Genomic DNA, 72,089 nt, shown 5'->3' on the forward strand with positions numbered 1-72,089 from the left:
AGTAAGCCTAATGTAAGAGGACCGATACTGTTTTAAAATATATAATTTAATTAATTCAAAATTGTCACGGAGTATAGAACGGCGGATAATAGTTATTTATATAGAAGAGTTTACTCCAATTGGGATAGACAATTTGACCACTTTGCCTGAGGAGTAGTGTTCCCATTTTTCCCGATCGAACACCATGCCGGCATTACTGATCCACTTAAGATACTATCAGATTGAAATAAATAACAAAAATCTACATTTATATGCCAAAACGGGTCGTTTAAACATTGATGTACAAGTAAAATAGATACGCATAAGCTAACAAGAATAACTGAAGTGGTTTACCTTACATTAGACGACTTGGAGTCAAACAAATTTTATTTAAAATTAACGGAACAATCTCTCTCTCTCAATCTCACTGACAACAACGGTGACGTATATTAGAATTACGCTGACCACTTCTCGGCAGACACCTGCGTTGTTCAGGGCAAAAAAATTCAATGACCACTTTTCCCGTCCTGGCCACTTTACCACACGTTCCCCTACCGAACTGGAAAACTACGTCAATTAGTATGTTATACATATTAATTAATAACAGTAACTGCAATATGAGACACGATCAAAATGGTTCAAATGGCTCTGAGCAATATGGGACTTAACATCTGAGGTCATCAGTCCCATAGGACTTAGAACTACACCACTGGCCATTAAAATTGCTACACCATGAAGATGACGTGCCACAGACGCGAAATTTAACAGACAGGAAGAAGATGCTGTGATATGCAAATGATTAGGTTTTCAGAGCATTCACACAAGGTTGGCGCCGGTTGCCACACCTACAACGTGCTGACATAAGGAAAGTTACCAACCGATTTCTCATACACAAACAGCAGTTGACCGGCGTTGCCTGGTGAAACGTTGTTGTGACGCCTCGTGTAAGGAGGAGAAATGCGTGGCATCACGTTTCCGACTTTCATAATGGTCGGGTTGCAACCTATCGTGATTTTGGTTTATCGTATCGCGACATTGCTGCTCTCGTTGGTATATATCCAATGACTGCTAGCAGAATATGGAATCGGTGGGTTCAGGAGAGTAATACGGAACGCCGTGCTGGATCCCAACGGCCTCGTATCACTAGCAGTCGAGATGACAGGAATCTTATCCGCATGGCTGTAACAGATCGTGCAGCCACGTCTCTATCCCTAAGTCAACAAATGGGGACGTTTGCAAGACAACAACCATCTGCACGAACAGTTCGAAGACGTTTGCAGCAGCATGGACTATCAGCTCGGAGAGCATGGCTGCGGTTACCTTTGGCTCTGCATCACAGACAGGAGCGCCTGCGATGGTGTACTCAACGACGAACCTGGGTGCACGAATGGGAGAACGTCATTTTTTCGGATGAATCCAGGTTCTGTTTACAGCATCATGATGGTCGAATCTGTGTTTGGCGACATCGCTGTGAACGCAGATTGGAAGCGTATATTCGTCATCGCCATACGGGCGTATCACCCGGCGAGATGGTGTGGGGTGCCATTGGTTACACGTCTCGGTCACCTCTTGTTCGCATTGACAGCACTTTGAACAGTGGACGTTACATTTCAGATGTGTTACGACCCGTGGCTCTACCCTTCATTCGATCCCTGCGAAACGTCTGGTCAATGGTGCTCGTGCAACAGCCTCGTCACAATTATCATTACTCTTGATGAACTGTGGTATCGTGTTGAAGCTGCATGGGCAGCTGTACCTGTACACGCCATCCAAGCTCTGTTTGACTCGATGCCCAGGCGTATCAAGGTCGTTATTACGGCCAGAGGTTGTTGTTCTGGGTACTGATTTCTCAGGATCTATTGCGTGAAAATGTAATCACATGTCGGTTCTAGTATAATATATTTGTCCAATGAATACCCGTTTATCATCTGCATTTCTTCTTGGTGTAGCAATTTTAATGGCCAGTAGCGTACTTAAACCTAACTAACCTAAGAACATCACACACATCCGTGCCCGAGGCAGGATTCGAACCTGCGGCCGTAGCAGCAGCGCGGTTGCGGACTGAAGCGCCTAGAACCGTTCTGATTTCAAAATGCTTCTTTTTGGCACTTAAATCACAGCACGCGATTGCAGCAATTTGCGCACGTTGTAACGGCTCCATGTAAGCCGCTACATGGCTCGACCCCACAACTAAAGACACCTGAGTGTCCTTCCGACACTCAAGGAAGAGCCTGATGATAAGTAGTAAGACAGGGTTATTTAAATATAGGCAATCATTTTAATATTAGATATGGTAATTGTCTGCAAAGTGTGAATGCGAACGTATGATGAGGTATGCATGAGATGTCGGCTGTGGGTGTGCTATAGGCATAGTGGAAGTGTAGCCAACCTCGAATCTAGTAGAGCGCGACTGCACTGGACCAGAGAGGCATAAGCTCCACGCGCGTCATTAACGCTCGTTAGGTTGGCAAATAACCGTGTGCGGTATATCTGAGTCCTTGCGGCTACGATGTGTGGACCCGGACGAGGGAGACCGTATCGGGGTTGTTGCTGGGAAGACCTGGTTGAGTAAGCACGCTCTGCTCTATCGCTCCGATAGTTAGCGAAGATTTAGAATTCCATGTTCACTTTGAACTTGGAAGCAGCTTCCCTGTTGAGGAAAGCCACTATGGTATTTCCTAGAATCATCTCGGGTAGGAGAGATAGGGAGATGATTTCTTTTGCCAAGTAATTTCATGGGAATTTGTGTTCACTGCACTTGGGAGTGAACAGGCGCTCATTGCCGAGTAATACTCAGAATTGCTCAATTTGCATTTCAGTGTGAGTGTGAAGTATATATGCAAAGTGTATTTTATTTAAATGTGTTTATTGACTACTGATTGTGGAGAGATTGGTAACACGTGGTCCGCAGACCCCGTGCATTTCTTGGTGAGAAGCTTCAGCTCGACGTAATCACATTTCGTGATCGAGCTGGATCTTCTACGTAAATTCACGCGTGTGATTTAATTGTTCCTTCATAATATCCAGTAAAACTCGCGGAGTTAGTTAAACGTGAAGACGGGACTTGCCCGAATTAAAGTTACAGTTGGAACCATGTGCTCTCTCCCAATGTTGTCCCACTTGGTGTATGGGAACCTTCATGAATAGAGTGAATGTTAGTGTGTGTGTGTGTGTGTGGCTAAATGATGATAGAAATGTGCAGGCGGTAGTCATTGTCGATTCACGGCACATGTTAGCCGGATGTTTAATTAAGTTTACTTAGATATGATACTATTTGTATCACGCCAGCATTCCGTGATAAGTGAGAGGGAATATTTGAGATGGTAATGTTTATTGAATAAATGTGATTGCGTTATTACATAAATATGTTACAGTGACTTCTCCCAGCCACACCATATTCCCTTATAATTTCACAGAATATTTGGTATGCGTATTTCAGTTAATCATCTGTCTATGTCCCACTCATGGGCATATTTCATTTAATAAACTCTGTAAGGTGGTATTAAAACTTCATTATAATAATATTCTAATTCTAACTTGATCAAAACCACCGAATAAAACCTTAGTTTGAGTATTGATGCTTGTTGCTGCAAATGGCCGCCGGCGTCTTCTATAGTACAGGTCCCATTTATAAAATTGAGGATGCCTGCCGAGGGTGCGGAAAGCAAGTATCATGTAACGTTCTTGAGTTTTCAGCACTGGATGACAATCAGTAAAATATTGCCCCTCTCATTTCTATTAACCCCGCACTGCCGCGCTACTTAGCACGCTATCCGTGAGGTAAGTGACTAACTCTACTTAATTCACGGACGAATTCACCAACGTCTGTTAGAATTAGACACATCTTAAGATATTACTGTCTCAGTAATTATTAATGCTTGTTACTGAGCAAGAAAATACATTCTTAAGAAACTGTTAACGTGAGTTGAAGTTTTTGGATTCTGCTGTTAAATGCTTATTAGTATAAAATACGGCTGAGCACGCACGAGCACATTATTAGGGGCACATGCAGTCCGCGGGCCGCAATTTGACCACCACTAGTCTACGCATTAACTTGGTCACCAACGAAGTCAATTTCCTCTCATTTCACTTTACCTCCAATTTCCTTGGATGGTATATAGCAGTAATTCCAGAAAAATAATCACGCTTCAGAAAGGGGAGTTTGTGTAACAACACATTTATAATAAAACAAATTATTGATAAACGTCGGGAACTTGGCTTAAAAATGCATTTAGCATTGTTTTATATGAGAAAGACTTTGATAAGGTAAATAGACCCCCTTTGGGTGAAATACCTTATTAACAACCTAAAGAGTCTATATGTGAATACAAAAATAGTTATAAGTTAAAGATAGAAAATTTCAGATGAAATTTTAATAAATCAAGGTGGTCGACAAGGGTGTCGTCTGACACCAACTTCATTTAATTTATACAATGACGACCTAGTTATGAATCAGGAAAATGAAATACAGTTAGGAATTAAAGTAAGATTTTGTGCTATTAAATACTCTGTTATATGCCGATGACCACATAATTATTGAGGAAATAGAACATAATTTATAAAGATCAGTATATTGATTGAGCCAGAACGTGATATACGAGTATTACAGCTCAACTATATCTGCAAATATTTAAAAGATAATTGCTTTCAGATGAAAGAATCCAATTGCTTTCAAAGGAATGAATCCAATCAGAAAAGAATAATAAATGAACAAATGTTATAACAAATATCCCACTCTAGTTATCTAGGATGTGATATTAGTTTTAACTAGGACAAAGATATTGAGAAGAATGTTAGTAAATATCAAGCTGTCTGCGGAACAGTTGGAAGAACCTTGGGAAGAAAAACAAGCAAGGAAACACAAATGAAATTCTACAGAATCATGGCTTTACATACTCTTATGCATGGTTACGAATGATGGACGGTAACAAAAAAAGAAAAATCACATTTACAGACAGTAGTGATGTTCATGAGATATGTAATGGGACGTAATAAGATGGACAAAATAAGGAACTAAACGATAAGGTCAGTTTAAAAATATTTTCAGTTAATGACAAGATAGAAGAGAACGGAATGAAATGGACCATGTTGATAGAATGACAGAAGACAGATCCCAAAAAACAATAATCAATTACTGGCCGACTGAAAAGAAAGAACTACGTGGACTTCGTAAGAGAAGGATGGATGGATGATAGCGACAGGAGCAGCTGACTACAAAACCTAATCCTTGGAGGGAGATGATGAGGATGTCTAGACTACAGCATAATACCAAGACCGTCTTCCACTGGCTTCGAGCGTCGGTTTCCTTAGGCATGTAATTCACTGATTGGCAATGCAGACTTTCACTCAGTGCTGTTCAGTTTCGGCAGTTTTTTGCAACGTCCACATAACCACCCAGTCGTCCGTTATCGGCTGCCAACAGCTAAGGCCGAGCTGACACGGCATTCCGTTAAGTCGACCCTGCAGACTTTGTGCGTGCCCCCTGGCGGGACACTAAGCAGGCCGTAGCTATGCTACAGGCGCAGACGCTGACCTGGGGTTTCGATTATGAACCGAATGTGCTCACGGATCAAGTAGAGCAATATTCTTCACTGGAAACCTTGATTCACCGAGCGAAAACTATATTTCTCAATGGCAACCTACCCACGGTGAAGGATCAACATTTTGCTACCACATGCTGATGCGACAAAAATCATGGGACAGCGATATGCACATATACACATAGCTGTAGTACTGCGCACGCAAGGTATAAAACGGATTGGCGGAGCTGTCATTTGTACTCAGGTGATTCATGTGAAAATATTTCCGACGTGATTATGGCCGCACGACGGGAATTAACAGACTCTGAAGGTTGTAACCTCTCCACAAAAATTGGAATAAATAATAATAATATGAATATAATTTTAGTGTAGCCTCAGAACAAAATTGGTCCCCATTTATAACCTCCCTACAGAAATTCATTCACATTTAACCTCCACACAAAATTTGTTTCCCATTTAATGTACCCACAAAATTCTTTTCTCATCTAATGTAAGCTCGAAACAGAAAAATTCCTAAATCTCGTAATAAAAAATAAATTCAGTAACCTGGTAAATTTTGGACGACAGCAGTGCTGCGTCATGGCCCTGTAAGATCATTCTGAATAAAAAAGGAAAAACTTCTTACCTCAATAAAATTGTCGAATATATCTGCTCTTACAATAAATTTTTCCGGCGCAGCTCTGTGCAATGCTGGCCGATAGATTGGTCATTTATGAAAGGAAGCAACTGATTTTTCTTTTGGAACAATCGGAATGATCATGGATTGGAGAAATTAGTAAATTCTTTAAATTGAAATGAATGCTTGTTAGAAATTACTTTATATGACAAAGATTATTATTAGGACATTTTTAAAACATTTACATGGGAGTTCAGATAACATTACTAGATATCCGCGAGGCTGCTTTTTACCTTGTACAATAATACGCAGGCTCCGGCATCGCTACACCGCGACCCGCCAGCCAACACGATACACTATACCAGACCAGAGCAGACTCCAGACTAGCGCAGACTAGCAACAACTTACTGATACAGCTACACAGTTCCTACTGCAGTCAACACTGCTCTCTGGTCAGCGATTCTCTTATACTTTGCATATCGCAGGCAGCGCATGAGCAATACATCGAAATTACATCTGCTCGGACCTCTTACATAAAATTACATCTGCATTACATTTGCTCGGACCTCTTACATAAAATTACATCTGCTCCGACCTCTTACATAAAATTACATCTGCTCGGACCTCTTACAAGGTGAAATGGTAGTTGGAGCTAGATGCACGGACCATTACATTTCGACAATCGTTAGGGAATTCAGTATTTCGAGATCCATAGCATCAATAGTGTACGGAGAATAACAAATTTCAGGCATTACCTATCACCACTGACATCTCAAGAGCCGACGGCCTTCAGTTAACAACCGAGAGCAGGGATGTTTGCATAGAGTTGTAAGTGCTAGCAGACAAGCAACACTGCGTGAAATAGCCGACATATGACGAACGAATCCGTTAGGACAATGAGGCGAAATATGGCGTTAATAGGCTATATCAGCAGACGACCGACGCGAGTGCCTTTGCTAACAGCACGACACCGCGTGCAGATCCTCGCCTGGGCTCGTGACCATATCGGTTGGACCCTAGAGGACTGGAAATCCATGGCTTGGTCACATGAGTCCCGACTCCATTTGGTAACAGGTGATGGTACGGTTCGAATGTGACGCAGACCCCACGAAGCTAGGGACGCAAGAGTCCAACGAGGCACTGTGCAAGCTAGTGGTGGTTTCTGTAACAGTGTGAGCCCTGTTTACGTGAGATGTACTGGGTCTTCTGGTCCAACTGAAACGATCATTGACTGGAGATCGTTATTTTCGGCTACTTGGAGACCATTTGTAGCCATTGATGGACTTCATGTTCACAAACAACGATGGAATTGTCACTGGGCCACAGTTGTTCGCGATTGCTTTGAAGAACACTGTGGAAAGTTCGAGTGAATCAGTTGGCCACCCAAATCATCCGGCATGAATCCCATCTAACATTTATGGGACGTAATCCAGAGTTGAGTTTGTGCACGAAATTCTGCACAAGCAATCCTTTGCCTGTTATGGACGCTCATAGGTAAGGCATGGCTCAATATTTCTACTGGGGACTTCCTGCTACTTGTTGAGTCCATGGCACATCGCTCGGTACAGAAGTTTCTGACACGATATTAGGAGCTGTCTGATGACTTTTGTCATCTCGGTGTATGCTGGCATAGCCTTCCACAGAATCGTTCGAGCTCTGAAACGAACCAAGCCATTCCGAGTAGAACGCTTCTGGGCAGCGTGTAAAGAGACATAGGTTTCCTTAAACCTGAACTCTACGCCATACCCTACAAATATAGGAAAACACACATGAAGTACACAGAGCATCGTATGTTACTACGCTATAATGAGCAATCGCTGATGAGATAAAACATTAATACCACCTGCTGAATAGCGAGTTCGTCAATCTTTGGAAGGCAATAGCTCAGCAGTACTGCGTGACATGGTTTGAGGTTGCGGAGCTAGCGGTCTCGATAGCGTATCAGGTACGTTCTGTTGGTTTCATATCAGGCAAATTTGGTGGCAAAGGCGTCAACATGTGTTCAGTATCATACTGCTCAAACCACTGTTTCATGAGTCTGGCTTTGTGACACAAACCAACGACATCACCTGCATTAAGGGTTTGAAATGAACCTAAATACGGCAGGTGAACCCGGATTTCCCGCTTAACGCAAGCGGTCGTCTTGATCGCTTCGGCTCTCTCGGCAGGCTTCTCATCCGACCAAAATTCCCATCCTGCCGTGCGCCAGTACCGTCTCCTCGTGCTGGCAATTCACCCTGACTCCCACAGGAGTTCGGACGTAATAAGAGTCTGCAATGAAACAATTGTAAGATCTTCGGAGCTCATAGACACGAAGGTATATACACATACATATGTGTGTAAATCTTCACAAACAATTATCTTAATGGAAGATGCCATTGTCGTCGGGGAAGGGATGCATATAGTGCACAATAATGTTCATGTAATCCACAGCCGTCATGGTATCTTCGATTACTACCACAAGTCTCATGGAAGCGGTACATGTTTCGCAGTTCGCCTGCTGGTATAACGAGAAAAGTGATTCCTCCGACCTCGTGGCACGTTTCCATTGATCCATAGTTGCATCTCAATGATCCCGTGATCATTGCAGTCCTAACTGACGGTGTTGTTTGGTCAATGCGTGCGGTTAGTCTGCTGTGGAACTCCATGTTCAACAATGTGCGCTGAGCAGTGTGCCCCGAGACACTTGTGCCATCATAGCGGTGTTAAATCTGTCACCGACTTCCCCCTATTCTGCTTTACAGAGAGTGGATACCTCCGAACTCTACGTCAGTGAAGAGACGGGGACAACAAACATCTTGCCTCATGTCCGAGGTTCCACCGTCCTTCAACCATTTTCCACAGATGCTCACGATAGAAGCATGTGAAAAGCCGACCAGTTTCAAGGTTTTTAAGCTGCTCGTCCCCGGACGAGTCGCTTAAGTCACTAGATTCACCAGTTACGGCCAGTGTCGTCGCCAGGATGACTAGCCGCAAATAATAGTGGTCGTTTGTGACTGCACGAGTGATTAATGTAAATCTGAATAAAAACCACTATTTCAGGTGTATTTATTACGCCACAACCGGTTTCTTTCTAATTTAATATCACCATGTGAGCTGCAGGCCAACAAGAGACATATTAGACTGAAAGCTACTAAAAATATGCACGTAATATAGCTATGACATGTAGTCTGAGTAACTTAATTTTACAAAGTGTCAGAACATGTATTGGCTGATGTCTACGATTGTGCCAGACGATCGTTGAAGTGTTTGTGTGTACTCGTCGTGGTTCAGAACGTAAATTATAGCTCTGTATATGGTGATTACCATATGGTGATTACCATGAAGCATGGACCTTGCCGTTGGAGGGGAGGCTTGCGTGCCTCAGCCATACAGTTAGCCGTACCATAGGTGCAACCACAACGGAGGGGTATCTCTTGAGAGGCCATACAAACGTGTGGTTCCTGAAGAGGGGCAGCAGCCTTTTCAGTAGTTGCAGGGGCAACAGTCTGGATGCTTGGCTGATCTGACCTTGTAACATTAACCAAAACGGCCTTGCTGTGCTGGTACTGCAAGCAGCCGTAATTTTTCTCCAGGGCATGCAGCTTTACTGTATGGTTAAATGATGATGGCGTGATATAAAATGTAGACTGGCAATGGCAAGGAAATCATTTCTGAAGAAGAGAAATTTGTAGACATCGAGTATAGATTTAAGTGTCAGGAAGTCGTTCCTGAAAGTATTTGTATGGAGTGTAGCCATGTATGGAAGTGAAAGGTGGACGATAAATAGTTTAGACAAGAAGAGAACAGAAGCTTTCGAAATGTGGTGCAACTGAAGATTAAATGGGTAGATCACATAACTAATGAGGAGGTATGAATAGGATTGGGGAGAAGAGAAATTTGTGGCACAAATTGACTAGAAGAAGGGATCGGTTGGTAGGACGTGTTCTGAGGCATCAAGGGATCACAAATTTAGCATTGGAGGGCAGTGTGGAGGGTAAAATCGTAGAGGGAGACCAAGAGATGAATACACTAAACAGATTCAGAAGGCTGTAGGTTACAGTAGGTACCGGGAGATGAAGAAGCTTGCACAGGATAGACTAGCGTGGAGAGCTGCATCAAACCAGTCTCAGGACTGAAGACCACAACAACAACAACATGGTGATTAGTTAAGTACAACTGGTCCAGAGGTAGTGTCTTTGATTAATAACCAAAACGACGACGGTAACGGGTAGGGTACGGACCCCGCCACCGCTTAACTTCTGAATAAAAATCATTACTAATGGTGGCCTAAGACTTCCGGCCTGAGAAGTCACGCTCATTCAGCCAACGGCCTTGTCAAAGAGGGCGGAAGAACGGACAGCGGCTCAGCGCACTCTCTTGTCCTGAGAGAGGCAACCTGGCCCTAAAGAAGAAAGATTCAGCTGGGATCAAACGCATAAAGATGCAGAATGTAATGAAAAACATTCCATTAAAGACAAACAGGACATGTGGCCTGTAACTGAAAAAGTGTTATGACGATATCTATATTGGCTAAAGATTCCTAATTAGTCTCCTATTCGGATCTCTGGGGGCAGGAGGTGACCGTGAGAAAAAGATTGAATAACCAGCGAGTGGGGACGTGCAATGTCAGAAGTTTGAATGTGGTAGGGAACCCAGAAAATCTGAAAAGGGAAATGCTAAGGCTCAATATAAATACAGTGGGGTTCAGTGAACTGAAATGGGAAGAAGACAAGGATTTCTGGTCAGGTGGGCATTGGGTAATATCAACAGCAGCAGAGTACGATTCGTTATGAAGAGGAAGGCAGGGCAGAGATTGAGTTGCTGTGAGCAGTTCTGTGATAAGGTTGTTCTCATCAGAATCGACAGCAAAACGAACACAGACACCAATAGTTGAGGTACACTTGCCGGCGTCGCAACCCGCAAATGAAGAGATAGACAAAGTATATGAGGATACTGAATGGGAAATTAAGTACGTAAAGGGAAATGAAAATCTAGTAGCCATGGGGGACTCGAATGCAGCTGTAGGGGAAGAAGCAGGAGAAAGTGTTACGCGAGGATAAGGCTTAGTACTAGGAGTGAGAGAAATGAAAGACTAATTGAGTTCTGCAATTAATTTCGGCTATTAATAGCGAATACTCTATTCAGGAATCACAAGGGGATAAGGTACAATTGGTAAAGGGCAGGAGATACTGCAAGATTTCAGTTAGATTACGTCATGGTCGGGCAGAGATTCCGAAATCAAATGTTGGATTGTAAGTCGTACCTAGGAGTAGATATAGACTCAGATCAAAATTTATTTGTGACGAAGAGTAGGCCGAAATTTAAGAGACTAGTCAAGATGAATCAATGCGCAAAGAAGGGGGATACTGAGGTACCAAGGAATGAGGAAACACGCTTGAAATTCTCTTTGGATATAGGTACTGCGATAGAAAATAGCTCAGTAGGCAGAAGTTGGAATCAGAAACATAGGTACGAGAAAACCAGCTGCTAAGAAACCATCGGTAAGTGAAGAAATACTTCAGCTGATCGATGAAGGGAGAAAGTGTAAAAATTATCCTGGAAATTCAGGAATACAGAAATACAAGTAACATAGGAACGAAATAAATAGGGGTGCAGGAAACATAAGGCAAAATGGCTGCATGAAAACTGTGAAGAAATAGAATAACAAATGATGTTCTGAAGGACTGACTCAGCATTTGGGAATGTGAAAACAGGCTTCACTGAAACTAAAAGCAAGAGTTTTAACATTAAGAGTGCAATGGAAATTCCACTGTTAGTTGCAGAGGAGGGAGCAGATAGGTGGAAAGAGTAAACTGAGGACCTCTAAGAGGGGAGGACTTGGCTGATGACGTCATAGAAGAAGAAACAGGAGTCAACAGAGATAAGTCAGGGGATCCAGTTTTAGAATCATTTAAAGGAGCTTTGGAAGACTTAAGATTGAATAATGTAGAAGGGATGGATAATGTTCCATCAGAATTTCTAAAATCACTGGGGGAAGTGGCGACAAAACTGCTACTCACTTTGTGTGTAGAATGTCTGAGTCTGGCGACATACTGTCAAATTTTCCAGAAAACCTCATTCACACAATTCCAAAGATTGCAAAAGCCGCAAGAGCTAGAATTATTGCACAATCAGCTAACAGCTCATGCATCCAAGTTCCCGACAGGAATAATAAACAGAAGAATGGGAAAGAAAGTCGATGATATGTCAGGTTACGATCAGTTTGACTTTAGGAAAGATAAAGTTACCAGAGGCAGTTCCGACGTTGCTGTTGATAATGGAAGCAAGACTGAAGAAAAATCAAGACATATACAAATGTATTTGTCGACTTGCAGAACGCATTCGATAATGTGAAATGATGCAAGATGTTCGAATTTCTGAGAAGAATAGGTGTACACTATAGGAAAGGTGGTTAATAAATAATATGAACAGAACAAAGAAGCATCTTTAAGGCTAGAAGACCAAAGACTAAGTGGTCGGACTGAAAAGGGTATAAGACAGCGCTGTCGTGTTTTGGCCCCATTATTCAATCTATACATCTAAGAAGCAATGAGGGAAATAAAACTAAGGTTCAAGAGTGTAATGAAAATAAAGATGAAATTATATTAGTGGTAAGATTGCTATCCTGAGTGAAAGTGAGGAAGAGTTACAGGATATGTTGAATGGAATGAATAGTCTATTGAGTACAGAATATGGATTGAGAGCACGTAGAGGAAAGACGAAAGTTATGAGTAAAAGCAAAATGAGAACAGCGAGAAACTTAACATAAGGTTTGCAGAACACAAAGTAGATGAAGTTTAGGAATTCTGGTACCTAAACAGCAAAATTAGGATCAAGGAGGACATAGAAGGCAGAACAGCGCAGGCAAAGAGACATTCCTGGTCAAGAGAAGTCTACTAGTATCAAAATTAGGTATTAATTTGAGGAAGAACTTTCACAGAATGTACGTTTGGAATTCAGCATTGCATGGTAGTGAAACAAGGAATGTGGGAAAACCGGAACAGAAGAGAATCGAAGCATTGGAGATGTGGTGCTAGAGAAGAACGTTGAAAATTAGGTAGGCTGATAAGATAAGGAAAGAGGAGGTTCTATTCAGAATTGGAGAGGAAAGGAATACGTGGAAAACACTGATGAAAACAAGGGACAGAGTGGCAGGACATCTGATAAGAAAAAAATGGCTCTGAGCACTATGGGACTTAAAATCTGAGGTCATCAGTCCCCTAAAACTTAGAACTACTTAAACCTAACTAATGTAAGGACATCAAACACATCCATGCCCGAGGCATGATTCGAACCTGCGACCGTTGCATTTACGCGGTTCCGGACTGAGGCGCCTAGAACCGCTCGGTCACAACGGCCGGCATCTGATAAGACATCAGGGAAAGAGTTCCATGGTACTAGAGGGCACTGTAGTAGGTAAAAGCTGTAGAGGAAAGCAGAGATGGAACACATTCAGCAAATAATTGAGGACTATGTTGCAAGTGTTACTCGGTGATAATGTTGGCATAGGAGAGGAATTCGTGACAGGCAGCATCAAACGAGTCAGAAGATTTATGACTCAACAAAAATGAAATTCAGACATTTTTGAGTCGTATGGCATTGGTTGCTGAAATTTCGGAGTGAGTTACATAAATGCACTGTCTGATCGAAAGTATCGGGACACCTACAGGCGAACATTAATATGAGTTGCGTCCACCATTCACTTACATGACTTCTTGAACTCTGCTTGGGACACTTTCTGTGGGGTGTCTCAATGTCTGTGAAGCAATTGCACCTCAAGAGCCATAATCTAATAAGGTAGTGGGGTTGACTGCTGGGGTCTGGAGCAAGGTCGACGATATAGCTCACCCCAAATCTGTTCCATTCGTTTCATGTTGGGACTCTGGGCTGGCTCGTCGGATTCAGGAATATTATTTCTCACAAACCATTGACTCACAGATTCTGCTTAATAACAGGATTCATTGCATGTTGTTGCAAACAGTCATCGTCGTCGAACTGTTCGTCTGTTGTACGCTGTACACAATGTTTTAAAACGTATCCTTCTACATGTAGTTTGCTTAGATTCAACAAGAATACCACAACCCGATCACGGATAACAGCCCCATATCGCAAAGCCATCTCCTGCGTACTTCACTGTTGGCACTACACGCGATGGCAGGTAACGTTCTCCAGGTATCCTCCAAACCCAAATCCTTGCATCGTAGTGAGACAAGGTACAGCTTGATTCATCACTCTTTTTAAATGTCCAGTTACATCGCCCTTTACACCATCTCAAGCGTCGCTTAGCAATGACTGCAGGAACGTATTGGTAATGAAGAACTGCTCGACTATTATACCCCATACTTTTTAACTCCCTGCACTCAGGAAGCTGGACAGCTTGTAGCAATTTGATTTTTTTCGCTGATTTCATGCGATATTCTACAACCACCCTCCGCAAAACTCCACCTCAGTATCAGAGGTACGCCTGGTCTTGGTTCCGATGTTCTTGTTCCTTAGCTTTTCCGCTTCACAGTCACATGACCAACAGTTAACCTGGACAGCTCTGGAACGGTTTAAACACGCTGATGGATTTTTACTGCGGTGACATCCAGCGACTAATTTACGTTCGAAGTCACTCAGTTCTTCTGACGGATCCAGTATGCTTTTACTGCTTCTGTGCTGACAACACAATTACTCTCTCTATCTTTTGTACTGTGCGTCCGCCTCCCATGCCACATAGCTGTCCAAACACTTTTGACCAGATACTGTATAGTATATCACGTGTATGTCTTCGTAAATTTTAGCCTAAAATGTGTTTCGTTGAAATTTCACGTTCAGCTGATAAAAACCGGACACAATAAACGCACTTGAACTATAGCTTAGGTGGTTTCTATGAACATTCAGTTACCGCAGTCACGCACCTGCCACGCCACCAGGCGACGTACAAACTCGCAGAGGGCAGTGATTGTGACTCAGCAGTGTACGCTACTGGCCATTAAAATTGCTACACCAAGAAGAAATGCAGATGATAAATTGCTATTCATCGGACAAATATATTACACTAGAACTGACATGTTATTACATTTTCACGCAATTTGGGTGCATAGATACTGAGAAATCAGTACCCAGAACAACCACCTCTGGCCGTAATAACGGCCTTGATACGCCAGGGCATTGAGTTAAACAGAGCATGGATGGCGTGTAAGGTACGGCTGCCCATCCAGCTTCAACACGATACCACAGTTCATCAAGAGTAGTGACTGGCGTATTGTGACAAGCCAGTTGATCGGCCACCATTGACCAGACGTTTTCAAGTGGTGACAGATCTGGAGAATGTGCTGGCCAGGGCAGCAGTCGAACATTTTCTGTGTCCAGAAAGGCCTTGAAATATTATTGTATCTCATTGTTACCTATCAGAACCCCTAGGAGAGCATTAAAGATAAACACCAGTCCTAATTGTCCAATTGTAAAATGACCTGTTTCCAAATGACATACAAAAATAACCACTATTTCAGTATACATATAATTCGAAAACGATGCTTTGTTGATTAACATTGTTCTTATGTGAGAAACATAATATAAACGTGAAATTAATACTATAACTAATCGAAAGAAATGTAGCACATGGTCAGGATGTACCAGTAAACCTATCAGTATAAAATTACTACAGCAAATTAAATAGAACATATAAATAAAGAATGTTAATTGAATCTCCGATATATGTTAGCACTAAAATTCAGGCACTAGTTGATTTGTTATAAACAAATTTAGAAATGTAATTGTTACATGTAACATAATTAGTCAGAAAATGTTATATTAACTCGTAACTAAGTTGAAAATAGGTTCACCTTTTTCAACACTGAGATTGTAAATTTTTAGCAATGTGTAGCTCATATTCGGTTTAACTTTTAATTGTGATTTTTCATAAGATTGTAATTTTCATTGTAGGTAATTGTTAACAAAAGTATAAATAGATGCCACGCAGGCGCCTTGGGGCACTGGTTTTTTTGCTAGGGTAGCGAGCAAATGTATTGTAGGCTCACTCGTTTGTTGATTGTTGTGAACTCGGTGTCGTTTGATGTCAACTTTGGGTACATGTGATGTAACCGGTACAGTTCACCAGGCTCGGACACCAGAGTCCTGGAAATATATTGGTATTAAAACTGCATTGTACTTTGGAATTAATTTGGGAGTCTTCCGCAATCCTTTTCATAGGCTGCACAGCGACGAGACATGAATCCAGGAATTTTACAAAACCCCAAGAACTAAACAACTCTCAATGTTGGTAAAATTCACGTGAAAACAACAGCGCATCGATTGGGCATTTCACTTAAAACATTTGCAACGCGGAGGTGGGAAAATATAAACATCTCAACGTGGTGGAGGAGCTGGGATCAAGTGGAAGACTGTGCAGAGGACGACTCGCAAGAATTCCATGCACAAGAGGCAGGAACCATAATCTTGTACGTTGCAGACTGTGCCACGGACGTCGCCAGGAGCAAAAGTGAAATTCTGGAATGACATCGCGAATGAATCAGATAAGTACCCCTTTTATTTGTTTTTATTTCAGTCGCAGACAGTGTCCTACAATTTTCTGTTTTTGTTTCATTGTGAGCGTGTGACTATTTCACTTGATTGGCAGGAAAGTGTTTTGTCTAGTGTTTAGCCACTTAGATCAAAATGAGCGAAACTCAGTTAAATCGAATAGGCATGACCACGCGGTCAGGCCGTCAATTTCATGCTTCAACTCCAAATGTACACTTAAACAGTGAAGCAAATTCCGCGAGCAGTGGTTGTTCGCCTTTTCATGGTTTTCGGGAGCAAATCAGCAACCGAATTTAATTGATCAGATATCTCAATTGTTGAATAATAAACTAGAACAATTGGTAACTCAACATAATTAGGTAGCAACATTAAAGAGGTCACAGAAAAGCTGGACCAAAATTTGAAATCATTGAGAGAAGAAATCAATGCAACAAATAACAAAGTACAAATTGTTGCATGTGACATAGAAAGGGTAGAAACCTAGGTTGACTGTTTGGAGGCTTTCACAATCTCCGAATTTAAAGAAACAAACAAAAGCATTGAATTAGTTAACGAACGTGTCAAAAACACGGAAGTAATCGTTTTAAATGAATTAGTGAACCGAAAAGACGAGTTAAAATTGTTGCAGGAACTCTTTGTTACAGAAAAAGATTTCGTAGGGGAAGGATTGAAATTAAATTCTGAAGTTGTCTCTGATAAGACATCTCGTATTGACGAGAAAGTAGAAAGTGTAACAAAAGAACTGCAAACAGCCAGCTCTGAAGTTTCAAAACTGCAAAGTAATATAATGTCCAATTTTGATTCAAACCAGACGTTTGTGCATAGTTGTAAGAATGTTAGTTTAAAATGTTACCCAGGTGATGCGAAATTGCATCCAGTTGACTATGTGCATCACTGCAAAGACAGTTTCCAACCTAACATGCCAGAGTCTGCTAAAGTTAAATTTGCGAAACATTTTTTGGATGGTGAATCCCTTACATGGGAGAACCAAAACATTGGTACAAATACTACGTCTTTTGTCGATTTTGAACGCCAATTCTTGGAAAACAAACAGGAAAGAATAAAATCCGAATTTCTCAACGGTAGCAAATATCACACAGGTCTTGCAATTAGCATGCGAGAATTTTGTGAAAAACAATTAGGGACATGGTCACATTTGAGCAAACCTTTGGACGAACTGATACAGATTGATGCACAGAAACACCGTTTTCAGTGGGGACTTGTATATGGACCAGATGACAGTATCGACGAATTTTTACGTTATGTAGACAAAATTGACCGTGCATGGCAGAATGATGACGGACAGTACAATCAAAACCTCAGAAACACTCACAATAGGAATGGGGGGTCACAACAATATAATGGACACAGATATAATAACTGGCGTGGTAACCAAAACAGTAGTTACAACAGACACGAAAACCATCAAGAACAAAAAAACAGTAACCATCTTCACAACAGCAATTCCAACCAGGGAAACAGGTAACCACCTCGTTGGGATCCTGTCAATTTGAGGTGAATAGTTATGGCACAAACCAGGCAAATAGGAGGTAAAAGAGACAGAAACGTAAAAGCAATCATAAATGTAATGTAAATAGGGACTACTACTTAGATGATACTAGTTACAAGCAAACCTTTTGGGGTCAGATGTTGAGTGAATTGAATAATGCACAAACTCAAGCAGGACCACAGTTTGAACTTAATGAACATGACTTGGCATTAATTGATGACACATTAACACCTGATGTAGACAGAACTTATGATATGTATGGTATCACTAGCTTGGTTTCTGATGAAGGTAAGGACAATGAGGTATCTATATTAGTAGAAATTGGTAGCCAAAATGAGGAAATAACACCTGACTCTGATAATGAAACAGGTAGCGATTTCAGTAGTGTAACTTCAGATGTTGAACACTTAGTAGTTAAGGCAGATGTGCATGCAGATGCATCACCCACAGATTATTTTGATGATGATTTTGATAAAGATAGTGTTGTGAAGGATGATGTATTTGATGATATATGTACACAAGAGGAATTGGATGGGATTATTTATGTTGAAGTTATTGATAATGGTGTTGCAGCTGAAAGTAACTCTGAATGCGAAATTGGTTCATGTGAAGATATTAAGAGTGCAAACATTGTATTGGTAACAATTTGTATAAAAGAAATCTTAAGTAAATCTACTAATAAGAAGGAACAAGCTAAGTTGATAGGTGAGAAAATTTTGGAATCTATTATCAGTGAAAATGAAGTTTGTTTAGAAAATAATAAGGAAAGTGAAGTCATCAAATCAGATCCATCCATGAAAGATAATTTTAAGTCTAGTGAAATTAAGGTATCTGTTTCATGTGTATTTGATTCCAGGCATAATGACACTCAATCTTATGTTGATTCTGACATTGAAACCTGTAGTGAAGAAGTATGCAACAACATCGATACAACTGAATTAGAAAGTGACTTGTTGGCAGAGAATGTGAATAGTGAGCCAAATATTACCTTAGGTAGCCCTTACGTAGAAATAAGCATTAACAATTGGTCAGGACCTTGTTTGATTGACACTGGCAGTCCCATTAGTAGTATCTCAGCCAAGTTGAGGAACAGGATAAAAGACGCTGAAAGTTACATCGAATTTCCCATCACAGGTGTACAGATTAAAGGTGCCACTGGCAAGTTTAGTAAGTTAATAAACAAACAAGCTTTAATTACATTTTCTGTTGGCAACATTAATTTTGTACATGGTTGTTTAGTTATTCCAGACCTCAATGAGCAAATGATTTTAGGGATGGACTGGATAGTTAAAGCAAAGGAGAGTTTTGATTGGCAAAATCCAGAATTACTGTTCACTGAACCAAATGCCAGTATTCAAGGAAAAGTAGTGATCCAGTTAAATTCAAGTACAAACAGTAGTAACCATATTAGGGAAATAATTTATCCAGAGTGTAGCCATTACATGGAGGAAGAGAAAATTAGGGATCACAATAACCAGAATTTGGTTGATGATAGTTACTCCCTGACCATATCAGAAAAGGTAAAAGCAGCAAATGACTTGACTGAGTCTGAAAAGCAGGAATTATAAAATTTTCTCTGGGTAAACTGTAACATTTTTAGTGGTCAACCTGGTAGGATCAAAGATTATGAATGTCATTTGAAGTTAAAGCCACACGAACCCTTTTTCATTAAGCCTTATGGGGTACCCATCTGTAAAAGGAAAGAAGTGGAGAGGGAACTCCAGAAAATGCAAAAATGGAGAATAATAGAGAGAAGTCACAGTCCATATAACAGCCCGATGGTCTGTATATCAAAAAAGGATGGTGGTGTCAGGCTGGTATTGGATTCACGTCACCTGAATAAGTTTATAGAAAGAGAAACAGATCATCCTGAAACTCTTGTACAAATTCAATGATACAAAATATTTTTCTAGCATGGATCTGACCTCAGGTTTTCATCAAATCACATTAGCACAGGATTCAAGGCAGTACACAGCCTTTTTATATAATGGTAAATGTTTTCAGTATTGTGTTTTTCCGTTTGGGCTGAATGTGTCTGTAGCTGAGTTTATTCGAGCTTTGGATCATGTGATTGGAAGTGAACTACTATCTAAACTAATTATTTACGTGGATGTTATATTAATAACCAGCAAAACTTGGGAGGAACACTTTGATACTTTGTACGAATTAGCCAATACGTTCAGGCAAGGCGGTATGACACTTAAATTAAGTAAATGCAAATTTGGAGTATCAGACTTGATGTTTTTAGGCCATATAATTAACAGAGAAGGCATTCTACCTCACAGTGATAAAATTTCTGCAATTGTCCAGTTTCCATGTCCAAAGAACAAGAAACAGCTGAGGTCATTTTATGGTCTACGTAATTTTTATCGTAAGTATGTCAGCACCCAAGCTTTAAATGCACCGTGTTTGAGAGAGCTATTAAAAAAGAACACCATATGGGAATGGACAGATCAGTGTCAAGCAGCATTCGATGAGATCAAACAACAACTAAATAACAGCCAATTACTCCACAGACCTGACCTTTCACTATCACTAAACATCTCAGCCCCTACAGGAAGGACCTGCAACATGCGGTCGTGCATTATCCTGCTGAAGTGTAGGGTTTCGCAGGGATCGAATGTAGGTTACAGCCACGGGTCGTATCACATCTGAAATGTATCGTCCACTGTTCAAAGTGCATTCAATGGGAACAAGAGGTGACCGAGACGTGTAACCAATGACACCCCATACCATCACGCCGGGTGATACGCCGGTATGGCGATGAAGAATACATGCTTCCAATCTGCGTTCACCGCGATGTCGCCAAACACGGATGCGACCATCATGATGCTGTAAACAGAATCTGGATTCATCCGAAAAAATGACATTTTGCCATTCGTGCCCCCAGGTTCGTCGTTGAGTACACCATCGCAGGCGCTCCTGTCTGTGATGCAGCGTCAAGGGTAACCGCAGTCATGGTCTCCAAGCTGATAGTCCATGCTGCTGCAAACGTCGTCGAACTGTTCGTACAGATGGTTATCGTCTTGCAAACGTCCCCATCTGTTGACTCAGGGATCGAGACGAGGCTGCACGATCCGTTACAACCATGCGGATGCCTGTCATCTCGGCAGCTAGTGATACGAGGCCGTTGGGATCCATCACGTCGTTCCGTATTACCGTCCTGAACCCACCGATTCCATATTTTGCTAACAGTCATTTAATCTCGACCAACGCGAACAGCAATGTCGTGATACGATAAACCGCAATTGCGATAGGCTACAATCCGACCTTTATCAAAGTCGGAAACGTGGTGGTACGCATTTCTCCTCCTTACATGAGGCATCACAAAAACGTTTCGCCAGGCAACGCCGGTCAACCGCTGTTTGTTTATGAGAAATCGGTTGGAAACTTTCCTTATGTCAGCCACCGGCGCCAACTGTGTATGAATGCTCTGAAAAGCTAATCATTTGCATATCACAGCATCTTCTTCCTGTCGGCTAAATTTCGCGTCTGTAGCACGTCATCTTCGTGGTGTAGCAATTTTAATGGCCAGTAGTGTATTAATCTCGTAGAACTCGGTATGAACATATAAGGCTGCACTGGCTGAGCACAATTTATGACGTGAGCTCTCGAAAAGATGTTGGTTATCTGTTCGGCAATTGGTTTGTGGTAAAGGGTAATTAAGATGGCAATTTAAATACGAATGAGGGACTTCCCCTCAACACAGTTTGCCACCAGTATTCAAAGATACTTATTGCCAGGTTGTTAGCTAGTTCTTGACTTGCTCTGTGGTTCATTTGCAAGGTTTCTAACGAGATGATAGATTGCATCGAGAAAGATAATTGATTCCACTGAAATGAAGTACCTCTATTAGGCAGTATTTTATTACATTCAAACTGCAGAGTAGAGGAATGTGGCGTGGTAAGCAAAAAACTTACAGTTTGTCATTCGCCTCACAAATAAATATTTGGTTATCAAAGAACTGAAGTATTACCTTCACATATGTTAAAAAATAAATCGTGGAAGATTTGCTACGTAGCAAGCAACTTTCACGTGCATCGTTATCAACGAAGATATTCAGCAAATAACACGCCTACACGACTGTACAGAAGGTAACCACTTAGGTCTGCTGCAGTTATTAAATTAGTGACAGCCAGCCAACGGGGTTACATCAGGCTTGTCTTGAGGCGTGCAGGTGTGATAAAAAGAGCATTTCGTACTAAAAAGTACAGTGTCCAGAAATGCATCGTTAAAACGAAAGACTCATGGTCTAAACGAATTTAGCACACTGGGTAGTGATTTATATTCAGGTTATCTCCCAAGAAAGCGGTTGTGATCGTTTGTGGAAAATTCTTGCGACAACTATCAAATGAAGCTTAACAACTTCAGATACTGTGTAAGCAGCAACAACATTTGAAAAGCTGCTCGTTTGTTCGGATATTACGAGTATTTTAAGTCAATGTGATTCAGGTTTAAGTTTATTGTTTATATATTGTAATAAACTAGAGATTTAGTGAGCATGTTTTGCCTATTTCTCTAGTAAAAAACAAACTCCAGTGACATCTGTCGTTGTTAGCCTTCACTATGTGACAATATTCACGCTATACTCTGAAGAGCCAAAAACATTGGTCTACCTGCCTAATATCGTGCAGGGCCCCCGCGAGCACGCAGAAGTGAGGCAACACGACGTGGCATGGACGCGACTAATATCGCAAGTAGTGCTGGAGCGAACTAAACCACGGATCCCGCAGGGCTGCCCATTAATCCGTAAGAGTACGAGGGGGTGGAGGTCTCTTCTGAACAGCAAGACATCCCAGATATGCTCAATAATGTTCATGTCTGGGAAGTTTGGAGGCCAGCGAAAGTGTTGAAACTCAGAAGAGTGTTCCTGGAGCCACTCTGTGGCATTCCGGACGTGTGGTGGGTCGAATTGTCGTGATAGAATTGCCCAAGTCCGTCGGAGTGCACGATGGATATGAACGGAGGCAGGTGATCAGACAGGATGCTTACGCACATGTCACCTGTCAGAGTCGTATCTAGACATATCAGGGGTCCCATATCAATCCAACTGCGCACGCCCCACACCATTACAGAGCCTCCACCAGCTTGAACAGTCCCCTGCTGACATGCATGGTCCATGGATTCATGAGGTTGTCTCCACACCCGTACGCGTCCATCCGCTCAATACAATTTGAAACGAGACTCGTCCGACCAGGCAACATGTTTCCACTGTCAACAGTCCATTGTCGGTGTTGATGGGCCCTGATGAGGCGTAAGGGTTTGTGTCGCGAATTCATCAAGGATACACGAGTGGGCCTTTGGCTCCGAAAGTCCATATGGATGACGATTCGTTGAATGGTTCGCACCCTGACACGCTCCCTTGAGCCTATCCGCTCCTGCGACGGTGAGTCCTTCGTCATTTGTAGTGCCTCGTTAAGCAGCCTACAAGCTCTCGACTGGTGCTTTCCCCGACATCCTTTGGTAATGACCATCCATGAGTCTCTTTATGCCCTCGGAAACAATGGACTTTGAGTGACCTTCATCTGAACCCCAGGACATGTCGAGACACCAGGCAATGAACTTACTGACCACCTGGCCAAACAGAATACCAGTAAACCAGCTCTGCAGACTGGCCTGCCGCAGACCGATTTGCGATCGGTGTTCCGCCGCAAAGTTTTCACGATCTGGGACACTGAATGGCGCACCCTCAGTATACCAAATAAAGGAGACAACAAATTTGCGGCGGTCATCCGTGTGCGCCTCTTCTTAAGGAATCTGTTGTCCATTGGCGGCTTCACATCGGCCATACGTGGCTACCATATTCTCACCTTTTGCGTCGCGGGGACCCACCTTGGTGTCGCTGTGGCTCCCCCACATCTTCTTGGACTGCCCAATTTTAGCGGCTCTGCGGCGGACTTTTAACCTTCCCAGCACCCTGCCTACGGAGTTGGGCGACAATGCCTCAACAGCAGATTTAGTTTTACGCCTTATTCGTGAGGGATTTTTCTATCGTACCATCTAAGTGTGGGCGTCTGGCCTTCTCTCCGACGCCTCCACCCTCTCCACCCTCCCTCTCATTTCACTCTCTGTCATCGTTTCTGTTTTTTTTTTTTTTTTGCCTTGTCGTTCGTCTTTACACTATGTGTGTTCATCTCACGTTGTTGTTTTGCTGGTCATTTTCATGTACCTCAGAGTGGTTGGCTCACCCTCTTTTATTTTTGTGGTCAGCCAGCTCAGACCATCTTCTCTATGGTTTTAATACCTTCCCCTGCTTTCCCTTGTGGTGTACTTTTCCCCCTTTTGTTGTTCCTTTCTTTCGCTTTCTCTTTTGGTGTGGTTCCCCATTCCTTTTACCCCCTTTTACCTCCACAAACTAAATTTGGGTGTTGTTTTACCTTGAGCCTTGTTTTCATCAGGAATAGGGAATCATGACCCTGTACTTTGGCCCCTTTACATCCCAAACCAACCAACCAACTTGTTGATGACACAGCATTGATATCTGCAGCAGTTTGCGGAAAGGTTGCACTTCTGGCACGCTGAATGATTCTCTTCAGTCGTCGTTGGTACCATTCTTGCAGGATCTTTTTCCGGCCGCAGCGATGTCGTAGATTTGATGTTTTACCGGATTTCTGATATTCATGTTATACTCGTGAATTGGTCGTACGGGAAAATCTCCACTTCATCGCTACTTCGGAGATTCTGCGTCCCATAGCTCGTGCGCCGACTGTAGCACCACGTTCAGACGCACTTAAATCTTGATAACCTGCCATTGTAGCAGCAGTAACCGATCTAACAACTGCACCAAACACTTGTTGTCTTATATGGGCGTTGCCGACCACAGCGCCGTATTCTGCCTGTTTACATATCTCTGTATTTGAATACACATGCCTATACCAGTTTCTTTGGCGCTTCAGTACGGCATATCAACGAATATTTCAGGTTACTTTTTCTGGACGTTCGTTATTACTTTGCGACAAACGTAACATTGACAGCCCGTCTTTTGCATGAGAGCTGCGGTGCGTTTTTTACCAGGCAGTGGTATGATTTGCGGGTGTCGAGCTCTTACATTGCGCTTGCAACATGGAAGCACATCCAAGCAGCAACTAGAGTGAGCATGGTGCCAGCGGGGTTGCAGTGGAAGAGATGTGCACCGACAATGGCTCTGATAATGCTGCCGGGTGTATTGCTAGCCTCCACGGGTGCTTACACAAGATCGGCCTGTTAACAATATGGCGAAGTACGCACATCACACGAGATTTTAAGTTTTACTTACATTTGTTTTATACAGCTTGTGTCTACCGGCTCTTATAATATATCCTACGGGCTGTTATCTGGCCTGGCTCATTCAGCAGTCATGATTTGTAGATTTTGACAAGCATCTTTCGGGTGTACTCAATTTTATTGTTTGACTCTTAACGTGAATAAATTCCCGCAAGCTGGGACTCCATAATTGTCCTTTTACATTATGGAAATACTGGCATTATAAAACTGAAGATGCGTCTATCCTGACGTGAAACCGGGAGTCGCGAATAAGGCACCTTGATGCTGTTGTACGGCTTTTGGAAACGCCTCATTATTCTTGGCTTTTTTAACTGTTATAGTTACTATCGTAATTTGAATGGTTATTGAATGTTCAGTGTTGTTATTCACAACGTCTCTGAGCTGTGTTTGCCCTTCCAAGGAAAGTGCTTGTAGAAACTGAATGTCTCACAATAGGAGTACCTCGAATGCCGTCCTCACATGGGACTACTCAGTAGGGACCTGTCTGTGACGCGAGTTGGCTACGGGTTGCTTGGGAGTTACCTTGTGATTCAATGAAATGCCGATCGTGCCGCTACCAGTTAAAAACCGGTAAAATCAGGTACAAAGAGTCGCTCAACCAGCTGTAGCTGGAGACTCGCCGTGACGGTTGCCAGTCACTATAATTCTTCAGTTCCAAAATATCAGTTGCCCTTCTGTGACGCAGAGTGATTAAGTTTTTGATATTACATATTTATAGCGTCATTTTAAATGTACACGTAGTTCTGTTTCTCCCTGTGCTTCACCTGTAGTTAATAATCAACTCCGCATTGTTCTTGGCAAATGGTCTCCTTAAAAATCGTTACACTTGATCAGCTACAAAATAATAGAGGACAGGGCTACCAGTGTCATCGTACATTAATCTCGGTGGGAACGCTAAATCATAACTGCGTGTTTGGTAGCTAAAGCGCGAAATATTCTTCTGTCACAACTCCCTACAACTTAACTGATCTCGATAACAGTAAATAACCCATTAGCATCATTACATGCCATAAACACAATAATCGTATGAAATGTAATCAAGGGTTTTGCAGCCACATTAAGAAATTTTTCAGTTATGAATTGCTTGCCAACCAGTACTCGTATACAGGGTGTTACAAAAAGGTACGGCCAAACTTTCAGGAAACATTCCTCACACACAAATAAAGAAAAGATGTTATGTGGACATGTGTCCGGAAACGCTTAATTTCCATGTTAGCGCTCACTTTAGTTTCACCCACCTACGCTCAATGGAGCACGTTATCATGATTTCATACGGGATACTCTACCTGTGCTGCTAGAACATGTGCCTTTACAAGTACGACACAACATGTGGTTCAAATGGTTCAAATGGCTCTGAGCACTATGGGACTTAACGTCTGAGTCATCAGTCCCCTAGAACTTAGAACTACTTAAACCTAACTAACCTAAGGACATCACACACATCCATGCCCGAGGCAGGATTCGAACCTGCGACCGTAGCGGTCGCGCGGTTCCAGACTGTAGCGCCTAGAACCGCTCGGCCACTCTGGCCGGCAACATGTGGTTCATGCGCGATGGAGCTCCTGCACATTTTAGTCGAAGTGTTCATACGCTTCTCAAAAACAGATTCGGTGACCGATGGATTGGTAGAGGCGGACCAATTCCATGGCCTCCACGCTCTCCTGACGTCAACCCTCTTGACTTTCATTTATGGGGGCATTTGAAAACTCTTGTCTACGCAACCCCGGTACCAAATGTAGAGACTCTTCGTGCTCGTGTTGTGGACGGCTGTGATACAATACGCCTTTCTCCAGGGCTGCATCAACGCATCAGGGATTCCATGTGATGGAGGGTGGATGCATGTATCATCGCTAACGGAGGACATTTTGAACATTTCCTGTAACAAAGTGTTTGAAGTCACGCTGGTAGGTGCTGTTGCTGTGTGTTTCCATTCCATGATTAATGTGATTTGAAGAGAAGTAATAAAATGAGCTCTAACATGGAAAGTAAGCGTTTCCGGACACATGTCCACATAACATATTTTCTTTCTTTGTGTGTGAGGAATGTTTCCTGAAAGTTTGGCCATACCTTTTTGTAACACCCTGTATACTGTAGTTGAGAACATTTCGTTACCGAGCACAACCTTCGGCAGTCTGCTTCCAGTCCATGTTTTTTTTATCACAGGCATACATATTCCCTTGAGTACGTCCTTAAATATTTTTGTGGTTTTGGCTACGATCCATCTAACAGTAATTTCTCTTCATGCAAAGTACAACTTAAGCCTGAACAGATAACCCCGTACATCAGTGAGAGATTCTAGCTGTACAAAGATTGTTATTTCTAAATATGTGTGACGTTTGAAGATTATGCATGTATTCGAAATTTTGTGGCCTTCTTCACTGAACCAGCGTTTCTACATTTCAATATCACCGAGACCGCAACACAAAAACGGGGTTCTACTCCCTATTCAGCTGACGGCGATTCATTCAGCGGATTCTGTGAAAAGTTTTATTTATGTACTCTTATAAGACACATGTGTGTCCGGGAATTGTGTGTCTGTGTGGAAGTCTCATTAGTTAGAGTGACTCTGCAATGTAAAATTCTGCGTCCGACATACTTCCATTCTGGGAACCAGTTTACGGGAGAGATTCCACGAACATATTCTCTTTTCATCCACGCCCGTGTGTGTTAGAGCAGCCCTTAAGCTCATTAGCTACAAATACGAAGTCAACTTACATCCATAGACACCGAAAAGAAAAAGAAAATAAAAATATGTATAAGATGTAGGAAAGTAACAGGGAGCCATGAAACATTCAAGTTAGGCCCTCGATTTAAGTTACTTTACATTACTTTAATTTTACTTTTATTTTCCCTTTTTCCTACCTGATGTTACGGAGTAGAGGAGGAAGAGACAAGATACTTCGCACTGATTTTAATAGATACGTGTCTCAACTTTACTACGTTATTGCGGTGTATTCCTTTTAATATCTTATCTTATACCGTACATTTTATGCCACAGATTTCATGGGTGGTTTTCGTGATACTTATCACGATATGATAAATAAAATTATTTTGGCACTCAAGACAAGTGTTTCCTACAAATGAATCGAACCGTACCACTGGCATTTCCTACTGCTGAGCCTATAGAATCATTCCGTTTCACATCCCTACAAACTGTTACACCAAAGTGTTTGAATGAATTTTAGTCTAAATGATATTGCTGTCGTAGGGTACTAAGTTTTCTCCTTGTGTGACGTGCACAGTTTTACATTTCTCAGCACTTAAAGCATGTTGGCCATCTGTACATCACTTTCAAGTCCTATCACGGTGTGGCTCAATGGTAGGTGTTCCATGAGAAATAGTAAACAATTTAGGAAGTGGTAGTACAGACTAACTCAAACAAAACATTCCACGTAAAAGGTGTTCAGCTTTATTGATTACTGAGATACAGTTGGTTACATAGATTCATTTCGCGTGTTGATACTCCAGTTGCTAAGGGCTTAGTTATCGAATATGATTTTGATTTTTGAAGTTGCGTAGCTATGCTTGAGTTTATATAACTGACGTTTAAAATTATGACTGTGATTTTTTGGTCAATTCTGCTCTGTAGTTTAAGCACGATGCACGTTGTTTACAAATGTAGAGTTTGCCGACATCGTATTTGTAGAAGAGTATTGTAATGGAAACACTGCTTCTGCTTCCAGGGTGTGCGATGTTCGGATTTTCTTATCGCAGAGAACCAGATTCTGGAGTGTTTACTCGTGTTTTCTGTAAACTGTGTTAGATTGGTACGGTGCCCAGCAGACATATTTCTTCTGATCGTGCGAATGAACAGAGTGCGGATGAAAAACGTACACATTGACTACATCATTACCATTTGCATCGGATTCAGCACCTTCGAGAAAGAAATGAATGTAGACAATTGGGACTTTGTTGCTGGCGGTTACATATCACCGAGAAAACACGATAATCATGTTTACAGATGAAGCACGTTTCACTCACGACAGTATTAATAACACTCGTAACTCATATTGGTGATTCGAAGACATTTGGGTAGAAGGATGGGTATCGGCTTATAGCTTTACGAGGCCGCTGCACATTCTAATCTCCATGTGAGACATTATCCACTACTAACATTCCCCGGAAGATATATCGGTAGAAATTCTCACGTTTCTTCGTCATCCTGGTCCCCTGATCTTACCCCTTTAGATTTGTGCCTGTGGGGGTGGCTGAAGGGCGAAGTCTACAAATTAAAAAGTAAATGCAAGAGATGAATTAATCTTTCGGATTATGAGCAGATAAGAACGCAAGATGACCTTAGGATTTATGAATAACAGCTCTGAAATCAATCATTTGCCTTTGCTTAACACCCTCTGTGAGTACGTGTTTGAGATAAGTTCTGACAGCTGTATCTCTTTAACCAATCAAAATTGGAGACTTGTTACATGGAATGTTCTATTCGAATTACTCTATACTACTCCCTTCTAATATATTCACTGTACCACCAGAAACACCTTGATTAAGTGCAATGTTTTCCAGACATTCCTCCTTTTGTAGACAACGTTTTCCCAATTTTCTTATTTTAAAATTAATTTACAGTGTTACTACGTAAATCTGAATTCCGGTAAAGATATCATAAAATAATTCCTGTTTTGCAGACATTATACCACATGTAGACTATATATGTGGCTGAAATCAGTACGTAATCACAAGAAATATAAAATTTAATTCCAGGTTCACAAATCTCCCACGTGTAAGTACCTGCGACCCGAACAGGCCTCGGGAGACCCAACGGTACCGGCCGATCATCGTGTTATCCGCAGCCGACAGGCGTCACTGCATGCAGATATGGAAGGGCGTGTGGTCAGCACACCGTTCTCCTGATGTCAGTTTTCGTGACCGGAGCGGCTACTTCTCAATCAAATAGGTCTGCAGTTGACCTCACAAAGGCTCAGTGCACTGCCCCCCCCCCCCCCCCCCCAAACAACGCTCCGCAGGGGCAGACGGTGACCCATTCAAGTGCCTGCCAAGCCCAGGAGAGCTTAACTTCGGTGATCTGAGGGGAACCAGTTTACCATTGAGTCAGGGCCGTAGGCCCTAACTGTAAATATGATAAATAAATAGCATCCACTGTCAATACTACAACTAAGATGAAACATGCATAGACGAAAACAAAAAAAGACTGTGCCCTTGCTCTTACATGCTATTATTTATCGTTTTCTGCAAGCACAGAAATAGGGCTTAAACCCATTGCTATACCTTCCTCTCTTGTGATTTTTGATAAATCTGTGCTTCATGATCGCATCTCTTGAAAAGTACTATACCAATTATTTTCTCGAATATCTGATGTTTGGTTTGTGGGGTGCTCAACCATGCGGTCGTCAGCTACCGTACAAAGTCCAAATTTTTTCACACATTTCAATCTAGCCACTGTTACGAAAGATGATGATGATGATGATGATGAATTTACGCCACTTCGGCGACTTGCGTGTCGATGAGGATGAAATGGTGGTGATTAGGACAACACAACACCCAGTCCCCGAGCGAAAAAAATCTCCGAGCCAGCCGGGAATCGAACCCGGGCCGTTAGGTATGACATTCCGTCACGCTGACCACTTTTTTTTTTCATTTTGTCCGTTGTTGATCGTTGTGTTTGTTCGTTGCGGACGTCACATGACATCCGGTTTATTGATTGTTTCACTCAGTTTTTTTATGAGGCCAACCAGCTGTCTGAGCGAACACGCTGAGCTACCGTGCCGGCAACCACTCAGCTAAGGGGGGCGGACATGATGAAATGATGAGGACAACACAAACACCTAGTCCTCAGGCAGAGAAACTCTCCAACCCGGCCAGGAATCGAAGCCGGAGCCCAGTGATCGAGAGGAGCAACACTAGCCACTAGACAATCCGAATTTCAGAAGCAGCATAGATCACAGTCGAGATAACTGCAATGGAGTTTGAATTTCTCTTCGGCCTCACTAACACAAAATGTATGGTTTTCAAATACTTTCAGGAATCGTGTTTTTTTTCTTTTTTATATTTGATTGTTTGTTGTTTGAAACCTTTCTTGTGAGGGAATATCGGGAAAACTGAGAAAATGTACCAATTTTATTAGAAAGTTCATGCTTTCGTCTTGCTTCATAATTGCGTATTTGGTAATGAAAATACAAGAAAAGTCTTAATGAATCTAACTTAAGCAAGATAAAAACACGATAATATGTCGAAACAGTTCTTGCACTGTTGTTGTTGTTGTTGTGGTCTTCAGTCCTGAGACTGGTTTGATGCAGCTCTCCATGCTACTCTATCCTGTGCAAGCTTCTTCATCTCCCAGTACCTACTGCAACCTACATCCTTCTGAATCTGCTTAGTGTATTCATCTCTTGGTCTCCCCCTATGATTTTTACCCTCCACGCTGCCCTCCAATACTAAATTGGTGATCCCTTGATGCCTCAGAACATGTCCTACCAACCGATCCCTTCTTCTGGTCAAGTTGTGCCACAAACTTCTCTTCTCCCCAATCCTATTCAATACTTCCTCATTAGTTATGTGATCTACCCATCTAATCTTCAGCATTCTTCTGTAGCACCACATTTCAAAAGATTCTATTCTCTTTTTGTCCAAACTATTTACCGTCCATGTTTCACTTCCATACATGGCTACACTCCATACAAATACTTTCAGAAATAACTTCCTGACACTTAAATCTATACTCGATGTTAACAAATTTCTCTTCTTCAGAAACGCTTTCCTTGCCATTGCCAGTCTACATTTTATATCCTCTCTACTTCGACGATCATCAGTTATTTTGCTCCCCAAATAGCAAAACTCCTTTACTACTTTAAGTGTCTCATTTCCTAATCTAATACCCTCAGCATCACCCGACTTAACTCGACTACATTCCATTATCCTCGTTTTGCATTTGTTGATGTTCATCTTATATCCTCCCTTCAAGACACCATCCATTCCGTTCAACTGCTCTTCCAAGTCCTTTGCTGTCTCTGACAGAATTACAATGTCATCGGCGAACCTCAAAGTTTTTATTTCTTCTCCATGGATTTTAATACCTACTCCAAATTTTTCTTTTGTTTCCTTTACTGCTTGCTCAATATAGAGATTGAATAACATCGGGGAGAGGCTACAACCCTGTCTTACTCCTTTCCCAACCACTGCTTCCCTTTCATTTCCCTCAACTGCCATCTGGTTTCTGTACAAGTTGTAAATTGCCTTTCGCTCCCTGTATTTTACCCCTGCCACCTTTAGAATTTGAAAGAGAGTATTCCAGTCAACATTGTCAAAAGCTTTCTCTAAGTCTACAAATGCTAGAAACGTAGGTTTGCCTTTCCTTAATCTTTCTTCTAAGATAAGTCGTAAGGTCAGTATTGCCTCACGTGTTCCAGTATTTCTACGGAATCCAAACTGATCTTCCCCGAGGTCGGCTTCTGCTGGTTTTTCCATTCGTCTGTAAAGAATTCGGGTTAGTACTTGGCAGCTGTGGCTTATTAAACTGATAGTTCGGTAATTTTCACATCTGTCAACACCTGCTTTCTTTGGGATTGGAATTATTATATTCTTCTTGAAGTCTGAGTGTATTTCGCCTGTTTCATACATCTTGCTCACCAGATGGTAGAGTTTTGTCAGGACTGGCTCTCCCAAGGCCGTCAGTAGTTCCAATGGAATGTTGTCTACTCCGGGGGCCTTGTTTCGACTCAGGTCCTTCAGTGCTCTGTCAAACTCTTCACGCAGTATCGTATCTCCCATTTCATCTTCATCTACATCCTCTTCCATTTCCATAATATTGTCCTCAAGTGCATCGCCCTTGTATAGACCCTCTATATACTCCTTCCACCTTTCTGCTTTCCCTTCTTTGCTTAGAACTGGGTTTCCATCTGAACTCTTGATGTTCATACATGTGGTTCTCTTATCTCCAAAGGTCTCTCTAATTTTCCTGTAGGCAGTATCTATCTTACCCCTAGTGAGATAAGCCACTACATCCTTACATTTGTCCTCTAGCCATCCCTGCTTAGCCATTTAGCACTTCCTGCCGATCTCATTTTTGAGACGTTTGTATTCCTTTTTGCCTGCTTCATTTACTGCATTTTTATATTTTCTCCTTTCATGAATTAAATTCAATATTTCTTCTGTTACCCAAGGATTTCTACTAGCCCTCGTCTTTTTACCTACTTGATCGTCTGCTGCCTTCACTACTTCATCCCTCAAAGCTACCCATTCTTCTTCTACTGTATTTCTTTCCCCCATTCCTAACAATTGTTCCCTTATGCTCTCCCTGAAACTCTGTACAACCTCTGGTTCTTTCAGTTTATCCAGGTCCCATCTCCTTACATTCCCACCTTTTTGCAGTTTCTTCAGTTTTAATCTACAGGTCATAACCAATAGATTGTGGTCAGAGTCCACATCTGCCCCTGGAAACGTCTTACAATTTAAAACCTGGTTCCTAAATCTCTGTCTTACCATTATATAATCTATCTGATACCTTTTAGTATCTCCAGGGTCCTTTCATGTATACAACCTTCTATCATGATTCTTAAACCAAGTGTTAGCTATGATTATGTTGTGCTCTGTGCAAAATTCTATCAGGCGGCTTCCTCTTTCATTTCTTAGCCCCAATCCATATTCACCTACTACGTTTCCTTCTCTCCCTTTTCCTACACTCGAATTCCAGTCACCCATGACTATTAAATTTTCTTCTCCCTTCACTATCTGAATAATTTCTTTTATTTCATCATACATTTCTTCAATTTCTTCGTCATCTGCAGAGCTAGTTGGCATATAAACTTGTACTACTGTAGTAGGTGTGGGCTTCGTATCTATTTTGGCCACAATAATGCGTTCACTATGCTGTTTGTAGTAGCTTACCCGCATTCCTATTTTCCTATTCATTATTAAACCTACTCCTGCATTACCCCTATTGGACTTTGTGTTTATAACCCTGTAGTCACCTGACCAGAAGTCTTGTTCCTCCTGCCACCGAACTTCACTAATTCCCACTATATCTAACTTTAACCTATCCATTTCCCTTTTTAAATTTTCTAACCTACCTGACCGATTAAGGGATCTGACATTCCACGCTCCGATCCGTAGAACGCCAGTTTTCTTTCTCCTGATAACGACATCCTCTTGAGTAGTCCCCGCCCGGAGATCCGAATGGGGGACTATTTTACCTCCGGAATATTTTACCCAAGAGGACGCCATCATCATTTAATCATACGGTAAAGCTGCATGCCCTCGGGAAAAATTACGGCCGTAGTTTCCCCTTGCTTTCAGCCGTTCGCAGTACCAGCACAGCAAAGCCGTTTTGGTTATTGTTAAAAGGCCAGATCAGTCAATCATCCAGACTGTTGCCCTTGCAACTACTGAAAAGGCTGCTGCCCCTCTTCAGGAACCACACGTTTGTCTGGCCTCTCAACAGATACCCCTCCGTTGTGGCTGTACCTACGGTGCGGCTATCTGTATCGCTGAGGCACGCAAGCCTCCCCACCAACGGCAAGGTCCATGGTTCATGGGAAGGGGGGGGGGGGGGTTCTTACACTAGCGTTCTCAAATGAAAACAAATATTAACTTCACTTCAAGCACACCGAAAATCTAAAGTTTTATCCAATAATATTACCCTGACGATGTTATAAAATTACACAATTGGTTGTAGAATGACTATTATATTGTTGCTGGAAAATATCGTCTAACTGCTGAATACCTTTCTCGAAATTGAGCCCCAAGAATACACGTGCTGTGCGCTGCAGACGCGGACACGAGGGAATGAGAAAAACTACGCACATCAACTCCAATCTAAGACAGATGTTAAGTGAACACACTCTACTGCCTCCCACACTTAGTGCCTGAGTAACGCGCTGTTTATCTTGTGCAGACTGCGGCGATAAGTGCGGACGTGGTCGACTGTGGCGTGTGTCGGGAGGGACCCTGAAGGCCTGACAACTCTACTCTGGCCTTGACTGGATATACAGTCTTAAACTACCCTAAGTATTCGTAAGGCGGTAAACTATGTTTTTTCGTGGCTAAATCAACTGGCTGTGTCCACTCTCTGGGACTGATCGACATGTTTACTGTTGCCCTCAAATGTTCCGCAGAACTTAACTAGCACAGCTCGTAGCTCGTAATTTCCAGTCCGGCGATTACGAGATACACGCAGGTGTTCACAACAAAATATTTCGTCCGGAGCTAGCAGACCGGGATGCGCTCTGTCCACCATACGGCCCTTCTAGGAAGACAGTGCGCCCATTACTTAACTCACAATTGCATATATTGTTGCAGTCTTCTTCCACCGTATTGAGGGTTTGCTTCCTGCCACAGCTAGTGTCGCCTAACGGGTGCTTTCGCTGCAATTTTCGTTGTTTCTTTGCCCAGTGGGGTTTCAGAAATAAACTGGGGCATAGGGCATTGCCAGTTTCACCCGGTGCAATGCGTGTTTGCCATTCGTTCATTTAGAAACGAGCTCCGCCCAAACAGAACCTGTCCACTTGAACATCATGTGTCGTCCTCGGCAGAATCACGTGGTTTTCGAATGTCTACCAATTTACCGGTGACTCACACTGTTGTCATTCTTTCTGTGTCTGAAAAATAGCCTCCCGCTGCGAACCTTAGTGCTTTCATAAGTTAAAAGGCTTTTGCAGAGCATGTATGGGTCTTACGCCCTATACATGTGAGTATCATATGAATTTTGTTTATGTCAAGGTGTTGACGCAGTTCCTGCGTTCTTGCGTTTCCACATAAATTGAAGGGCTGTGTTCTCCTTTGATACCACCCCAAAATGGATCCCCTACTGTATAAAATGTTTACTTCAGCGCAGGTGTGCTTCAGATGACTCACCCAACAGTGACTCATTGTTGTGCTTTGTCTCTGGCGAGAAATGCCCGGTCTGTACCGTGCATCGCACCCCTAATAGATCTCCTGTGACGAGAGTTCACTGGATTATGGCTTTCTTAACTTCATGTTGCTGTGACCAGGTCGGCTGGGAAGCCTACCTTACACTTGAGTCCAATGCTGCAGAAATGCTACTTGTCTATCAACATGCAATTTAGGTGGAGTTTGAAACTTCCTGGCAGATTAAAACTGTGTGCTGGACCGAGACTCGAACTGTTGATGACTGGAAACATGTTGCCTGGTTGGGCGAGTCTCATTCCGAATGAAGAATCCAGGCGAAAAACCTCATAAGTCCAAAATTCCAAAATTTCTGTTTTTTCCATAATTTAATAGACCAGCCAGTGTAGTTTTAGCTGGTTTTACAGAACTGAGTCAAGAGATATTCTGATATCTTGTAAGCATGTGCAGGCTAAAAACATTATAAGTCCATGAAAAACAGGAGAATATCCTGACAAGTGCAGAGAATGCAACGATAAAATTTTATGACTTAATGATTCCCAGCCCGCGCAGGTCTGTTTTCACTAATGTTATCGTTGTTTTATCATTGTTGCCACGTTGTTGTGTATAAGTTGACCATTGATGTTAGTTATGTGGAGTTCGTGAAGGAAGTTAGATCTAGCGTTGTATTCTGTCAGTGTAAAATGAATAAAGATGACAGTGACTCATCTACTTGCGAAGAAAACTATAGAATGTCATCAAAGAAGCTGAAAAAGAAAAGGAAGAAGTATGGTCGCGTTAGAGATGCCTCCAAACGTTTAAGACTGCAGTCACATGAAACAGGAGACCCATGCAAGTGCAAAAACAATTGTTTTGACATTGTCAGCGATGAAAATAAGAGGAATATTATTAACTTGAAAACTTTCAAAATCATGATGAAATAAACTTCTATTTAAGTGGTTTAATCACAATGGTCCCTGTACAGCGCAGGCATCCTAGAGGAGAAGAGCAGGATGCAACTTTCGTGGTGCATCATATAAATTCAGTGTTTGTATTACCATTAATGGAAGTGTCCAAGACGTACATGTGTGCAAGCAAGCATTTATGTCGTTACATGGAATAAAGAAGGGCAAGGTAGATCATTTACTGAAGAAACTTAAATCTGGAGACATCCTCTACGAGACGGCAGAGGGAAAAACAGATCCCGCCCACAGGCTTTGAAAGATGAAACACGTGCAATATTAAGAGGGCACATTAAATCATTTAACTACATTTAACTACAGTTTGACAAAGTCAGAAAAAATTTACCTAACAGAGTCTTTGAATATTAAAAATGTGTTCCATATGTTCAAGGAGAAGTTTCAGGATCAGAACATGTCGTACGAAACATACCGCACTATATTCAGTTCAAATTTCAATATAAGTTTTGGATATCCACGATCTGATACTTGTGGCTCCTGCGATGAATATCTACCCAAGAAGAAAAATTTGGAGAAGGAACTGACTTTAACATCATCTGTTGAAAATAAAGTAAGGCTTCATTCCGAGTTCGAGTCTCGGTCGGGCACACAGTTTTAATCTGCCAGGAAGTTTCAAGCTTCATACTTCTTTGTGGAAAGAAAGGGCAAGATTCCAGCCTGAAAGAAGGCGAGTTTAGCCTACACTCTGCTAAATATGAAGGTATGGTAATTCCTTTACAGCAATATGATTTGAAAGTTTTTTTATTTATTGAAATAAGTATTTTTTAATATTAGGCATACAGTTATTTAAATTAAGGGATTCTGATTTTTTGCAGGTGATCTTAAAATATCTGCTGAAAAATACAGAGATTTACAAGACTTGAAAGGATTTTGCATAATGAAGTGCAAGTCTATTTTGATCGTCTTTTGCATTAACCCACCATCGAAAAAGCACAGGACCTTCTATAGAAGATTATTAAATGATTATATGAGATAATTTGTTGTAACATGAATTTGAAATCTTGTAGTTACCTGCAATATGTTATGGACTTGTCATATTTTTCCTCTGTACAACCTGCCTTCGTAATAAAAATGCATCATATTATTGTAAATCCTCTTCAGATCTGTATAATTTCAGCAGTACTCTTTCTCTGAGAGATATATTAAGGGCTAAAACAAAAATGAAGAATATAACTCGAAAAACTAAAATTTTTTTAGTCTTGAAACTTTAAATTTCATCTCCTGAAAAAAATAAGAATTGTGACTTATCAGGATTTTCCCTTGGGCTCTTCAAATTGTATCGAGCAGATGGAAGTGTACGTCTATGGAGACCTCATGAGTCCATGGACCCTGCATGTTAGCAGCGGACTGTTCAAGCTGATGGAGGCTCTTGAATGGTTTGGGGCGTGTGCGGTTGGAGTGACATGGGACCCCTGATGCGTCTAGATACGACTCTGACAGGTGACAGGTGATACGTGCATAAGAATTCTGTTTCCATTCATGTCCATTGTGAATTCCGACGGACTTGGGCAATTCCAGCAGAACAATACGGCACCCAACACGTCCAGAATTGCTAGAGAGTGGCTCCAGGAACACAATTCTCAGTTTAAACACTTCTCTTGACCACCAAACTCCCAAGTTACTGAGCATATATGGAATGTCTTGCAACGTGCTATTCAAAAAAGATCTCCACCCCCTCGTATTCATACGCGTTTATGGACAGCCCTGCAGGATTCATGGTGTCAGTTCCCTCCAGCACTACTTCAGACATTAGTCGAGTCGGCGCCACATCGAGTTGTGGCACTTCTGCGGGCTCGCAGTGACCGTACATGATATTAGGCAGGTGTACCAGTTTCTTTGGCTCTTCAGTGTATAACCTCAACTAATCTATTTAACTTGAACTATCTTCAGTTATGGAAACAATCTGTTATCATATTTAGACAATATATGGAAGCGTGTCAAAAACGACTGTACCTCAATTTTTTTTCAGTTGGTACCATCAAATGGCTCTAAGCACTATGTGACCTTACATCAGTCGCCTAGACGTAGAACTAATTAAACACATCCATGCCCGAGGCAGGATTCGAACCTGCGACCGTAGCAGCAGCGCGACTACGGACTCAAGCGCCTAGAACCGCTCGGTCACAGCGTCCGGCTGTGAAATACACAAATAACTTCCGGTAATATAGCGTTTAAAATGCTCATGAATCCAAATTGCAGAAATTGCAAAAATGTACATGACTCAAAAAGGTTCATGAGAAGGACACTTGATATGTGTATATCGATCCACATGATATCAATCACGTATTAAAATAATGTACTAAAAATCTCTTTTTTATTATGCAGCACGACATAATGATCCGCAAAGCTTTTTATACATTTGTCCCATCTTCTGTCAATGTTGATGTCGCGGTCTTCCGAAGTTATTTGTGGCGCGATGTAGATGAAGGATCAGGAAATCGACTAAGAACGAATATTACGAGAGTGTGGTGTCTGAGCTCCATATATAGACCCACGACCCACGACCCACGACCGTTCAGTTCATTAGTTGATCTACGTCACAGAGCAGTCATGTACACTGTATGCAACTCGTTGATATACAGGGTGGTCCACTGATCGTGACCGGGCCAAATATCTCATGAAATAAGCGTCAAACGAAAAAACTACAAAGAACGAAACTTGTCTAGTTTGAAGGGGGAAACCAGATGGCGCTATGGTTGGCCCGCTAGATGGCGCTGCTATAGGTCAAACGGATATCAACTGCGTTTTTCAAAATAGGAACCCCCATTTTTATTACATATTCGTGTAGTACGTAAAGAAATATGAATGTTTTAGTTGGACCACTTTTTTCGCTTCGTGATAGATGGCTCTGTAATACTCAGAAACATATGGCTCACAATTTCAGACGAACAGTTGGTAACAGGTAGGTTTTTAAAATTAAAATACAGAACGCAGGTACATTTGAACATTTATTTAGGTTGTTCCAATGTGATACATGAGCCTTTGTGAACTTATCACTTCTGAGAACGCATGCTGTTACAGCGTGATTACCTGTAAATACCACATTAATGCAATAAATGCTCAAAATGATGTCCGTCAACCTCAATGCATTTGGCAAAACGTGTAACGACATTCCTCTGAACAGCGAGCAGTTCACCTTCCGTAATGTTCGCACATGCATTGACAATGCACTGACGCATGTTGTCATGCGTTGTCGGTGGATCGCGATAGCAAGTATCCTTCAACTTTCCCCACAGAAAGAAATCCGGGGACGTCAGATCCGGTGAATGTGCGGGCCATGCTATGGTGCTTCGACGACCAATCCACCTGTCATGAAATATGCTATTCAATACCGCTTCAATCGCACTCGAGCTATGTGCCGGACGTCCATCATGTTGGAAGTACATCGCCATTTTGTCATGTAGTGAAGCATCTTGTAGTAACATCGGTAGAACATTACGTAGGGAACCGGTATACATTGCACCATTTAGATTGCCATCGACAAAATGGGGGTCAATTATCCTTCCGCCCTTGATGCTGCACCATACATTAACCCGCCAAAGTCGCTGGTGTTCCACTTGTCGCAGCCATCGTGGATTTTCCGTTGCCCAATAGTGCATATTATGCCGGTTTACGTTACCGCCGTTGTTTAATGACGCTTCGTCGCTAAATAGATCGCGTTCAAAAAAATCTGTCATCGTCCCGTAATTTCTCTTGTGCCCAGTGGCAGAACTGTACACGACGTTCAAAGTCGTCGCCATGTAATTCCTGGTGGATAGAAATATGGTACGGGTGCAATCGATGTTGATGTAGCATTCTCAGCACCTACGTTTTTGAGATTCCCGATTCTCGCGCAGTTTGTCTGCTACTGATCTGCGGATTAGCCGCGACAGCAGCTAAAACACCCAGTTGGGCATCATCATTTGTTGCAGGTCGTGGTTGACGTTTCACATGTGGCTGAACACTTCCTATTTCCTTAAATAACGTAACCATCTGGCGAACGGTCCGGACACTTGGATGATGTCGTCCAGGATACCGAGCAATATACATAGCACACGGCCGTTCTGCATTTTGATCACAATTGGTAAACGGTCCATTTTAACACGGGTAATGTATCACGAAACAAATACCGTCCGCACTGGCGGAATGTTACGTGATATCACGTACTTATACGTTTGTGACTATTACAGCGACATTTATCACAAAGCGAAAAGGTGGTCAAACTAAAACATTCATATTTCTTTACGTACTGCACGAGAATGTAATAAAAATATGGGAGCTACTATTTAAAAAAAACCAGTTGATATCAGTTTGAGCTATGGCAGCGCCATCTAGCGGTCCAATCATAGCGCAATCTGGTTTCCCCCTTAAAGTTAGACAAGTTTCGTTCTTTGTAGTTTTTTCGTTTGACTCTTATTTCGTGAGATATTTGGCCTGGTCACGATCAATGGACCACCCTGTATAGTAGAGTGAACCCATCACATCCGACATTATTAAATATCAGTGTTGTGTATTTTTGCACTCTGCTGTACTCATTTCCTATAGGATACGATGCTATTAAGGTGAAATTGACATCCAGCTAAACATTTCTAGGTAATATGTTAAACCTGTGTTCTAGGCGCTACAGTGTGTAACCGAGCGACCGCTACGGTCGCAGGTTCGAATCCTGCCTCGGGCATGGATGTGTGTGATGTCCTCAGGTTAGTTAGCTTTAATTAGTTCTAAGTTCTAGGCGACTGATGACCTCAGAAGTTAAGTCGCATAGTGCTCAGAGCCATTTGAACCATTTTTGAGTCTAGTAATGGTTGTAAGAAAGGAAGGGATGTGAGAAGGTATGTTCTTCCGTTTTCGAGCCCGTCTTCCTTCTTCCCTGTCTTCTATGATATTTGTTCCGTATTTGCCGCTTCTTTCTTTCTTTTTGCTTGTATCTTGGTTTTTCCTCTGGGCTGGCATATGGTAAACAGAATTTTTAAGATTTATGACCGCTGTTTCCCAGGAATTGCTTAGGTTAACAATGTGTAAGGCATGATGTGCCTTATTTTTAACACTTTCGACCCCTATGTGTCTTTTAGCAGTCCTTTTATTTATAGCACTTTCCTGTAGTAGATATGCCTATCATCATGGCGACTAATCCTCACAGTGATACTTTTTATATCTCCAGGCTGCGCTGTCGGACAGGAATATTGCTGACCAGCTCTTCTAAATTGCATTTTCCACTCCAGCGTCTGCCTGGCGCCTGGGTTCCATCTTTGTAGGTGAACATTTCGGCTAATTTACTCTGTACTGTCTTCTCGAAATCATCCGCTGCTGTATCAATACAATAGGAGCAGTAAACCCAAACATCTCTCCTTTCACTCCGTCTGCCTTTCCCCCTCGCCGTTACTCTGCCATCTCATCTGATGCAGGATGTTCACGTTCACCCTATGGATCTTCATCGACTTGTGACGTCTTGCTATGGTACTAGACGTTCACTCATGTTACAAAAATGTTTTAACGTATGATAAACTAGTTTCAGATCTTTTTTCATGGCTGCCCTGAAACTCTAATAACCCCGAGCCTTGTTTAACAATAATTTTAATCTAATTCTGTTTTTGTACATTACATATGCTAATCATCCTTAATCTTGAGCAAGTTTCCTCAGCTTCTTAGAAAAATAGTCAAGGTATAGAATAATGGTGATGTATGTTGAAAACGTTAGTCATCACACACAATTAGTTCTAATTTCTTGGATTCCAAACCTCGTGCTACCAATTTGAGCCCTTATAACTGGGTGTACCTCAAGTGGTAAATTTCGTTCATTGTCTCTCATGAGAGCTTCTTCAGTCTCGTAATACACAAGCCTATTGATCTTTCTACAAACACCCAACTTTGTGGTAGAGGTACATCACTTACTTCATCTCTTTTTATCTGGATGGCTTTCCCAGCCTTTGCCGGTATAATTCCGCCGTACTCTTCCATGTATGTTCGCATTATCACGTCATAATCCCCTGAATTATATATATCGGATTTGCTGTCAGCCGTACTCCAGCTTGGGTTTCGCGTTATTGATCGTAATCCTCATGAACTGTACTCACTCCTTTCTCTGCATCAAATATCGGGTATAAACAATCTAATGTCTCATCATCCTCCATTTGTATTATTTCGATTGGTGGAACTTCTGCCTTATCATCAGTCAAATCCCAGTTGATTGTATCCCAACAAGTAATTGTGCTTTTGATGCTAAATGTTCCGTCTCTATCACTGTAAGTCAATCAGTTTGTTTACTGTTAACTACACAATTTTTCGTGGGTTGTGCAATATCCTCCTGGTCCTCCGCTTCTACGTCTAGTAAATTTGATATTTGCCTGGCTTAGGTGGCCTAACTTCAGCATCAGGTAATTCGTCTTTCCTTTGCTGATTTGATATACTCGGATTCGTGGTTCTCTTACTAGTCCTGGAGAGTTGTCTGAATTTGAGTAGTTCTGATTCTGTGGCTGAAACCAGTTTGTTGTACTGTAACCATTTCGCCAGTTCCCATTTCTGTTATTATTATTGCCCACATCTCGTGGTCGTGCGGTAGCGTTCTCGCTTCCAACGCCCGGGTTCCCGGGTTCGATTGCCGGCGGGGTCAGGGATTTTCTCTGCCTCGTGATGGATGGGTGTTGTGTGCTGTCCTTAGGTTAGTTAGGTTTAAGTAGTTCTAAGTTCTAGGGGACTGATGACCATAGCTGTTAAGTCCCATAGTGCTCAGAGCCATTTGAACCATTTTTTTGTTATTATTATTCTTTCGGTAAAACCGACTGTTGTAGCCATTACTGTTTCGACCTGAATTCCAATTTCCTTGATTTCGTCCATTATTTCATCCTGAATTCTGCCTTGATCATTACTATCGCCATTGTTCCCATTTCCTTTCCCCGGTCTATCACTGTTATTGTCTTGTTGATTTCTTGGTTTCCATGCATCATACTCACTTAATACAAAGTCTTAATCACGAAGGGTTCTCGATTCCCGGCGGGGTCAGGGATTTTCTCTGCCTCGTGATGACTGGGTGTTGTGTGATGTCCTTAGGTTAGTTAGGTTTAAGTAGTTCTAAGTTCTAGGGGCTGATGACCATAGGTGTTTAAGTCCCATAGTGCTCAGAGCCATTTGAACCACGAAGGGTTCCCTTGAAAGCCTGCACGTTGACTCCTCATCTACCTACTAAAAGTCGTTGGTATCTTAATGGGAGTTTCATTATACAGAATCGTATTAGTTCTCCATCACTGTATGGATTATCTAAGCACTGATTCTTCTTTACCGCATTCTTACAGAATTTAAGTGGACTCTTTTCTTTCGACTTCTCACCCAGTACCTTCTGATGCAATTCATGTTTGTGTCTACTACTTTTGTGCTTCAGGCGACCAATACAGTGACAAAAATGACAGTTTAAACTCTTCATACAATCTACAAGTTTGAGCTATCTTTTGCATCGTTTCTGCGATCACAGCGTTCATGTGTGCACAGATGAAAGCTAACGTATATGATAATGGCCAATGTTCTGATGAACCAATCTGAAACTGATTGATAAAGGTCCTAGGATGGAAGAAATTTCTGTCTTATTTGTAATACTGAAATTTCCTGACGGTGAGGAAGTGGTCATTGTCAAATTTAGTGTTGGCACCATTTGGTGTTCGTTCCAAACCACCACTCCTTCTTCCAATCATACCTCTATCATTTAAGTCTGTGTGTTGTACTGCCATTGGGTATTTCACACTTCCGCTATCCTCTACATATGTTTTAAACCATTGTGACAGTACACAATTATTCATCTCACGTCCTATATGTTTTGTTATTGTTACTGGTGTTCAATTTTGGCGCCTACTGTCCGTGACAGGATCGGTATACATTCTTGCCAGTGCCATCAGACTCTGGTATGGCCTATACTTTTCCGTATGGCAACTTGGTGTTACCTGATCTACTTGTTATGGTACTGTATATTTCTCTCGTCTACGTTGGTCAGCGTACGTTACATTTCGCACTTGATGTATCCGATGATTTTGGTTTGCTCTCAGTCTCTATTCAGGCGTCTTCTGTCTCTGATCATTTGGTACGTTCGTTTTCAGTTTGTCAGTACCCATTTCATGAATCGGGATAGTAGCTTCCACACTTGTTTTGTCCCTTTGCCCATTTTTGCACTCGGACATGCAGCTACATTCGCGTCTTTCCGAATTTTCGCGATCTTTTGTGTCTCGTTATACGCCGCAGATGACTTTGTTTCGACCATTGCTGTGTCCCCGCTTGAATTTACAGAGGATTCAGTCGTCGCAGTCGACTCTCAACACACGCAGACGTTGTCACTTGACCTATACTTCGCAATGATTCCGCTTTGAGTCTTTGGAACTGCCCCTTGTTTTTCGATTCAATCTTCAAAAATATGACTATCAAATATTTTTAAAGTTGCTTTCGTAACCCGTCTTTGAACTGTTGTCTCTTCAATGATCTGTTGTGCCTTACGAATTGTTCTCGTTGCAGAGGCATCTATCTGTTGCTTGATCTCTTTGACGCACTGTTGAGTCTCGTCACGCAACTTGGTTATATCTTTTTGCACCTCATCAGTATCTGTTTTCATTTGCGTATGCTTCAATCACATCTCGTGGATCTTTTGGATCTTTTAGAATTTGATCTAATTGCAATTGATATCAATTTCCCCTTGTTCTAAATTTTTATGCCTTTATTCGTCTGTGCAAACATCCTTTCGGTTTGACATCCTTGTGTAAACAAACCCTCTTGCACACTTTGCATGGTTTGCTCCAAATATTGCAACACTGCAAACATATTTTCGGGTGCGTTTGTATTTTTCCCAGTAGTCACTTGATGTGACATTCCTCTCTTCCGTCATCCCTGCACCGTTTTCGTAATGTCATGTATGAATTACAGAATCCAACGCCATATTTCTGTAACTCAAATGCTAAAATACTGTCAACTATAGTCGGAGCAGAATCCAATAGACACCCACAACGATGTGAACATCACCTTTGCGCCAGCGAAACACAAAAAAAATTATTCATTATATCAAATACTGAATTTAAAAAGAAATTTCAATAAAAAGTTTTTTGGTACGAAAACATAGCCTAATTCAAAGGGCAGTCACACATTTATCTTTAAATTCACTTCCAGATCTAGTAAAAGTTTGGATTTAGACTGCTTTTCTATCTTCCAATAGGTTAATGCACCACCTCATAAATGCTGCCAAGTCACACTCTATCAGTCAATTACTGATGTCATCATCCTATTTGTAGCACTGAAATGTTAACAAATTTTTCAGATCACATTTCAATAGGATAACACACCCAATCCACAAATCGTCAATAGCATCAGCTTCTATCTCAAATTACCACTTGACAGACTCATATCCAAACCCACAAACAATTATGACTGTCTCACACTCTACCCACAAACGATTTTTACAGTCTCCCTTATAACCAAAAATGCATCCTGGCAGTCTCCCTTCTAACCAAAAGCGCATCCTGCCAGTCTCCCTTCTAATCAAAATTGTATCCTAGCAGGCTGCCTTATAATCAAAAACACATCCTGGCAGGCTTTCTTCTAACCAAAAATGCATCCTGATAGGCTCCCTTCTAATCACAAATGGATCCTGGCAGGCTCCCTTCTAACAAAAAACGCTTCCTGACAGGGTCGCCACAGTATAATATGCTCACCTCTTTTACTATTACCTGTTCTTACCACTTACCACATACGGGTGGCTCTGGCAAATTTGAAGTGGCTGTTAACCCAGGCCCTCCAACGTAAGGAGAGCCTAGATGAAGTCACGTTTGGACATCAGAATAATGTAATGATGAAGGGGTAACTTCTAATTCAGATGAAACAAACGAACGTCTACCTGTTCTAAATAATTTTATTATAATAATCACCATACACAGGTTGCGTATTTGGTGATGAAAACACAAGAAAAATCTTAATAACTCTAACTTAAGCAAGATACAAACGCAATAATTTATCAAAACAATTCTTACATTAGCGTAATCTCAAAAGAAAAACAAATACTAACTTAACTTCAAGCACATCAAAAATTTTATCCCAAAATATTACACTGACGATGTTGTAAAACCACGCAATTCATGGACACTGACTGTTCTATTGTAGTTGGACAATATCGTCGATCTGCTGCATGCCTTCCTCAAATTTAAGAGCCAGGAATACACGTGCTGTAAGTGGCTGATATGGACATGAAAGAATGAGAAAAATTAGACACATCAGCTCCAATCTAAAGCAGATCTTAAGTGAACACACTATACTGCCTGCCGCCTGGATAACGCGGTATTTATCTTGTGCAGACTGCTGCGATAAGTGTGGACGAGGTCGGCTGTGGCGTGTGTCGGTGGCGGATGCGTCAACGCCTTGCGGCCTTGTAGGCTTGCCATTTCTGCTCTGGCCTTGGACTAGACATACAGTCGTAAACTGCCCTAAGTTTCTGTAAGGCGAAAAACTATGGTTTTCCCTGGCTAAATCAAATGGGTGTGTCCACTCGCTAAGGCTGATCGACATGTACACTGTTGGCCCCAAATGTTCCGCAGAACTTAATTAGAACAGCTCGTAGCTCGTAATTTCAAATCCAGAGATATTACAACATACCAGAGCCTCCTGAACACATACAGGTGTTCACAACAAAAATGTCTCTTGCAGAGCTAGGACAGAGCGGGATGTTCTTCGTCCATCACACGGCCGTTCTAGGAAGACAGTGCACCCATTGCTCACTCGTGATTGCCTATGTTGTTGCAGTCTTCCGCCACCATACTGTGGATTCGCCTCCTACCACAACTCGTGTCGCCCAATGTGTGCTTTTGATGCAACTCTCGTCGTTTCTTTACCCACTTGGGTATCAGAAATGAACTGGGGCATACGCCAGTTTCACCCAGTGCAATGAGTGTTGTTCGCCCTTCTTTCATTTAGAAATGATCTATCCCAAATAGGAGCTGTCCACTTGAACATCATGCGTCTTCACCACCAGTATCACGTGGTTTTACAATCATTACCATATTTCCGGTGACTCACACTATCACCATTCTTTCTGTGTCTCATAAATAACCTTCTGCTGCGTTCCTGACTGCTTTCTTAAGTTAAAACGCTTTTACAGAGCAGTGTGCGTTTCATGCTCTATACACGTGTCACATGAAATTTGTTTACGTCAAGCTGACGATACACTTACTACGGCCTTATGTTTCCGCATAAATAGAAGAGTTTTGTTCTCCTATGAGATCACCCCAAAATGGATTCCCTACTGTATAAAATGTTTACTTCGGCGCAGATGTGCGTCAGATGGCTCCCCAAACAGTGACTCAGTGTTGTGCGGTTGGCTCTGCTGGAAAATGGCAGGTGCGTTCCGTGCATTCAGTGCATCGTGTCCCTAATTGATCTCCTGTGGCGAGGGTTGGATAGATTATGGCTTTCTTGAGTTGAGTTTGCCGCCCGGGGTAGCCGAGCGGTTCTGGGCGCTACACTCTGGAACCGCGCGACCGCTACGGCCGCAGGTTCGAATCCTGCCTCGGGCACGGATGTGTGTGATGTCCTTAGGTTAGTTAGGTTTAAGTAGTTCTAAGTTCAAGGGGACTGATGACCTCAGAAGTTAAGTCCCATAGTGCTCGGAGCCATTCTTTGAGTTGACTTCTGTGTACCTGTGCTCGGATAGGTTGGAAAGCCTCACTTACACTTCAGCCCACTGCTACAGAAATCCTACTTGTCTGTCAACATGTAAATTAGGTGGCTTTTGTTAGTATCGAGTTCATGTGAGCCATGCATGAATTAATTATCCTCCTCGCTATGCAAATAACGTGATTCTATGCAAAGTATGGCTTCTGGGGTATCACATTCATCGGCTTAGTGAGTAAAATCGATATCTTGACATAAAATTACATTTGGTGGCAAAAGTTATACTGCCACCGTAATGCACAAACCGTAACAGCCATTGGTGTTCAGTAACGTACTCATTTAAACTGACAGCCTGGTGTAAGTGGAAAAAAATGGTTCAAATGGCTCTGAGCACTATGGGACTTAACATCTGTGGTCATCAGTCCCCTAGAACTTAGAACTACTTAAACCTAACTAACCTAAGGACATCACACACATCCGTGCCCGAGGCAGGATTCGAACCTGTGGCCGTAGCAGGTGTAAGTGGAGTCATTGTTCGAACTGCATCATCAACAGATTTCTCTTTACAAGATTTCAAGCCACAAAATATATATACTAGACGGGCCACTAACAACCGATGACGGAAGGGTCGTCGAACTGGTGCACATAGTTATCGGAGGAAGAAGAGGAGATTAGTTTTTAACGTCCTGTTTAGAAGAAGAACATCAGTGACAGAGCACAATCTCTTATTTGGGATGGATGGGGAAGGAAATCGGCAGTGCCCTTTCAAAGCGAACAGCCTCGCATTTGCCTAAAGCTATTTAGGGAAATCACAGAGAACCTAAATCAGGTCGTCCTCCCAAAGTGTGCTAACCGTTGCGTCACCTCGTTCGCTAGGTGTACATAATTATAGCTTTATATCGCTGACGTTAATCTTTTATAGAATTATGGAACATGTTCTTTGCTCATGGATCATGCATTATGACCTTTATGGGGAACGAAAATCTCCTCTATAGACACCAATATGTGTTCTGTAAAAGATTTTGAGAAACTCAGTTCGCTCTAGTCACGCATGAAATCTATAACGCCCTGGACGCAGGCGCCCAGTTTGATAGCGTGTTCTTTGAAATCTGAATTGCATTTAGTAGCGTTGCCGGACGGTGTAGCCGAGCGGTTCTAGGCGCCTCAGTCTGGAACCGCGCTACCACTACGGTCGCAGGTTCGAATCCTGCCTCGGGAATGGATGTGTATGATGTCCTTAGGTTAGTTAGATTTAAGTAGTTCTAAGTTCTAGGCAACTGATGGCCTCAGAAGTTAAGATCCATAGCACTCAGAGGCATTGGAACCATTCAATAGAGTTCTGTGATCCATGTCACATTATCGAGTGCGCTAAGTTACGATACAGTCGTCATATGACGACTCTATCATAACTCTCTCTCTCTCTCTCTCTCTCTCTCTCTCTCTCTCTCTATATATATATATATATATATATATATATATATATATATATTGAAAATTGCCGTCGGGCACAAGCCTGTTAAAAACGAAGTAATAAAAGTCTTTATAGAACATATGTAGCATAGTAACATAAATGTTCTCACAAGATCATTTCAATTTTTTTTAAATGTGGATAAGCCAGTTTTATAGATTTGTAGAAATTAAATGGTTTTTTTTGTTTGCAAAGGTTGCTTGTTTCCTCATTACTCTTCATTACATTTATAGGACACAGACATGAAACAAATCAAGGAAGCAGGAAACGAAGTTCTCAGTGCTCCAGTTTTTGCTGATGACATCGTCGCTTGAGGAGAGACGGAAACGAAGGTTCAGAAGAGACTGGATTACCAGAATAAAAAATTTAAAGAATTCAAGTTGACTGTGAGTGGCAATAAAGTAGGACACCCACACCTTGTAACGTCATATTGGAAGGAGGAAACGTGCGAAAAGTTTCAGACATCTGGGTGGCGTCAAATTAAGTGACGAAACTTCAAAGCTAGAGGTTTTAAACCGAGTATCAAAAGGATCCAGCTTCTTCCACCAAGAACGAAACGTAGTCTGGACAAGTGAGTCCCCCTAAGAGCTAAACAGACCATGCATATAAGCTATATCTTCTGCCAGTGTCATGACGCTTAGTCGGGAGGTCTGTGTCACTAATAAGAAAGAAGACATTTAAATACAAGCATGTGAAAAGTTCCTTAGATAAAAAAAAACAGGAGAGACAAAGTCAGGATCGAATATCTAAGGAGAGACCTGCAGACGATCTTGATTATGGAGGAAGCAATGAATTCTGCGAGACTGCAGTGGTTACATGTGAAGAGAAGCCACTCAACTCGAACTCCACGTCAGTCTCTGGAGATGGAGGTACCAGAAAAGAGACCGACTGGGTGGTGTACGAAGAGATGGGCAGACTAGGTTTATTACGAACTCAAGAGGAGCGGTGTAACTTGAGATGAACTGGAGAGAGTAAAACTATGCCAGGACAGATATCAATGGAGACGTATCGTTCACAAAGTTCCCATCAGGGTCGCTGGAAGAAAATGATGGTGACAATCAATGTTGCTAGTTTAATGTGGCTGCATCTGTCACAACTTGGAATTAGCTTTAGTAGTCTCTTGTGCAGTCTGCTTGGTCAGTTATTAGTGCAATTTGTAAAGTATCAAATGAATTTAATCAAAAGTTATGAGCGCTAATAGTGATGCGGTAGAGCACTGTGTAACTGTTCAGCAATGTTGTATTTAATTTATGTGCACCCGTTATTGCTTTGTTGAGTAACACTACAATATCGGATACGTATGTAAAGAATATCGAGATCACCGTCAGCTGTAAGTTCATCTCCAATTTATTTTATAAGCTATCGGTTTCGGCTACATAATACATCATCAGACTTTATGTATTCGTCAGTGGCTGAATTTTCCAATGTATCCAGCCTCGATCTGTTGCCGTGTGCTAATGTCGTATGTGCATAAGCTGATGTGAAGACACGTTATTTTCACACATCACATACATAGGTATTTCAAAGTAAAAATCAGCCACAGTCTAGTGAAGAGAGCCTGATGATGACGTATTATATCGCCGAGACTGGTGAAAGTTTATAAAAATGATTAGTTTAGTGATAGTTCCTGTTTATTAATTTTGTATTGACAAACGCTTTGCTTTGATTGTCTGAAAGGTTCTTTGAGAAACTGTGTCTATTGCAAACAAGGAATCGAAACAGAAGTTAACCTGACTGCGTGATTTCCAAGATAGTGTACTAATTCGCCTAATAAAGAAAACCAGATTCTATCTAATTTCCCTTCAAAAATCGTAACATTGTTTCATACTTCTTTGCTTTTCTGACATGAAATTTGACAAAACATGAACTGATGCATGATGATACTGAAGTAAGTCCCTTGAAATCTGAAATGTAATGGTTTACAAGTCAGCTGCTTTTGAAATCTACTAAAACGACGCGTCTCATTTACGGGAGGCAAACTAACTAGAGATGAAGTCTATGTCCAATGAGTCCACATAATCTCTCTGCATTTTAAATTGTAATTGCGAAACTTTATCTAGTGAATGACAGAGATTAGGAAATGGATGATGAAGTGGTAAATTACCTTAATACTGATTCTTTTTAAAGTTGTATTGTCAAATTTAGAAAAGTCGCTTTACAAGAGTATTCTTCATTATAATCAAAAATTGCAAAGAAATGACAAACTCTGAAAATACTTTAAAGTTGTTAGTTCAACAGTGTCATGTCCAAAGAATTGTTATAGAATGTCAATGTTCATTGTAGATTACAAAAGACTGCATTAATTGAGATAATGTTTCCTGAATTGTTGCTAATGTTACCTAATTGAGAAAAGGGGGAAAGTTATGTGTTGGATACTAAATTGTCATAACGGCGTGCAGGCAGCAGCATGCATGCAGTTAAAGCAAAGAAAATTAACTGTTACCGTATTACGATGTCTTCATCAAATCAATCAAACAATCTTTCTCTCTCGCAGTAAAGATATCAAAAGACATATTACAAAATCAGGTTCCTCATTTAAGAAAAGAATTTTTGTTATCTTGCCATGCCGCTTTCTCGGCCATAGCTCAGTTCAACAGTAGCCGATGCGTACCAGTTGTCTCTACGGCCAGCATCGGTGAGGAACAGCCTACGCAGAGATGTTACTGGAAACGTACAATGTCGCAGATGACACTGAGCGCTGTGTGAGAAAGGAAAAGGAAGCGCTACTGCCGTCTGTGTATGCAAGATATAAGTGAACCTGATATTGATCAAATATCAACACCCCTTTGACAACCCCTATGTTGCGAACATAAACTAATCCAAAATTTCCGCGTGACAGTAAGTTACGATAAAAATATTTCTTGTATACAAATGAGTAGAGAAAAGTAGCTACAAAATTCCATAAAACATTGTTGCTTCAGTCTGTACAAAAGTATCTTTGTTGGGTAGAAGCATTTTGATTCATAAAATAGTGTATTTGCGAGTGTGAAAGTTATACGTTAAAATTTCATTGGTATTTCCCACCTCGAGGAAAAAAATTAAGTTACCTTCTGCCACATTATCTCATGTCTTCATCTTCTCTTACGTTTCTGTTCCTGTGCTTTAATTACCAAGGAGAAAAAGGATGTAAGAACAAACAGAGATAAAATTACTAGAAAAGTTATCACCTCAGGCAAACCATATTACTTTCCTTAACGTTAGTCTGTATGTCTCTACTAGAAAGCTTTCTTGCACAGAGAAAGAAAATAACGTACTACTGAAATACGTCACCAAAACATATTATTCTTTAATTGATTTACTGAAAATTACACCTGGACTACAGTAGAAAAAAGAGCAAGGCTGTGGAAAAGAAATATCATATCTAAAGGAAAATGCCCTATACCTACAAACAATATTACTTCATTGTATTCAAAGTATTTAGTACAAATCAATCATCATAAGTTCCTTACAATCTCTAACTCAACTTCATATCTCTTATCATCATCATCACCATCATATCGTAGTAGAGCTTCACACATTTTCTTGGCAAACTCTTTAATCATGGAACCCGCGTAATCATCATCACTGTCTCTATCAATGACGTACATATTTCAAGGTCATCATTTCTACTTAGTAAAAATATTCCATACGACTCTCAGCTCGTAGAGTAGACCTTGTCCTACTCTGCTACAACGTCCTTCATCGAATAGAAAATTACTTCTTTCACTCATCCATCAGCAATTCTAAACACGGCAAACACTATACATCTACGCAGATTCACATGATGAAGAGCTGCTGTCGCTCTCTTCGTCTCTGCTAAATATTAGATATTATCTCTTCCCGTAGAGAAAACTTCATTAGTAGACAGGGTACCTGTCCGATGATGTCTTCAGCTAAAGTGGTAGCAATAGAACGGTCGTTCTCTGCAGCAGTAAAGTACATATGTTAGTATGAATACCTAATGTTAAAAAGATAGTGCAAAATCTAACATTCTCTCATAGATGTAAGAAAAGGAAAATCCTGCAGAAGCTCTACTATACTATACTATACTGTTCACAAAACTGCAAGTAAAAACACTTTCTGATAAATCATGTCTGAAAGCAAGCAGTTCCTCTATAATTACAAAACTGAAACGCTTAAGAAGTAAATGTGGCAAAACATATATAAAACCCCCTGTCTTCCGCAATAAAATTTCCTCGCCTGACATGTCTGTGGAATCTTGTCTCAGTCAATACGTGCCTTAACATTGGGGGTGTGGTGCAAGCTACTAGTTTTCTGGGTTCGCAAAGTTTCTACGTGAACAGCTTGGGTGAGCGATCCGTAGAATACGAAAAAATCTGTTATACAAGAAAAATAACTTCTGATACTTACACCTACCCTTGTGAGATAGGCAATGCGTGCGAACTAATACCTGTAAACCTATGCGATATTTTTGTTGTTCGTTTTGGTCTCTGATGCCTGTTTTATGTTTTTGATGACAATGTCAATGATTACATGATGTCGTAAACATAGTTGCTTTGGAAAATGCGATCCTGTGGCAAACTTGTTTCTCTACACTAAATGAGGAGAAAGCAGTGCTGAATCGTTCGACAAAGAATTTAGGATTACCTCAAAAATATGTGTATGTCTATCCAATTCAGGATTTTTCGACTTTTCAAAGTGCGAATCCTAGAGCTAGATCGAAATTGTGGTCCATTGTTAGAAATTACTTTGTTTACATCACCTACCTCTCCCTAAGAAATTCTTAACAAAGACTGCAGATACTGTTATGGCTGTTGCTTTTCGTAAAGGTTAGAAGTTAACTCTACTGCAACGAAAATGTAAGAAAATTCTTGTTTTGTCGTTGCCCGTAGAGATCAATTGCGACTATATGACGTAGTTTTATTGGAATGACATAAAAAATGGAATCAAAGTGTGAGACTATGGCTGGTTTAGCTTTCTGAAAGAGTTTGCATTTAGCAAGAACACGATGAATACCTACTGTGTGAAGCCAAAAACTGAAGTTTCTTAATATCTTGTTCTTCTTCCGTCATGCAATGATCGAAATACACTACTGGCCATTAAAATTACTACACCAAGAAGAAATGCAGATGATAAATGGGTATTCATTGGACAAATACAGGGTGTTACAAAAAGGTACGGCCAAACTTTCAGGAAACATTCCTCACACACAAAGAAAGAAAATATGTTATGTGGACATGTGTCCGGAAACGCTTACTTTCCATGTTAGAGCTCATTTTATTTCTTCTCTTCAAATCACATTAATCATGGAATGGAAACACACAGCAACAGAACGTACCAGCGTGACTTCAAACACTGTTTTACAGGAAATGTTCAAAATGTCCTCCGATAGCGAGGATACATGCATCCACCCTCCGTCGCATGGAATTCCTCATGGGCTGATGCAGTCCTGGAGAATGGCGTATTGTATCACAGCCGTCCACAATACGAGCACGAAGAGTCTCTACATTTAGTACCGGGGTTGCGTAGACAAGAGCTTTCAAATGCCCCTATAAATGAAAGTCAAGAGGGTTGAGGTCAGGAGAGCGTGGAGGCCATGGAATTGGTCCGCCTCTACCAATCCAACGGTCACCTAATCTGTTGTTGAGAAGCGTACGAACACTTCGACTGAAATGTGCAAAAGCTACATCGCGCATGAACCACATGTTGTGTCGTACTTGTAAAGGCACATGTTCTAGCAGCACAGGTACAGTATCACGTATGAAATCATGATAATGTGTTCCATTGAGCGCAGGTGGACGAAACTAAAATGAGCTCTAACATGGAAATTAAGCGTTTCCGGACACATGTCCACATAATATCTTTTCTTTATTTGTGTGTGGGGAATGTTTCCTGAAAGTTTGGCCGTACCTTTTTGTAACACCCTGAATATTATACTATAACTGACATGTGATTACATTTTCACGCAATTTAGTTGAATAGATCCTGAGAAATCAGTATCCATAACAACCACCTCTGGCCGTAATAACGACCTTGATACGCCTGGGCATTGAGTCAAACAGAGTCTGGATGGCGTGTACAGGTACAGCTGCCCCTGCAGCTTCACCACGATACCACAGTTCATCAAGAGTAGTGACTGGCGTATTGTGACGAGCCAGTTGCTCGCCCACCATTGACCAGACGTTTTCAGTTGGTGAGAGATCTGGAGAATGTACTGGCCAGGGCAGCAGTCGAACATTTTCTGTATCCAGAAAGGCCCGTACAGGACCTGCAACATGCGGTCGTGCATTATCCTGCTGAAATGTAGGGTTTCGCAGGGGTCGAATGAAGGGTAGAGCCACGGGTCGTAGCACATCTGAAATGTAACGTCCACTATTCAAAGTGCCGTCAATGCGAACAAGAGGTGATCGAGACGTGTAACCAATGGCACCCCATACTGTCACGCCGGGTGATAACGCCAGTATGGCGATGACGAATGCACGCTTCCAGTATGCATTCACTGCGATGTTGCCAAACACGGATGCGACCATCATAATGCTATAAACAGAACCTCGATTCATCCGAAAAAATGACGTTTTGCCATTCGTGCACTCAGGTTTGCCATTGAGTACACCATCGCAGGTGCTCCTGTCTGTGATGCAGCGTCAAGGGTAACCACAGTCATGGCTCCGAGCTGATAGTCCATGCTGCTGCAAACGTCGTCGAACTATTCATGCAGATGGTTGTTGTCTTGCAAACGTCCCCATTCGTTGACTCAAGGATCGAGACGTGGTTGCACGATCCGTTACAGCCATTTGGATAATATGCCTGTCATCTCGACTGATAGTGATATGATGCAGTTGGGATCCAGCACGGCGTTCCGTATTACCCTCCTGAACTCACCGATTCCATATTCTGCTAACAGTCATTGGATCTCGACCAACGCGAGCAGCAATGTCGCGATACGATAAACCGCAATCCAACCTTTATCAAAGTCGGAAACGTGATGGTACGCATTTCTCCTCCTCAGACGAGACATCATAACAACATTTCACCAGGCAACGCCGGTCAACTGCTGTTTGTGTATGAGAAATCGGTTGAAAACTTTCCTCATGTCAGCACGTTGTAGGTGTCGCCACCGGCGCCAACTGTGTGTGAATGCTCTGAAAAGCTTACCATTTGCATATCACAGCATGTTCTTCCTGTCGGTTAAATTTTGCGACTGTAGCACGTCATCTTCGTGGTGTAGCAATTTTAATGGTCAGTAATGTATAATGTAACCATAGTATCTTAGAGAAATGTAAGAATTATTGAAACCAGGTATAGCTTTGTGTGCAGTCAAGAAATACTCGCTAAGCAGAACGTCGGTTGTAAATAGCGGAACGATTAAGAACTTTGCAAAAAATGTTGGCCTTGTGACATGACTCCTAAATATGTTTGCGTTTTAACATGTACTCCTTTTCCTGAAATAGTACATGTTTCCTTTGTACTCTGTAAAGGTAGCGTTGGCAAATTTCATCTTTGCTACATCTGTTGAAAACAGTGTTACTGATTGCTGAGATTGGAGTGCCTGAATGGAAAACTGCAGACAAAGTATGTTTTCCTACGTGTACGTAATAACAGGCTGCGCAACGTGTCCTTTAATTTCTTCATCTCTTGTAGCAAGGTGTACCTGACGTCTTCCAGATTGATCAAGTCTGTGACAACATTATTGGAATGAGTAGTGTTCATTGTTGACAGTGCCAGCGCATCATCTGAAGGCAGTGTTTCTAGTCATTGTTGTCCCACGCTATCGCGTCTCTGAGTATTACAATGTCTAGGATATCGGGTGGACGAATCTCAACAATTTGAACTGAACGTGGCGGTGGCGAATTGTCTAATTCATCTTGTCTTAGATGAAATCTCCTGTCAGAATTGTTTGAAGAACAATGTTGTTCATTTCCGTAAGTTCATCTGTTACAGTTGCCCTCTCCTCTTGTTTCTATTCCTGTTGTTATCACAGTGTTCGTTATTGTATGGGCTGTAATTGGAATGATTTGGATGGTATGGTTGCTGCCGGCATCCGTGAAGATAGTTATACCCGTATACGTAATTGTACCCTGTGTGGTGTTGGTGACTATATGTTTGCTGATGCGATTGCCGATTTGCGTCATTATTCACGTTTCTATCGTAGATAAATGGTGGGTGATTATGTCGTCGGTAATTTGATTCGGGTTGAAAATGACTGTGTGGCTTTTCGTAGTGTTCGTAGCGACAGGCTCCTTGTTTGAAGTGTCGCCTCTGTCGTTCTCTGTACTGTCTGTCGTCATAATTACATTCGTCGCCTGACAAGTGTCTGCCGTTGTGTGAATGGTTTACATTGTCTAATTCCGGTAACTGTAATACATCACGGAAAGCATTGATGTTGTCTCTCTGATGTCCTTTTAGCAATGATACTCGTAACGATCTGGGTAATTTCGAAATGCAAAGCTGTGTTAAAGCAAAAGAGCTGTATGGTCCTGTCAGATGTTGATTTTGTTTTACATGTGTTTGAAAACTTGAGTCATCGTTGCAAAGTGAGAATTTTGAAAATTGGGGAAGCTGATTGGTGTGTCTTTTACTCCGCGTTGTGCCGTTTCTGATCAATATGCGGCGAGAAATACGTTTTGAAATTCTTTTAGTGAGTAACACTGAGTAACAATCGGTCACATTTGTGTGGCAGGTTCACCTTCAAAGCAAATGCAAACGAATTTGAGTTTGTGTATGACTGACCAGTTAAGTGGTAGAGAGAAGCTAAATGCTGAACCCAGTCTAATTGATGCAAGTCATTAGTACCATTCGTGAAAACTTTGAGCTTTCGAATAGAGAAAAATTGTTTATAATCAAAACTTGCGTTTTCGAGTATTCCTGAATTTTCACGCCTGTTGAAGAAAAGTTTTAGAATTCAGTCCTGATTGCCTAATCTCTTTCTGTGATAAGTCTGCCTCGATGATGTCGTATAATTGTTGTTGTGCACAACTGTGATACTGTCTGTCAAAGTCATGTATGGTGCCTTCCATTGTTAGTCTTTTTTTGTATATTAGCGAATTAAAAACGTGTCTTCACCTTTTTGCTTATCCTTTACAGCCATCCGTCCTTCTTTGAATTGTTCAAATGATTGCTATTCTTCGTCTCGGTAAAGTATATCTGATGTGTATCGTCAGTGTCAGTGTCGGAATTTAAATTAATTTGTGAAACTCTCTCCGAAAGATCATCCCGTTCCTTGAAAGTGTGAGACTGTTCTTTAGTTTTTAAGTTCATGTATTTCGTTGGTGTGGGTTGTGATTTAGTGATTCTCTCTCTTCTCCTAATTGTTTAATCTATTACGCCTGTAATTATGACTGTTCTTGTGATTTTGTAACTAATGGACTGGGTACTACATTCTTGATTATTGCCATGATCTGTCCTGTCTCCATGATGTATTTGTTAGTGACGTCCTTGAATCTGTCGTCTTCGAATTTGTCGTTCTGTTTGATACATTCATCTAAACTTGTCTGGGTTGTGGAAATCTCCACGATTCGAGTTGCTAAATTTGTCATTTCTGGTTTAATGTCATTACTTTTTTTTTCCTGCGATCTCTCCTGCCATTGTCTGAATTGCGCCATAAATTTGCTCAAACTTCGTTTCAAACTATTTAATGCGTATCTTCTGTTTCTTGGTAAATTCTTCAAGTGAGTAGTGAAATGTGTTTTTAAATCTTCTCCTTGTTTTAACATTTGTTGGAACATTTGCGTAATTTCAATGATATGTATGGAATATGTGGCATTTGCGGGTGGCGGAATTGAAATTTTGTTTGTGTTTTCCGTGGCGCAATTTATCACCACAAAATTTAGCATAATCTGATTAGAGTTGTTGTCTGTTGGAATGGAGTCCTCGTTTGTCACTCTAGAATAGCGAGAACTATCTGCGAATGAAATCTTCAACTTGGAAAATAAGGTGCATTAAGTATTCTGTTACATGTCTAAGTTGCGCGGAAGCTGACTGTTCACATGGAATGAAGTCGCGTCATGCATTGTTGCGTCAGTGTTGCATACACTGTGATTATCTGCTAACTTAATCGGAAGACATAGTCGCTGTGGGAATGAATAATTCTTAATTCTGAGGTTGCTTCTTCTTCGTTCTTCTGGATTTAGCTGTTCTTTCAGCTTTACGCATATTGGCGAGATATATTTTTACGAAGCATAGAAAATTAGAAAATCAAGACTATTCCTACTAGCCTGAAGGAGAATACACAAATCGTTAGTAACTAGAAGGCGACACTACAAATGCAGCAGAAATTTACTTTAAAAACCGTAGACGAGAGCTTGCACCTAGGCCTGACGACAAAATTCACAAAAAGTCCACGAAGCCCGTTCTTTGAAGAGATGTCGCCAAATGAAAGATTCTTTTAAAATTGTGAGTGTTACTGATAGTTTCTGTTTATCGATTTTGGAGCTGTAATTACATTGCTTGGATTGTCTGAAAGGCTGTTTGTGAAGTTGCGTTTATTGCACACAATGAATCGAAATATAACTTAATATGACTGTGTGATTTCCAAGAAACTGTACTGAGTCACCTAATGAAGAAAACCAGATTTTAAGTTTCCTTCAAAACTGATAACACTCTTTTTCATACTTCTTTACTTCTCTTACAGGAAACTTGACAAAACCTTAAATGATTTCTGGTCGTTTGAAAGGAATCCCTTGAAATCTGAAATGTAATTTGTTTCGTTTCCTCTTTCGGCTGAACTGTGGCAATAAATAACGCTCGGGCAACTGCTCTCTGTGAACTGTTGCTGCTATTGAAAGCTAGTAAAAAGGTGTGTCTCACATACTGAGCAGCAAACTAACTACAGGTGAACTCCGTGTGCAATGAGTCCACGTAATGTGTCTGCATTTTGAAGAGCTGTTGTGTAACTTTATCTAGTGAGTGTCAAAGATTGGGAAAAGGATGATGACGCAAATTAACGTCATGCTCATTCTTTTTACAGGTGCATTGGCAAATTTAGAAAAGCCACTTTACAGAAGTGTTCTTTATTATAATCAAGAACTGAAAACAATCTCTGAAAACAGTTTCAAGTGTTTGTTCAACAGTATCATGTTCAAAAAATTATTACAAAATATATATGTTCATCGTAGATCAGAAAAGGTTCCATTAATTGAGTTACTATTTCCTGAATTGTAGCTAATGTTAATGAAGAAAAGTAGGGAATTCTGCGCTGGATACTAAATTGTTATAGTGGTGTGCTGGCAGCAGCTCGCACACATATGTTCACTGGATTCCTTTCATACGACCAGAAGTCAGTTAACGTTTTGTCAGACTTCATGTCAGTAAAGAAGTACGAAACAGAGTGTTACGGTTTTTTACTTTCTTTACTAGGCGAATCATTACACTTTTTTAGAAATCACTCAATAGATTACCTTCTGTTTCAATTCATTGTTTGCAGTAGACGCAGCTCTCCAAACAATATTTCAGACAATCCAAGCAAATCAACTGCCAATAAATAGAAACTATAAGTGAAACTAATAATTTTATTAAAGACACTTTAACTTACAGCCTATAAAATATATTGGAGATGAACTTACAACTGACCGTGCTCTTGATATTTTTACATATTGTATTTATGTCGGACTGCTGAGTGACAAATAAACTGAATAAAATCTTAAAAGTATTTCTTTAACAATCAGTAATCACCCAGTACGTCCCACTCCTCAGTACCCCTTGCCATTCCCCACTCATTCTACCCTCTGTGTTGTAGTGAACAAAACAGAATTTACCTAGTACTGGACCAGATTAGTGGTAAGACTCTGGACATCATGGCAGACAGAACTCAAGGTAATCAGTGACTCAAAGGAGATCTAAAGAGTAGTTCTTCTATAGTATGTACAAACCACGTAGTGGATAAAGTCGGAGGTTCCTTGGAACTCTTTGTTAACGGTGATGTTTTCTATTGAATGGCTGTAACGCCGAAAGACTGTAGCAAAGTGCAAGAAGACCTGTGAAGGACCGACGATTGGTACAAGGACTTGCTATTGACCATGAACGTAAACAAATGTAACATACTGCGCGTAAAAAACAACAAATCCTTGACTGGTGTTACACTATTAATGACAAAGTCCTGGAAATAGTAACAATAAAAACCTAATATACAAAAACGAAGCACCACGAAGAAACTAACCGAGTGGGACAGAATTAAGTACATGCCCTGATGATTATAATTTCAGAAAAATTGGATCATTTATTCAAGAAACAAGCTTCACAATTTGAGCAAGTAAATAAAGCGTTTGTCGACCTCTGGCCCATATGCAAGTAGTTATTCAGCTTCACACTAACAGAGTTGTTAGATGTCCCTATGAGGGATATCGCGCCAAATTATGTCCAGTTTTCGTTTAGATGGTCAAAATCCCGAGCTGGTTGGAGGGCACTTCCCGTAATCCTCCCATCGTTCTCAATTGAGGAGAGGCCGAGAGAATCTGCTGGCCAAGGCAATGCTTGGCAAGCAACGAAAACAAGCAGTAGACACTCTCGCCGCATGCAGGTGGGCGTTATCGTGTTGAAATGTAAGCACAGGTTGACTTGCCATGAAGGGCAACATAACGGGCAGTAGAATGTCGTCGACGTATCGCTGTGCTGTAAAGGTCGCACGTATGACAAACTAAAGGGGCCCACCATGAAATAAAATAGCAGCTCAGACCATCTCTCCTGGTTGTCGGGCCGCATCCCACCGCCGTGTGACAGACAAGTCTTTGCTAGCTCAGTTCGAAGCGGAAGTCATCACTGAAGTGAGATTTCAGGTCGAATGTGCCCGACACCATTTCAGACGGGCTTGTTATGTTACAGAGGTCAATGGTAGTCGGCTCAAGGGCCGCTATGAGCTCAGACCCCTTTCTGTGAGCCGCCTATTAATTGTATTTGTGATCAGTGAAGCATCAGTTGCAGGTCGCAGCGCTGATGATGATGACTCCGGGGCTCTGAGTGCCTCTCTGATGACTACTCGATCCTCACGTTCTTTCGTCTCCCTAGGTCGACATTTTAAGTAATAGAACCCAGTACATTGTCCTCGATGGTGGGTGTTCATCGGAGGTGAGGGTATCACATGGAGTGCCCCATTGAAGTGTGGTAGGTCCGCTGTTGTTTTCTATCTACATAAATGATCTTTTGGATAGGGTGGATAGCAATGTCCGGCTGTTTGCTGACAAAGCTGTCGTGTACGGGAAGCTGTCGTCGTTGAGTGACTGTAGGAGGATACAAGATGACTTGGACAGGATTTGTGATTGGTGTAAAAATGGCAGCTAACTCTAAATATAGATAAATGTAAATTAATGCAGATGAATAGGAAAAAGAATCCCGTAATGTTTGAATATTCCATTAGTAGTGTAGCTCTTGACACAGTCAAGTCGATAAAATATTTGGGGGTAACACTGCAAGTGATATGAATTGGGGCAACCATGTAATGGCAGTTGTGGGGAAGGCGGATAGTCGTCTTCGGTTCATTGGTAGAATTTTGGGAAGATGTGGTTCATCTGTAAAGGAGACCGCTTATAAAACACTAATACGACCTATTCTTGAGTACTGCTCGAGCGTTTGGGATCCGTATCAGGTCGGATTGAGGGAGGACATAGAGGCAATTCACAGACGGGCTGCTAGATTTGTTACTGAAAGGTTTGATCATCATGCGAGTGTTACGGAAATGCTTCAGGAACTCGGGTGGGAGTCTCTAGAGGAAAGGAGGAGTTCTTTGCGTGAATCGCTACTGAGGAAATTTAGAGAACCAGCATTTGAGGCTGACTGCAGTACAATTTTATTGCCGCCAACTTACATTTCGCGGAAAGACCACAAAGATAAGATAAGATAGATTAGGGCTCGTACAGAGGCATATAGGCAGTCGTTTTTCCCTTGTTCTGTTTGGGAGTGGAACAGGGAGAGAAGATGCTAGTTGCGGAGTATGTATGTAGATGTAGAATTGCAGGAAAATCAGATGCCTGGCTGAGATTCATTCCAAATGGAAGGAATGTGTTTCAGTCACGGACTAAGTAGGTTAAAAAACACTTCGATCGATTATTGGATACTATTTATCAGTCTAACAATTTATACTAGTAGGTAGGATTAACAGAAGAGGTAGGTAAGGTCCAACGAAGAGCGGCGTGCTGCGTCACGACATCGTTTAGTGAACGCAGACGCGTTGCTGATGTGTTGAAGAAGCTCCAGTGGTAGTCGCTACAAGAAAGACGTTGTGTATCGCGGAGAGAGTTACTGCTGAAATTCCCAGAGCTTGTCTTCCAAGAAGAGGCGGACAAAATATTACTTCCGCGTATGTCTGGCGAAATGACTGCGACGTAAAAATGAGAGGAATTGGAGCTCGTAAAGACCTCTGTCGTCAATCGTGATTCCTAAGCTCCATTCGCAAATGCTACAGGGAAGGAGTAAAAATTGTAGTGGTACCAGAGGCACCCTCCGCCAGACACCGTACATTGGTTGTCGGGCTGCAGATGTAGATGTAGAGCTGGAGATGGGTGCTGCGGCGTGGACGATCAGTGGCTGCGTACCTGGAGCCGTGGCAGAGCGCCAACCGCGAGGTTGCGCAACCTACGAGTGCAAGGGTCAGTCAGCTAGCTGTGTGGCCTGCCCCCACCACCCCCGCCTCCGCGGCTACCGCCGTGAATTCCGAGCAGTCCGCAGCCTCCAGTGAAAGCCACCGCTTTCCCCGCGAGTACGGCCGCCATTCCGCGGATGCGTTTTCGACAGGTCAGAGAAAGCCGCGATATGGACGGAGAGTATCTAAGTGCGTTACGGGAGGTGGACGGTCGGCAGCGGGTGAGCGGGCCGACCCGATGAAAGGCGGCAGAGCAGTCGGCTGCTGCGAAACGTTCCGGGGCTGTCCGGGGTCGGCAGGCGGCCAGGGAAAGTTTAATGTTCCCAGACCACGCTCAGCCGTCCGGAAACTCGAGGCAAGGCGGTGATGATTTAAGATCTGTCAATGTGATTACATCACGATGAGACTGCAAAATATTCGCTCTATGCTGTCCCCCAGGGTTCAGTCCTCGGTCCATTCCTTTATTTCTGCATATCGATGGTACTCCATCTATGCTCCATCATTATAACTACCGCTACTTATATGCTTACTATGTCCAGGTGTATCTAAGTTCAGTCCTAAGAACATTGCTGCTGCCGTGTCAGACACGAATGACTCTTTATATTCAGTTTCACGATGGGTATAAAACCAAAGTTTTATGAAACTTATGACTTTACATAAAGGTGGTTTTAATCGTACTTGACAAACAGAATGCAAAAAGCTGTGCTGAATAATTATGTGTTGGAAGGATAGAAAATTTTAGTGCCTGGGGAGAAATCACAAAGGGGCTCCCACAGGGTTCAATTTTGGGTCCACTGTCATTCCTTATACAGGATGTCCCATTTATCTTGCTCACCCAAATAACTTTTCTTTGATGCCTTAAATGAAAAATTCTTTCGACAATTTTTTTTTTAACTTCACTGGGTAGTTCTTGCAGGGGGTATGCATTTTATGTGTCCCCACAGACATAGGAGATATGAGGTAGAGGTTATATTATTTAATGGAACCATGTATATTTTATTCAAGAATACACTTACCCTCTCTAAGAGCTATTGCCAAATGTATCACACCATACCATTTTTGGAATAAAACGTAGGTGACAAACGATAAAGAGTACACAGGATGTGAAGAAAGCGAGCTGTTTACTGCATTGATTGTACACACTGAATAGCAAATGTAGTGCTATATTAGAGGCGTGGGTTTTGTTTTTGATTTCTGACTCATATAAACACAGGTACTCCCTCCCCCCATCCCCCTTCACCGCGCACCTCATTTGATGTTGCTTTAGCGTACAGTGTACTGCATATCTGTGTAGTCGTGCATGGTGGTAGCACACTCTGAATACAATTTTTGTTGTGTAGAGGTGTATCGTCACACACGCATGACGATAAGGTAGAAATGCTGATAATCTACGGAGAAAGTACGTTGACAGGAGATAATTTAGTAATTTGGACTTTTATGTTAAATACAGCTAGACGGGGAGTGGTGGCCAAGGTTGCTGAAGCAGGCTACGTACAGAGATGCGGAATGAGTTGCAGCGAAGTGCCACCCCCGGAATTTGGGCACTGGTCCAACTTGTTTCAATCAGCATAGCAGGCAGATGGCATCAGACATCCAAATGAAAGACATCTTCTCCAGAGCTGGTGCGCCAAGAAGCCTAGATTGGGACTTCACTAATGGTCAGCGTATGTTGTGGCTACGGTGTGAGAACACAAACAACTAAGAAGGGCAGATGGCAACTTTTTCCAGGCGAAAGGATTGAAGATCCAGAGGAGACAGACACAGCGGCTTCAAGATCACAAAAGATACATTAACAGTGTACAGCAGTGACTGACCGTGGTATTTTGGTCAATTTCTGTGATGCAGCCTAGTGCAGCGAAGGGCATAGGTTGTCCACTGAATGTGACGAATTATCAGTAATATTCCACATGGTAGGACCGTTTCTACAGAGTGATGCGTTGAGGTTATTGTGTTTGTGACATGCTAGGCATGTGGTTATTACCTCAAAACGTGAGCCATATTTAGCTTGTCATTACTATACCGTATCTAAAAGTGTACATGTCATTTATCAGAGAAACTGGAATTGCTAAATTTGCGTGGGTACTGTTTTAGTGAGTTGACTGTTATGGTATCGTCCAAAGATCGTGGTGAAACACCGAAGTCAACAACATGCGTTGATACCACAGACATTAGGAATGTCTCGTTGCAATCCGCAGTGATGAAAGCGAGGCTTTTCCTGAGGACGCGCCCCCTCTCTCAGGACTACAGCACCATCACACAGAAGTCAACATACAGCCAAGCATGTTCTTGCTTCACCTACTGTAGTTTGTTCCTCTGATGAAGCAGTCATCATTATTTAATTAGGACACCAGTGCTATTCAAGTCTCAGATGAAACTGTACTTTTGTAAATGTTGAACTTGTACTTCAAGAGAGGAGTTTGTAGTTGTGTGCCTCAACTGACCCTTTACTGTTCAAAGACAGTTGTAAACATTCAGCTCATTTCTGTGGCAATGGATGTTATGAAATTAAGGAAATTTTTATGTCATTCTTGTAATAAAATGAACAAATGTTTCATATGTTTCGACCAAGCATCTCCCAGATAAGTCAAAGAACTCAGAGTTATGAGCTGTAGTTTCGTCAGATCATAAAAGAAGTAATGTTGCTGTAGTGAATTAGTTGGTGGCTCAAAAATGGCTCTGAGCACTATGGGACTTAACTTCTATGGTCATCAGTCCCCTAGAACTTAGAACTACTTAAACCTAACTAACCTAAGGACAGCACACAACACCCAGCCATCACGAGGCAGAGAAAATCCCTGACCCCGCCGGGAATCGAACCCGGGAACCCGGGCGTGTGAAGCGAGAACGCTACCGCACGACCACGAGATGCGGGCTAGTTGGTGGCGGGAGGTATAATAGATCTAGATTCAGTTGAGTCTATTGTAAGAAATCCTAACTAAACCAGATGGCTGGTATGTGGTTTACTGCTTGTACCAGTAGATATTTGCAGAAACTATCTTCAGTTGCCGTTATTGTGTTTGTGTTGAAGAGATGTATATTTCGAATTTTGTGTTGTTACTGTTGGCCCAATTGTAATATTACTGGCGAGAATTTTTATTTGAATTTGTTGTCATTGTGCTGAAGAAATTTGTTTTTATGTCCCGGCTACACGAACTACATTGAGCTACAAGTTAAGTTCATTTATACTACTGTTTGTCAGTTGTTGAGAACGATATTTTACATTAAGTAAATTTGCTCGTAAAATAAAGCCATACTTGTACATCCCCCAGTCTGAACCTCCCTTCACCCAAATCCTACGTGTCAGTGCCTAGAGGTATTGACAGCGTAAATATAGTTGCATTCTATCTGTCGCTCTACACAGGCCACTCACTTAACTTTCAAAAGATCAGCAGTCAGCGCAACTGCATTCTCCATTGGATACTTACGAGCCACAGTTTGTAGAGAGCGGTCACCGGCGGCTGTTGTCAACTACGGGCGACCATTGCGAGACACGGATGCAATGTTTTGTGTGTCAAGATAATGCCTGAACTTCGAATGATGTCGCTGTGGTATACGCCAGCTGGATGGGCGACTTATCCTGCTGACAATCCTACTTACTGTAACGTGGCAATGGGCATATAGTCTAATCTAGAAATGACCCTCCTAGGCACGTTGCGGACGTACAGAAGTTACGTTGTCCCGCTCACGATTTGAGACATAGCACACTCTACACAACTGCAATGAGAACGCAGATTTACTTTTACATTCATTACGCAGATGGCTGTACGTAACGATTTTCTGTGGTCAGAGTAATATCAAAAGAGTGGTTTTCAATCCAAAAAGGCACAAATTCTGCCTCACATGAGGGTGGTGAAAGACTTTTTTGAGCTTCATAATAACAAAGACTAGCTCTTTAGGGAAAATAATAACGAGTAAGTCAGGTTCGAATGTCCAATAGATATCGACATGCTTAAAAGCAGAACACATCCCATCCGAAAGAAGCCAGAAATGGCCCTTGGCTCTTCAGAAGGAGGACTCCGAGAAGTCGCCTCAAGCGATGTAGGGTAGCTGCAGAAAACAGATGGATATTTGTGCCCCTCTTTCCGCATAGGAGATCAGTGAACACAAAAAAAGAAAAAAAATCGTTCAAATGGCTCTAAGCACTATGGGACTTTAACATCCAACATTTGAGGTCATCAGTCCCCTAGACTTAGAACTATTTTAAACCTAACTAACCTAAGAACATTACACGCATCCATGCCCGAGGTAGGATTCGAACCCGCGACCGTAGCAGCAGCGCGGTTCCGGACTGAAGCGCCTAGAACCGCTCGGCCACTTAGGCCGGCAACACTAAAAATATGAATATGAATATTTTCACTGTATGTTAGAGGACAGTAACGTTTTTATAAGGGGTAGTCAGAGAGAACGAGACAGATGGAGAAAAGATAGGTAAACTACCTTTTATTCAAAAGTAATCTCCATACCTGTTAATACTTTTATCCCACTGTGAGACAAGACGGCCAGAGCCTTTATGCAGAAATATTTGCCTACGGAACAATGACCGTAACCTGGCATCCATCTCTGCATCCGAAGCAAATCAACGGCCACAAATGTCTTACTTCATGGCTCCAAAAATGAGGAAATCGCAAGAGGAGAGGTCGGGAAATTATGGAGGACGTGTAAGAGCTTCTCAGAGAAACTTCTGCCCTGTAGCCGAGTGGTCCTAGGAGCTTCAGTCCAGAACCGCGCTGCTGCTACGGTCGCAGGTTCGAACCCTGCCTCGGGCATGGATGTGTGTTAATTAGGTTTAAGTAGTTCTAAGTTTAGGGGACTGATGACCTCAGATGTTAAGTACCACAATGCTTAGAGCCATTTGAACCATTTTGAAACTTCTTTGCCGTACTCTAAATAACTTTGACATATATATATATATAAGAGATATGGTTCTACAACATTTCCTTAGGGTATGGACAAAGTAACTTTTAACATCTGAATATTTCTGTCGATTAAGAATGACATCCTGTGTCCTGTTTGCTGGGAACTCTTTAATCAAATCTCAAAAATCTAATAATCCTGTGTGTTCGTATTTTGTTCAATAGGTTCCTTCTGGAAGTCATGTAACATGGCATCAAGCGGGGCACTAGTATCTACAGCCTTCTGGGTCTCATAAAGAAAGCCACCTGGTTTAACACGATCGTTGTTTGCGAAATCTGTGTTGAATACCACAGAGAAGGTTTTTGATTTGTTGAAATATCATAATATACAGACATAAAACGCGTTAATGTCAGTGGTAAAGGCCTATGCTCTTTTGCATCGTTCGACGACACTTCTTGAAAACGGGAACGACCTGCTCTTCGTTCTTCTAACAACTGCCCTCCATGTCATTCACCTCTTTTCATTAAAATAAAAATGAAAGTCATCAGCCTTGATGTTGTCCACCACGAATTCCTTTCCTGTGCCAACCTCTCCATGTCATAGTAGCACTTACTCACTATGTCCTCAATTATTTGCTGGATGTATTCCAATCTTTGTCTTGCTCTACAGTTTTCATCCATTACAGCTCCCTGTAGTACTATGGAAGTTGCTGCCTGATTTCTTATGTCTTATCAACCTGTGCCCTCTGCTTGTCAGTGCTTCCCGTATGTCTCTTTCTTCACCGTTCCCAAGCAGAACCTCTTCGTTCCTTACCGTATTAGACCAACTAATTTTCAACATTTTCTGTAGCACCACATCTTAAACCCTTCGATTCTTTCTGGTCCAGTTTTCCCACAGTCCATTATTCAGTACCATACAATGCTGTCCTCCAAACGTACATTCTCAGAAATTTCTTCCACACGTTAAGGCGTATGTTTGATACCAGTAGACTTGCTTTAGACAGTAATGGCCTTTTTGGCTGTGTTAGTCTGCTTTTTTATGTCCTTCTTGCTTCGTCTGCCAGGGGCTATTTTGCTTCCAAGGCAATAGAATCCCTTAACAACTGTTTGATCGATTTTGACGTCAAGTTTCCCATTGTTCCTGTTTCTGGTACTTCTCTTAGTTTCATCTTTTTTCGGCTTATTCTGGGTCCTTATTCTATACTCATTAGACTTTTCATTCCTTTCAATAGATACTTCACCTGCACTGAGGATAGCAATGTCATCAGGGAATCTGGTCACTTATCCCTCGTCTACTAAACATAATATATTACGTCCTGCTCTTCTGCAGATCAGGCTAACTTTTCTGCAGATCTGATTCGTTTTGTACTGCTGCGATATGTTTGTGTTACATGTCATTATTCACATTCGAAATGAATGTAATTGGGATACTATTTTGCACTGTGATAACTAAAGTGGCATTTCTGAAATACCATACATTCATTACACTCTCTGTTAAAACTATTAATTACTGTTACTATTATTATTATTGTCATCGCCAAATGATAAAGTACTGTACATATTGTAATGCTTACTAATCCATTATCACTACTATTGTCATTGTTTTCGTTACTATGTACTACTCACATACTGCATATGTAGTCAAAAAATTGTTAATTGAAAATGATGATGTATTGACGAAGATGATGACGAACGTGCAGGTAGCAAAGAGAATGTAACTGCAACGATAACACTGCAGCACAGTCTCTTGCTGCACATTGCATGGTGCACGCTCAGCAGATAGCCGTGACGCTGTCTTAACATGCAAGAGGCGCGTAAAGACGAGAACAAACACTAGGGACTTTCACTTAATGATGGCGTTCATGAAGTTTTCAATTTACTCGCCTCTAGTTGCACGCCATCCTGCGTGGAAATTGCGGCGAGATCCTTATCCTTGATGTCCTATTATGTTCACGCCTCCGCACACCGTCGCACGTAACCTGGATTGTAACCACCAACAGGCTCGTAAAACGCATGCAGGTTGCGGAACAGACCAATACCTGTGGTAACCAGTTGCACTTCAACACTAGCATAACTACACAAGCGGTCATTGTCCACTCGAATCTGTTCAAGAGAAACTCCAGATACTGCGAAATCAAAATGGGGCCAGTGAGGTGGAAATTTTTAATTGATTTCAGTAATACGAGAGTAATCTCAAAAGTAAGGTCTCCTATTTTTTTATAAGTACATAGACCTGTTTATTTCTACAATGGTTTACATGAGTTTACAGCTGGAACATTTAGCTGTTTTTTGACATAATCACCATTTCTGTCGATGCATTTTTGTAGACGCTATGGCAGTTTTTGTATGCCCATGTCATACCAGCTCGCCGCTATGCTGTTCAGAAAGTTATGAACCTCTTCTTTCACCTCTTGGACGGAGTTGAATCGCTGGGACCACAGTTAACGCTGAC

Source organism: Schistocerca piceifrons, chromosome 1 (genome assembly GCF_021461385.2).
Source record: "Schistocerca piceifrons isolate TAMUIC-IGC-003096 chromosome 1, iqSchPice1.1, whole genome shotgun sequence".
Classification (NCBI taxonomy): Eukaryota; Metazoa; Arthropoda; class Insecta; order Orthoptera; family Acrididae; genus Schistocerca; species Schistocerca piceifrons.